This window comes from Pseudorasbora parva, chromosome 19 (genome assembly GCF_024679245.1).
Source record: "Pseudorasbora parva isolate DD20220531a chromosome 19, ASM2467924v1, whole genome shotgun sequence".
Lineage (NCBI taxonomy): Eukaryota > Metazoa > Chordata > Actinopteri > Cypriniformes > Gobionidae > Pseudorasbora > Pseudorasbora parva.
Window position 1 is genome coordinate 26,135,647 of NC_090190.1, and position 72,089 is coordinate 26,207,735.

Genomic DNA, 72,089 nt, shown 5'->3' on the forward strand with positions numbered 1-72,089 from the left:
GAATCTAGTGTCAGATTTTTTTTTTTTTTGCCAAAAAATGTCCTCCTTGACCTACTGATGATACAGCATTTAGTCATAAAGTCTGTATAGAATGTAGAATATTCAAGTTCAAAGACTATTTGGCCACAAATAAGTTCAAAAGGTCATCCTTGAACCACTGCATTAGAAGGAATCTATTTATATGCATAGAAAGTTAAAGTTCATGGGATCCAGGGTCAGAATCTTTTTTTTTTTTTTTTGTCAAAAAAATCTCATCCTTGATCCACTGAAGAAACAACAGAAAGTCATAAGTCTGTAAAGAAGGTTCAAGTTCAAAGACTATTTGTCCAAAAATAAGTTCAAAGGGTCATCCTTGAAGAGCTATTAAAACCTCAGAAGGATTCTATTTATATGTATAGAAAGTTCAAGTTCATGGAATCTAGGGTGAGATTTTTCTTTTCTTTTTTTGCCAAAAAATGTCTTCCTTGACCTACTGATGAAACAACAGGTAGTCATAAAGTTTGTGTAGAATGTTCAAGTTCAAAGACTATTTGGCCACAAAAAGGTTCAATAGGTCATCCCTGAACCACTGCATCAGAAGGAATTTTTTTATATGCATAGAAAGTTCAAGTTCATGGGATCCAGGTTCAGAATCTTTTTTTTTTTGTCAAAAAAATCTCATCCTTGATCTCCTGAAGAAACACCAGAAAGTCGTAAGTCTGTAAAGAAGGTTCAAGTTCAAAGACTCTTTGGCCAAAAATAAGTTCAAATGGTCATCCTTGAAGAGCTATTAAACCATCAGAAGGAATCTATTTATATGTATAGAAAGTTCAAGTTCATGGGATCCAGGGTCAGAATCTTTTTTTGCCCAAAAATGTCTTCCTTGACCTACTGATGAAACAACAGGTAGTCATAAAGTCTGCGTAGAATGTTCAAGTTCAAAGTCTATTTGACCACAAAAAGGTTCAATAGGTCATCCCTGAACCACTGCATCAGATGGAATCTATTTATATGTATAGAAAGTTCAAGTTTATGGAATCTAGTGTCAGATTTTTTTTTTTTTTTGCCAAAAAATGTCCTCCTTGACCTACTGATGATACAACATGTAGTCATAAAGTCTGTATAGAATGTAGAATATTCAAGTTCAAAGACTATTTGGCCACAAATAAGTTCAAAAGGTCATCCTTGAACCACTGCATTAGAAGGAATCTATTTATATGCATAAAAAAGTTCAAGTTCATGGGATCCAGGGTCAGAATCTTTTTTTTGTCAAAAAAATCTCATCCTTGATCTACTGAAGAAACAACAGAAAGTCGTAAGTCTGTAAAGAAGGTTCAAGTTCAAAGACTCTTTGGCCAAAAATAAGTTCAAATGGTCATCCTTGAAGAGCTATTAAACCATCAGAAGGAATCTATTTATATGTATAGAAAGTTCAAGTTCATGGAATTTGGCCACAAATAAGTTCAAAAGGTCATCCTTGAACCACTGCATCAGAAGGAATCTATTCATATTGCATAGAAAGTTCAAGTTCATGGGATCCAGGGTCAGAATCTTTTTTTTGTCAAAAAAATCTCATCCTTGATCTACTGAAGAAAGTAGATCATAATGTCATAAGTCTGTAAAGAAGGTTCAAGTTCAAAGACTCTACCCAAAAATAAGTTCGAAAGGTCATCCTTGAAGAGCTATTAAAACATCAGAAGGATTCTATTTATATGTATAGAAAGTTCAAGTTCATGGAATCTAGGGTGAGATTTTTTTATTTTATTTTTTTTTTGCCAAAAAATGTCTTCCTTGACCTACTGATGAAACAACAGGTAGTCATAAAGTCTGTGTAGAATGTTCAAGTTCAAAGACTATTTGGCCACAAAAAGGTTCAATAGGTCATCCCTGAACCACTGCATCTGAAGGAATTTATTTATATGCATAGAAAGTGCAAGTTCATGGGATCCAGGTTCAGAATCTTTTTTTTTTTGTCAAAAAATCTCATCCTTGATCTCCTGAAGAAACAACAGAAAGTCGTAAGTCTGTAAAGAAGGTTCAAGTTCAAAGACTCTTTGGCCAAAAATAAGTTCAAATGGTCATCCTTGAAGAGCTATTAAACCATCAGAAGGAATCTATTTATATGTATAGAAAGTTCAAGTTCATGGAAACTAGTGTCAGATTTTTTTCTTGTTTGCCAAAAAATGTCTTCCTTAACCAACAGAGGAAACAACAGGTAGTCATAAAGTCTGTGTAGAATGTTCAAGTTCAAATACTATTTGCCCACAAATAAGTTCAAAAGGTCCTCCTGTGCTCTTTTCTGCATCAAAAGGAATCTATTTATATGTATATAAAGTTCAAGTTCAAGGGGAACCAGGGTCAGAATCTTTTTTTTTTTTGGTCGAAAAATCTCATCCCTGAAATACTGAAGAAACAACAGAAAGTCATACGTCTGTAAAGAAGGTTCAAGTTCAAAGACTATTTGGCCACAAATAAGTTCAAAAGGTCATCCTTGAACCACTGCATCAGAAGGAATCTATTCATATGCATAGAAAGTTCAAGTTCATGGGATCCAGGGTCAGAATCTTTTTTTTGTCAAAAAAATCTCATCCTTGATCTACTGAAGAAAGTAGATCATAAAGTCATAAGTCTGTAAAGAAGGTTCAAGTTCAAAGACTCTACCCAAAAATAAGTTCAAAGGGTCATCCTTGAAGGGCTAATAAAACATCAGAAGGAATCTATTTATATGTATAGAAAGTTCAAGTCCATGGAATCAAGTGTCAGATTTTTTTTTTTTTTTTTGCCAAAAAATGTCTTCCTTGACCTACTGATGAAACAACAGGTCGTCATAAAGTCTGCGTAGAATGTTCAAGTTCAAAGAATATTTGGCCACAAATAAGTTCAAAGGGTCATCCTTGAACTACTGCATTAGAAGAAATCTATTTATATGCATAGAAAATTCGAATTCATGGGATCAAGGTTCTGAATCTTTTTTTTTTTTGGAAAAAAAACCCTCATCCTTTATCTACTGAAGAAACAACAGAAAGTCATACGTCTGTAAAGAAGGTTCAAGTTCAAAGTCTCTTTGGCCAAAAATAAGTTCAAAGGGGTCATCCTTGAAGAGCTAATAAAACATCAGAAAGAATCTATTTATATGAATAGAAAGTTCAAGTTCATGGAATCAAGTGTCAGATTTTTTTTTTGCCAAAAAAATGTCTTCCTTGACCTACTGATCAAACAACAGGTAGTCATAAAGTCTGCATAGAATGTTCAAGTTCAAAAACTATTTGGCCACAATTAGGTTCAATAGGTCATCCCTGAACAACTGCATCAGAAGAAATCTATTTATATGTATAGAAAGTTCAAGTTCATGGAATCTAGTGTCAGATTTTTTTTTTTTGTCAAAAAAATCTCATCCTTGATCTACTGAAGAAACAACAGAAAGTCATAAGTCTGTAAAGAAGATTCAAGTTCAAAGACTCTGACCAAAAATAAGTTCAAAGGGTCATCCTTGAACCACTGCATTAGAAGGAATCTATTTATATGCATAGAAAGTTCAAGTTCATGGGATCCAGGGTCAGAATCTTTTTTTTTTTTTGTCAAAAAAATCTCATCCTTGATCTACTGAAGAAACAACAGAAAGTCATAAGTCTGTAAAGAAGGTTCAAGTTCAAAGACTATTTGTCCAAAAATAAGTTCAAAGGGTCATCCTTGAAGAGCTATTAAAACATCAGAAGGAATCTATTTATATGTATAGAAAGTTCAAGATCATGGAATATAGGGTGAGATTTTTATTTTTATTTTTTTTTGCCAAAAAATGTCTTCCTTGACCTACTGATGAAACAACATGTAGTCATAAAGTATGTATAGAATGTTCAAGTTCAAAGACTATTTGGCCACAAATAAGTTTAAAAGGTCATCCTTGAACCACTGCATCAGAAGGAATCTATTTATATGCATAGAAAGATCAAGTTCATTGGATCCAGGGTCAGATTTTTTTTTTTTTTCCAAAAATGTCTTCCTTGACATACTGATGAAACAACAGGTAGTCATAAAGTCTGCGTAGAATGTTCAAGTTCAAAAACTATTTGGCCACAAATAGGTTCAATAGGTCATCCCTGAACAACTGCATCAGAAGGAATCTATTTATATGCATAGAAAGTTCAAGCTTATGGGATCCAGGGTCAGAATCTTTTTTTTGTCAAAAAAATCTCATCCTTGATCTACTGAAGAAACAACAGAATGTCAGAAGTCTTTAAAGAAAGTTCAAGTTCAAAGACTCTTTGGCCAAAAATAAGTTCAAACGGTCATCCTTGAAGAGCTATTAAAACATCAGAAGGATTCTATTTATATGTATAGGAAGTTCAAGTTCATGGAATCTAGGGTGAGATTTTTCTCTCTTTTTTTTGCCAAAAAATGTCTTCCTTGACCTACTGATGAAACAACAGGTAGTCATAAAGTCTGTGTAGAATGTTCAAGTTCAAAGAGTATTTGGCCACAAAAAGGTTCAATAGGTCATCCCTGAACCACTGCATCAGAAGGAATTTATTTATATGCATTGGAAGTTCAAGTTCATGGGATCCAGGTTCAGAATCTTTTTTTTTTTTGTCAAAAAATCTCATCATTGATCTCCTGAAGAAACAACAGAAAGTCGTAAGTCTGTAAAGAAGGTTCAAGTTCAAAGACTCTTTGGCCAAAAATAAGTTCAAAGGGTCATCCTTGAAGAGCTATTAAAACATCAGAAGGATTCTATTTATATGTATAGAAAGTTCAAGCTCATGGAATCTAGGGTGAGATTTTTCTTTTCTTTTTTTGCCAAAAAATGTCTTCCTTGACCTACTGATGAAACAACAGGTAGTCATAAAGTCTGTGTAGAATGTTCAAGTTCAAAGACTATTTGGCCACAAAAAGGTTCAATAGGTCATCCCTGAACCACTGCATCAGAAGGAAATTTTTTATATGCATAGAAAGTTCAAGTTTATGGGATCCAGGTTCAGAATCTTTTTTTTTTTTGTCAAAAAAATCTCATCCTTGATCTCCTGAAGAAACAACAGAAAGTCGTAAGTCTGTAAAGAAGGTTCAAGTTCAAAGACTCTTTGGCAAAAAATAAGTTCAAATGGTCATCCTTGAAGAGCTATTAAACCATCAGAAGGAATCTATTTATATGTATAGAAAGTTCAAGTTCATGGAAACTAGTGTCAGATTTTTTTCTTGTTTGCCAAAAAATGTCTTCCTTAACCAACAGAGGAAACAACAGGTAGTCATAAAGTCTGTGTAGAATGTTCAAGTTCAAATACTATTTGCCCACAAATAAGTTCAAAAGGTCTTCCTGTGCTCTTTTCTGCATCAAAAGGAATCTATTTATTTGTATATAAAGTTCAAGTTCAAGGGGAACCAGGGTCAGAATCTTTTTTTTTTTTTGGTCGAAAAATCTCATCCTTGAAATACTGAAGAAACAACAGAAAGTCATACGTCTGTAAAGAAGGTTCAAGTTCAAAGACTATTTGGCCACAAATAAGTTCAAAAGGTCATCCTTGAACCACTGCATCAGAAGGAATCTATTCATATGCATAGAAAGTTCAAGTTCATACGATCCAGGGTCAGAATCTTTTTTTTGTCAAAAAAATCTCATCCTTGATCTACTGAAGAAAGTAGATCATAAAGTCATAAGTCTGTAAAGAAGGTTCAAGTTCAAAGACTCTACCCAAAAAAAAGTTCAAAGGGTCATCCTTGAAGGGCTAATAAAACATCAGAAGGAATCTATTTATATGTATAGAAAGTTCAAGTCCATGGAATCAAGTGTCAGATTTTTTTTTTTTTTGCCAAAAAATGTCTTCCTTGACCTACTGATGAAACAACAGGTAGTCATAAAGTCTGCGTAGAATGTTCAAGTTCAAAGAATATTTGGCCACAAATAAGTTCAAAGGGTCATCCTTGAACTACAGCATTAGAAGAAATCTATTTATATGCATAGAAAATGCGAATTCATGGGATCAAGGTTCTGAATCTTTTTTTTTTTTGGAAAAAAACCCCTCATCCTTTATCTACTGAAGAAACAACAGAAAGTCATACGTCTGTAAAGAAGGTTCAAGTTCAAAGTCTCTTTGGCCAAAAAAATAAGTTCAAAGGGGTCATCCTTGAAGAGCTAATAAAACATCAGAAAGAATCTATTTATATGAATAGAAAGTTCAAGTTCATGGAATCAAGTGTCAGATTTTTTTTTTGCCAAAAAAATGTCTTCCTTGACCTACTGATCAAACAACAGGTAGTCATAAAGTCTGCATAGAATGTTCAAGTTCAAAAACTATTTGGCCACAATTAGGTTCAATAGGTCATCCCTGAACAACTGCATCAGAAGGAATCTATTTATATGCATAGAAAGTTCAAGCTCATGCGATCCAGGGTCAGAATGTTTTTTTTTGTCAAAAAAATCTCATCCTTGATCTACTGAAGAAACAACAGAAAGTCATAAGTCTGTAAAGAAGATTCAAGTTCAAAGACTCTGACCAAAAATAAGTTCAAAGGGTCATCATTGAAGAGCTTATAAAACATCAGAAGGAATCTATGTATATGTATAGAAAGATCAAGTTCATGGAATCTAGCGTCAGATTTTTTTAATTTATTTTTTTGCCAAAATATGTCTTCCTTGACCTACTGATGAAACAACAGGTAGTCATAAAGTCTGTGTAGAATGTTCAAATTCAAATACTATTTGGCCACAAATAAGTTCAAAAAGTCATCCTTGCACTTCTGCATTAGAAGGAATCTATTTATATGCATAGAAAGTTCAAGTTCATGGGATCCAGGTTCAGAATCTTTTTTTTTTGTCAAAAAATCTCATCCTTGATCTCCTGAAGAAACAACAGAAACTCATAAGTCTGTAAAGAAGGTTCAAGTTCAAAGACACTTTGGCCAAAAATAAGTTCAAAAGGTCATCATTGAAGAGATATTAAACCATCAGAAGGAATCTATTTATATGTATAGAAAGTTCAAGTTCATGGAATCTAGGGTGAGATAATTTTTTTGGCCAAAAAATGTCTTCCTTGACCTACTAATGAAACAACAGGTAGTAATAAAGTCTGCGTAAAATGTTCAAGTTCAAAGACTATTTGACCACAAAAAGGTTCAATAGGTCATCCCTGAACCACTGCATCAGAAGGAATCTATTTATATGTATAGAAAGTTCAAGTTCATGGAATTTAGTGTCAGATTTATTTATTTTTTTTTGCTGCCAAAAAATGTGCTCCTTGACCTACTGATGATACAACATGTAGTCATAAAGTCTGTATAGAATGTAGAATATTCAAGTTCAAAGACTATTTGGCCACAAATAAGTTATAAAGGTCATCCATGAACCACTGCATTAGAAGGAATCTATTTATATGCATAGAAAGTTCAAGTTCATAAGATCCAGGGTCAGAATCTTTTTTTTTTGTCAAAAAAACCTCATCCTTTATCTACTGAAGAAACAACAGAAAGTCATACGTCTGTAAAGAAGGTTCAAGTTCAAAGTCTCTTTGGCCAAAAATAAGTTCAAAGGGGTCATCCTTGAAGAGCTAATAAAACATCAGAAGGAATCTATTTATATGTATAGAAAGTTCAAGTTCATGGAATCTAGCGTCAGATTTTTTTTTTTTTTTTGCCAAAAAATGTCTTCCTTGACCTACTGATGAAACAACAGGTACTCATAAAGTCTGTGTAGAATGTTCAAGTTCAAAGACTATTTGGCTACAAATAAGTTCAAAAGGTCATCCTTGAACTACTGTATTAGAAGGAATCTATTTATATGCATAGAAAGTTCAAGTTCATGGGATCCAGGGTCAGAATCTTTTTTTTGTCAAAAAAATCTCATCCTTGATCTACTGAAGAAACAACAGAAAGTCTTAAGTCTGTAAAGAAGGTTCAAGTTCAAAGACTCTTTCGCAAAAATAAGTTCAAAGGGTCAATCCTTGAACTACTGCATTAGAAGGAATCTATTTATATGGATAGAAAATTCAAGTTCATGGGATCAAGGGTCAGAATATTTTTTTGTCAAAAAAATCTCATCCTTGATCTACTGAAGAAAGTAGATCATAAAGTCATAAGTCTGTAAAGAAGGTTCAAGTTCAAAGACTCTACCCAAAAATAAGTTCAAAGGGTCATCCTTGAAGAGCTAATACAAAATCAGAAGGAATCTATTTATATGTATAGAAAGTTCAAGTTCATGGAATTTAGTGTCAGATTTTTTTTTTTTTTTTTTTTTTTTGCCAAAAAATGTCTTCATTGACCTACTGATGAAACAACAGGTAGTCATAAAGTCTGTGTAGAATGTTCAAGTTCAAAGACTATTTGGCCAAAAATAGGTTCAATAGGTCATCCCTGAACCACTGAATCAGAAGGAATCTATTTATATGCATAGAAAGTTCAAGTTCATGGGATCCAGGGTCAGAATCATTTTTTTTTTTTTGTTAAAAAAATATCATCCTTGATCTACTGAAGAAAAAACAGAAAGTCTGTAAAGTTCATAAGTCTGTAAAGAAGGTTCAAGTTCAAAGACTCTTTGGTAAAAATAAGTTCAAAGGGTCATCCTTGAAGGGCTAATAAAACATCAGAAGGAATCTATTTATATGTATAGAAAGTTCAAGTCCATGGAATCAAGTGTCAGATTTTTTTTTTTTTTTGCCAAAAAATGTCTTCCTTGACCTACTGATGAAACAACAGGTAGTCATAAAGTCTGCGTAGAATGTTCAAGTTCAAAGAATATTTGGCCACAAATAAGTTCAAAGGGTCATCCTTGAACTACTGCATTAGAAGAAATCTATTTATATGCATAGAAAATTCAAGTTCATGGGATCAAGGTTCAGAATGTTTTTTTTTGTCAAAAAAATCTCATCCTTGATCTACTGAAGTAACAACAGAAAGTCATAAGTCTGTAAAGAAGATTCAAGTTCAAAGACTCTGACCAAAAATAAGTTCAAAGGGTCATCATTGAAGAGCTTATAAAACATCAGAAGGAATCTATTTATATGTATAGAAAGATCAAGTTCATGGAATCTAGCGTCAGATTTTTTAAATTTATTTTTTTGCCAAAATATGTATTCCTTGACCTACTGATGAAACAACAGGTAGTCATAAAGTCTGTGTAGAATGTTCAAGTTCAAATACTATTTGGCCACAAATAAGTTCAAAAAGTCATCCTTGCACTTCTGCATTAGAAGGAATCTATTTATATGCATAGAAAGTTCAAGTTCATGGGATCCAGGTTCAGAATCTTTTTTTTTTTTGTCAAAAAATCTCATCCTTGATCTCCTGAAGAAACAACAGAAAGTCATAAGTCTGTAAAGAAGGTTCAAGTTCAAAGACACTTTGGCCAAAAATAAGTTCAAAAGGTCATCCTTGAAGAGCTATTAAACCATCAGAAGGAATCTATTTATATGTATAGAAAGTTCAAGTTCATGGAATCTAGGGTGAGATAAAAATTTTTGCCAAAAAATGTCTTCCTTGACCTACTGATGAAACAACAGGTAGTAATAAAGTCTGCGTAAAATGTTCAAGTTCAAAGACTATTTGACCACAAAAAGGTTCAATAGGTCATCCCTGAACCACTGCATCAGAAGGAATCTATTTATATGTATAGAAAGTTCAAGTTCATGGAATTTAGTGTCAGATTTTTTTTTTTTTTGCTGCCAAAAAATGTCCTCCTTGACCTACTGATGATACAACATGTAGTCATAAAGTCTGTATAGAATGTAGAATATTCAAGTTCAAAGACTATTTGGCCATAAATAAGTTCAAAAGGTCATCCTTGAACCACTGCATTAGAACGAATCTATTTATATGCATAGAAAGTTCAAGTTCATGGGATCCAGGGTCAGAATCTTTTTTTTTTTTTTTTTTGTCAAAAAAATCTCATCCTTGATCTACTGAAGAAACAACAGAAAGTCATAAGTCTGTAAAGAAGGTTCAAGTTCAAAGACTATTTGGCCAAAAATAAGTTCAAAGGGTCATCCTTGAAGAGCTATTAAAACATCAAAAGGATTCTATTTTTGTGTGTAGAAAGTTCAAGTTCATGGAATCTAGGGTGAGATTTTTTTTTTTTTTTTTTTGCCAAAAAATGTCTTCCTTGACCTACTGATGAAACAACAGGTAGTCATAAAGTCTGTGTAGAATGTTCAAGTTCAAAGACTATTTGGCCAAAAAAAGGTTCAATAGGTCATCCCTGAACCACTGCATCAGAAGGAATCTATTTATATGTATAGAAAGTTCAAGTTCATGGAATCTAGCGTCAGATTTTTATTTTATTTTATTTATTTTTTCCCAAAAAATGTGCTCCTTGACCTACTGATGATACAACATGTAGACATAAAGTCTCTATAGAATGTAGAATATTCAAGTTCAAAGACTATTTGGCCACAAATAAGTTCAAAAGGTCATCCTTGAACCACTGCATCAGAAGGAATCTATTCATATGCATAGAAAGTTCAAGTTCATGGGATCCAGGGTCAGAATCTTTTTTTGTCAAAAAAATCTCATCCTTGATCTACTGAAGAAAGTAGATCATAAAGTCATAAGTCTGTAAAGAAGGTTCAAGTTCAAAGACTCTACCCAAAAATAAGTTCAAAGGGTCATCCTTGAAGAGCTAATACAAAATCAGAAGGAATCTATTTATATGTATAGAAAGTTCAAGTTCATGGAATTTAGTGTCAGATTTTTTTTTTTTTTTGCCAAAAAATGTCTTCATTGACCTACTGATGAAACAACAGGTAGTCATAAAGTCTGTGTAGAATGTTCAAGTTCAAAGACTATTTGGCCAAAAATAGGTTCAATAGGTCATCCCTGAACCACTGAATCAGAAGGAATCTATTTATATGCATAGAAAGTTCAAGTTCATGGGATCCAGGGTCAGAATCATTTTTTTTTTTTGTAAAAAAATATCATCCTTGATCTACTGAAGAAAAAACAGAAAGTCTGTAAAGTTCATAAGTCTGTAAAGAAGGTTCAAGTTCAAAGACTCTTTGGTAAAAATAAGTTCAAAGGGTCATCCTTGAAGGGCTAATAAAACATCAGAAGGAATCTATTTATATGTATAGAAAGTTCAAGATCATGGAATATAAGGTGAGATTTTTTTTTTTTTTTGCCAAAAAATGTCTTCCTTGACCTACTGATGAAACAACATGTAGTCATAAAGTATGTATAGAATGTTCAAGTTCAAAGACTATTTGGCCACAAATAAGTTTAAAAGGTCATCCTTGAACCACTGCATCAGAAGGAATCTATTTATATGCATAGAAAGATCAAGTTCATTGGATCCAGGGTCAGATTTTTTTTTTTTTTCCAAAAATGTCTTCCTTGACTTACTGATGAAACAACAGGTAGTCATAAAGTCTGTATAGAATGTTCAAGTTCAAAAACTATTTGGCCACAAATAGGTTCAATAGGTCATCCCTGAACCACTGCATCAGAAGGAATTTATTTATATGCATTGGAATTTCAAGTTCATGGGATCCAGGGTCAGAATCTTTTTTTTTTTTTTTGTCAAAAAATCTCATCCTTGATCTCCTGAAGAAACAACAGAAAGTCGTAAGTCTGTAAAGAAGGTTCAAGTTCAAAGACTCTTTGGCCAAAAATAAGTTCAAACGGTCATCCTTGAAGAGCTATTAAACCATCAGAAGGAATCTATTAATATGTATAGAAAGTTCAAGTTCATGGAATCTAGCGTCAGATTTTTTTAATTTTTTTTTTGCCAAAAAATGTCTTCCTTGACCTACTGATGAAAAAACAGGTAGTCATAAAGTCTGTATAGAATGTAGAATATTCAAGTTCAAAGACTATTTGGCCACAAATAAGTTCAAAAGGTTATCCTTGAACCACTGCATTAGAAGGAATCTATTTATATGCATAGGAAGTTCAAATTCAGAAAGTCGTAAGTCTGTAAAGAAGGTTCAAGTTCAAAGACTCTTTGGCAAAAAATAAGTTCAAATGGTCATCCTTGAAGAGCTATTAAACCATCAGAAGGAATCTATTTATATGTATAGAAAGTTCAAGTTCATGGAAACTAGTGTCAGATTTTTTTCTTGTTTGCCAAAAAATGTCTTCCTTAACCAACAGAGGAAACAACAGGTAGTCATAAAGTCTGTGTAGAATGTTCAAGTTCAAATACTATTTGCCCACAAATAAGTTCAAAAGGTCCTCCTGTGCTCTTTTCTGCATTAGAAGGAATCTATTTATATGCATAGAAAGTTCAAATTCATGGGATCCAGGGTCAGAATCTTTTTTTTGTCAAAAGAATCTCATCCTTGATCTACTGAATAAACAACAGCAAGTCATAAGTATGTAAAGAAGGTTCAAGTTCAAAGACTCTTTGGCCAAAAATAAGTTCAAAGGGTCATTCTTGAAGAGGTAATAAAACACCAGAAGGAATCTATTTATATGTATAGAAAGTTCAAGTTCATGGAATTTAGTGTCAGATTTTTTTTTTTTTTTTTTGCTGCCAAAAAATGTCCTCCTTGACCTACTGATGATACAACATGTAGTCATAAAGTCTGTATAGAATGTAGAATATTCAAGTTCAAAGACTATTTGGCCACAAATAAGTTCAAAAGGTCATCCTTGAACCACTGCATTAGAAGGAATCTATTTATATTCATAGAAAGTTCAAGTTCATGGGATCCAGGGTCAGAATCTTTTTTTTTTTTTTTTTTGTCAAAAAAATCTCATCCTTGATCTACTGAAGAAACAACAGAAAGTCATAAGTCTGTAAAGAAGGTTCAAGTTCAAAGACTATTTGGCCACAAAAAGGTTCAATAGTTCATCCCCGAACCACTGCATCTGAAGGAATTTATTTATATGCATAGAAAGTTCAAGTTCATGGGATCCAGGTTCAGAATCTTTTTTTTTGTCAAAAAATCTCATCCTTGATCTCCTGAAGAAACAACAGAAAGTTGTAAGTCTGTAAAGAAGGTTCAAGTTCAAAGACTCTTTGGCCAAAAATAAGTTCAAATGGTCATACTTGAAGAGCTATTAAACCATCAGAAGGAATCTATTTATATGTATAGAAAGTTCGAGTTCATGGGATCCAGGGTCAGAATCTTTTTTTGCCAAAAAATGTCTTCCTTGACATACTTATTAAACAACAGGTTGTCATAAAGTCTGCATAAAATGTTCAACTTCAAAGACTATTTGACCACAAATAGGTTCAATAGGTCATCCCTGAACCACTGCATCAGAAGGAATCTATTTATATGTATAGAAAGTTCAAGTTCATGGAATCCAGCGTCAGAATCTTTTTTTTTTTTTGTCAAAAAAATCTCATCCTTGATCTACTGAAGAAACAACAGAAAGTCATAAGTCTGTAAAGAAGGTTCAAGTTCAAAGACTATTTGGCCAAAAATAAGTTCAAAGGGTCATCCTTGAAGAGCTATTAAAACATCAGAAGGAATCTCTTTATATGTATAGAAAGTTCAAGATCATGGAATATAGGGTGAGATTTTTTTTATTTTTTTTTGCCAAAAAATATCTTCCTTGACCTACTGATGAAACAACATGTAGTCATAAAGTATGTATAGAATGTTTAAGTTCAAAGACTATTTGCCCACAAATAAGTTTAAAATGTCATCCTTGAACCACTGCATCAGAAGGAATCTATTTATATGCATAGTAAGATCAAGTTCATGGGATCCAGGGTCAGAATCTTTTTTTTGTCAAAAGAATCTCATCCTTGATCTACTGAATAAACAACAGCAAGTCATAAGTATGTAAAGAAGGTTCAAGTTCAAAGACTCTTTGGCCAAAAATAAGTTCAAAGGGTCATTCTTGAAGAGGTAATAAAACACCAGAAGGAATCTATTTATATGTATAGAAAGTTCAAGTTCATGAAACTTAGGGTCAGAATGTTTTTATTTTTTTGTCAAAAAATGTCTTCCTAGACCTACTAATGAAACAACAGGTAGTCATAAAGTCTGTATAGAATGTTCAAGTTCAAAGACCATTTGGCCACAAATAAGTTCAAAAGGTCATCCTTGAACCACTGCATAGGAAGGATTCTATTTATATGCATAGAAAGTTCAAGTTCATGGGATCCAAGGTCAGAATCTTTTTTTTGTCAAAAAAATATCCTTGATCTACTGAAGAAACAACAGAAAGTCATAAAGAAGGTTCAAGTTCAAAGACTCTACCCAAAAATAAGTTCAAAGGGTCATCCTTGAAGAGCTAATCTAACATCAGAAGAAATCTATTTATATATATAGAAAGCTCAAGTTCATGAAACTTAGGGTCAGAATGTTTTTATTTTTTTTTCAAGTCATGTCTGTAAAGAAGGTTCAAGTTCAAAGACTCTTTGGCCAAAAATAAGTTCAAAGGGTCCTTCTACAACCACTGCATCAGAAGGAATATATTTATATTTATAGAAAGTTCATGGAATCCAGGGGCAGAAAAAAAATGCTCAAAAAGACATATTTGAACATATATGGAACAACGGTAGTCATAAAGTCTGTATAGAATGTTCAAGTTCAAAGACTATTTGGCCACAAATAAGTTCAAAAGGTCATCCTTGAACCACTGCATCAGAAGAAGGGCAGAATTTTTTTTTCAAAAAATAATTTTTGAACTTCTGATGAAACTTCAGAAAAGCTATATCAGAATGTATCTATCCGTATATTTTTAAATTTCAAGTTCAAGGGCAGTTTTTTTCGTGAAAAATTAAATTTGATCTTCTGATTTAACATCTTTAAGTCTATATTTACATATAAAGTTTCAAACACTCGTAGGCCAAAAACAAGAGATAACAGATCTTCCTTGAATAACTGATAAAACATCAGTATGAATCTTTTGATATGTATAAGTCGAGCTCATTGATTCCATGAAGTTCACAGCAGGGTCTCAGGGATTCCTGGTTAGTACTTGGATGTGAAACCTCCATTTATCATTTAACTAGATTAGTGCTTAAATCTAAACAGCACTAAGTAGTTAATGCAGCACGAGATCTTGTATTGAAAACCCTCTAATCATTTCAATTTAAAAACAGTTAATGAAATGCAAACGCACTAAACTCGTCATTGCACGGAGAATTATTATATGTCAATGCAATGCAAAAGCACTAACCATCTTCAATGCACGAATTCTATGCAATGCTAAGCGCTAATATATTCAGAGTTCTTATGTACAATGTCAAATGTTCTTATGTACAAAGCACTAATTGCACCCTGAATTCTTATATGCAATGCAACGCAAAAGCGTTAATATATTTTCATGACGATGCAAAATATCTTCAATGCACAACTCTCTAACAATGCACTAATCTCTTTAATGCACAGGTAAGATCTTATATGCAATGCAAAATCTTCAATGCACGAGTTTTTTCGTATGCATTGCAAAACCACTATTCTTTTCATTGCACCCTTAATTCTTAATGCAATACAATGCAAAAGCACTAACATCTTCAATGCGCAACTAGTTCTTATATGCAGTGCAGTGCAAAAGCACTAATCTCTTTCTGCACAATGAGTTCTTTTTGCAATGCAATGTAAAAGCACAATTGTTTTCAATGCACAAATAGTTTTTGAATGCATGCATGCAAAATCTTCAATGCACGAGTTTTTCGTTATGCAATGCAATCCAATGCAAAACACTAATCTTTATAATGCACAACGAGTTCTTTATGCAATGCAATGCACAATCACTTATTTCTTCAATGCGCAAAAAAGAGTTCTTATATGCAATGCAATGCAAAAGCGCTAATCTTTTTAATGCACATCGAGTTCTTTATGCAATGCAAAATCACTTATTTCTTCATGTGCAACGAGGTTCTTATATGCAATCCAATGCAAAAGCATTAATCTTTTTAATCACGAGTTCTTTATGCAATGCAATGCAAAATCACTATTTCTTCAATGCACGAGTTATTTTATAACTGTCTTCAATGCATGAGTTTTTTGTTATGCAATGCAATGCAATCCAATGCAAAAGCACTAATCTTTTTAATGCACAACGAGTGCTTTATGCAATGCAAAAGCAGTAATCTTTTTAATATACAACGAGTTCTTTATTCGATGCAATGCAAAATCACTTATTTCTTCAATGCACAACGATTTATTTTATGCAATGCAATGCAAAAGCCCTAATCGCCTCAGTGCACAAGTTTTTTTCGTATGCAATGCAATGCAAAAGCGCTAAGTCTTCAATGCATGACGAGTTCAATGCAATGGAAAAGCACGAATCTCTCCAGTTCACAAGTTTTTTCGTATGCAATGCAATACGAAAGCGCTATCTTCAATGCACAGTAAGTTTTTTTTATGCAATGCAATGCAAAAGCGCCAATATCTTCAATGCATGACGAGTTCAATGCATGCAAAAGCACTAATCCCCCAGTGCACAAGTTTTTTCGTATGCAATGCAATGCAAAAGCGCTAATATGGTCAATGCATGACGAGTTCAATGCAATTCAAAAGCATTAATCTCAAGTTTTTTCGTATGCAATGCAATGCAAAGGCGCTATCTTCAATGCACAACGAGTTATTATATGCAATGCAGTGCAAAAGTACTCTCTCTTCGATGCACAGCAAGTTTTTGGATGCAATGCAATGAAAAAGCCCTAATCTCCAGTGCACAAGTTTTTCGCATGCAATGCAAAAGCACGAATCGGGAATGCACTGCATACCTGCAAAAAAAAAAACTTATCTCTTCACAATACACAGTGAGTTCTTATATATGCAATGCAATGCAAAAGCACTAATCTCTTTCTGCACAACGAGTTCTTTAAGCAATGCAATGCAAAAGCACAATTTATTCATTGCACAAATAGTTTTGTATGCATGCATGCAAAATCTTCAATGCGTGAGTTTTTCGTTTTTCGTTATGCAATGCAATGCAAACCAATGCAAAAGCACTAATCTTTTTAATGCACGAGTTCTTTACTCAATGCAATGCAAAATCACTTATTTCTTCAATGCGCAAATAGTTCTTAAATGCAATGCAATGCAAAAGCGCTAATCTTTTTAATGCACATCGAGTTCTTTATGCAATGCACTTATTTCTTCATGTGCAACGAGGTTCTTATATGCAATCCAATGCAAAAGCCACTAATCTTTTTAATCACGAGTTCTTTATGCAATGCAATGCAAAATCACTTATTTCTTCAATGCATGAGTTATTTTATAACTGTCTTCAATGCATGAGTTTTTTGTTATGCAATGCAATCCAATGCAAAAGCACTAATCTTTTTAATGCACAACGAGTTCTTTATGCAATGCAAAAGCACTAATCTTTTTAATGCACAACGAGTTCTTATGCAATGCAATGCAATGCAAAATCACTTATTTCTTCAATGCACGAGTTATTTTATAACTGTCTTCAATGCATGAGTTTTTTGTTATGCAATGCAATGCAATCCAATGCAAAAGCACTAATCTTTTTAATGCACAACGAGTTCTTTATGCAATGCAAAAGCACTAATATTTTTAATGCACAACGAGTTCTTTTGCAATGCAAAGCAATGCAAAATCACTTATTTCTTCAATGCACAACGTTTTATTTTATGCAATGCAATGCAAAAGCGCTAAGTCTTCAATGCATGACGAGTTCAATGCAATGGAAAAGCACGAATCTCTCCAGTGCACAAGTTTTTCGCATGCCAATGCAAAAGCACGAATCGGGAATGCAATGCAAACCTGCAAAAAAAACCTTATCTCTTCACAATACACAGTGAGTTCTTATATATGCAATGCAATGCAAAAGCACTAATCTCTTTCTGCACAACGAGTTCTTTAAGCAATGCAATGCAATGCAAAAGCACAATTTATTCATTGCACAAATAGTTTTTGTTTGCATGCATGCAAAATCTTCAATGCATGAGTTTTTAGTTTTTCGTTATGCAATGCAATGCAAACCAATGCAAAAGCACTAATCTTTTTAATGCACAACGAGTTCTTTATGCAATGCAAAAGCACTAATCTTTTTAATGCACAACGAGTTCTTTATGCAATGCAATGCAATGCAAAATCACTTATTTCTTCAATGCACAACGATTTATTTTATACAATGCAATACAAAAGCCCTAATCTCCTCAGGGCACAAGTTTTTTTCGGATGCAATGCAATGCAAAAGCGCTAAGTCTTCAATGCATGACGAGTTCAATGCAATGGAAAAGCACGAATCTCTCCAGTGCACAAGTTTTTCGTATGCAATGCAATACGAAAGCGCTATCTTCAATGCACAGTAAGTTTTTTTTATGCAATGCAATGCAAAAGCGCCAATATCTTCAATGCATGACGAGTTCAATGCATGCAAAAGCACTAATCCCCCAGTGCACAAGTTTTTTCGTATGCAATGCAATGCAAAAGCACACTAATATCGTCAATGCATGACGAGTTCAATGCAATTCAAAAGCATTATTCTCAAGTTTTTTCGTATGCAATGCAATGCAATGCAAAGGCGCTATCTTCCATGCACAACGAGTTATTATATGCAATGCAATGCAAAAGCCCTAATCTCTTCAATGCCCAACAAGTTCACTAATCAATGAGGAGATCAGTGTTTTAGACAGTTACAGTTGGGAATCACAGAATTCTGATATTTCACCAGAATATAGAAAGTTCAAGTTCATGGAATCTAGGGTGAGATAATTTTTTTTGCCAACAAATATGTCTTCCTTGACCTACTGATGAAACAACAGGGTCTTCCTTGACCTACTGATGAAACAACAGGTAGTCATAAAGTCTGCGTAGAATTTTCAAGTTCAAATACTATTTGGCCACAAATAAGTTCGAAAGGTCATCCTTGCACTTCTGCATTAGAAGGAATCTATTTATATGCATAGAAAGTTCAAGTTCATGGGATCCAGGGTCAGAATCTTTTTTTTGGTCAAATAATCTCAGCCTTGATCTACTGAAGAAAACAACAGAAAGTCATAAGGCTGTAAAGAAGGTTCAAGTTCAAGGACTCACTGGCCAAAAATAAGTTCAAATGGTCATTCTTGAGGAACTAATAAACATCAGAAGGAATCTAGTTATATGCATAGAGTGTCAAGTTCATGGGATTAAGGTTCAGAATCTTTTTTTTTTTTGTCAAAAAAACTTATCCTTGATCAACTAAAGAAACAACAGAAAGTCTTAAGTCTGTAAAGAAGGTTCAAGATCAAAGACTTTGACCAAAATAAGTTCAAAGAGGTCAATCCTTGAAGAGCTAATAAAATATCAGAAGGAATCTATTTATATGTATAGAAACTTCAAGTTCATGGAATCTAGGGTCAGAATCTTTTATTTTATTTTTTGTCAAAAAATGTCTTCCTTCACCTACTGATGAAACAACAGGTAGTCATAAAGTCTGTATAGAATGTTCAAGTTTAAAGAATATTTGGCCACAAATAAGTTCAAAAGGTCATCCATGAACCACTGCATCAGATGGAATCTATTTATATGCATAGAAAGTTTAATTTCATGGGATCCAGGGTCAGAATCTATTTTTTGTCAAAAAAAATGTCCACCTTGACCTACTGATGATACAACATGTAGTCATAAAGTCTGTATAGAATGTAGAATATTCAAGTTCAAAGACTATTTGGCCACAAATAAGTTCAAAAGGTCATCCTTGAACCACTGCATTAGAAGAATCTATTTATATGCATAGAAAGTTCAAGTTAATGGGATCCAGGGTCAGAATCTTTTTTTTTTTTTGGTCAAAAAAATCTCATCCTTGATCTACTGAAGAAACAACAGAAAGTCATAAGTCTGTAAAGAAGGTTCAAGTTCAAAGAAAATTTGGCCAAAAATAAGTTCAAAGGGTCATCCTTGAAGAGCTATTAAAACATCAGAAGGATTCTATTTATATGTATAGAAAGTTCAAGTTCATGGAATCTAGGGTGAGATTTTTCTTTTCTTTTTTTTGCCAAAAAATGTCTTCCTTGACCTACTGATGAAACAACAGGTAGTCATAAAGTCTGTGTAGAATGTTCAAGTTCAAAGACTATTTGGCCACAAAAAGGTTCAATAGGTCATCCCTGAACCACTGCATCTTAAGGAATTTATTTATATGCATTGAAAGTTCAAGTTCATGGGATCCAGGTTCAGAATCTTTTTTTTTTTGTCAAAAAATCTCATCCTTGATCTCCTGAAGAAAAAACAGAAAGTCGTAAGTCTGTAAAGAAGGTTCAAGTTCAAAGACTCTTTGGCCAAAAATAAGTTCAAACGGTCATCCTTGAAGAGCTATTAAACCATTAGAAGGAATCTATTTATATGTATTGAAAGTTCAAGTTCATGGAATCTAGTGTCAGATTTTTTTTATTTGCCAAAAAATGTCTTCCTTGACCTACTGATGATACTACATGTAGTCATAAAGTCTGTATAGAATGTAGAAAATTCAAGTTCAAAGACTATTTGGCCACAAATAAGTTCAAAAGGTCATCCTTGAACCACTGCATTAGAAGGAATCTATTTATATGCATAGAAAGTTCAAGTTCATGGGATCCAGGGTCAGAATCTTTTTTTTTTTTGGTCAAAAAAATCTCATCCTTGATCTACTGAAGAAACAACAGAAAGTCATAAGTCTGTAAAGAAGGTTCAAGTTCAAAGACTATTTGGCCAAAAATAAGTTCAAAGGGTCATCCTTGAAGGGCTAATAAAACATCAGAAGGAATCTATTTATATGTATAGAAAGTTCAAGTTCATGGAATCAAGTGTCAGATTTTTTTTTTTGCCAAAAAAATGTCTTCCTTGACCTACTGATCAAACAACAGGTAGTCATAAATTCTGTGTAGAATGTTCAAGTTCAAAGACTATTTGGCCACAAATAAGTTCAAAAGGTCAACCTTGAACCACTGCATTAGAAGGAATCTAGTTATATGCATAGAAAGTTCAAGTTCATGGGATCCAGGGTCAGAATCTTTTTTTTCTTTTTTTTTTTGTCAAAAAATCTCATCCTTGATCTCCTGAAGAAACAACAGAAAGTCGTAAGTCTGTAAAGAAGGTTCAAGTTCAAAGACTCTTTGGCCAAAAATAAGTTCAAATGGTCATCCTTGAAGAGCTATTAAACCATCAGAAGGAAACTATTTATATGTATAGAAAGTTCAAGTTCATGGAAGCTAGTGTCAGATTTTTTTCTTGTTTGCCAAAAAATGTCTTCCTTAACCAACAGAGGAAACAACAGGTAGTCATAAAGTCTGTGTAGAATGTTCAAGTTCAAATACTATTTGCCCACAAATAAGTTGAAAAGGTCATCCTTGCACTTCTGCATTAGAAGGAATCTATTTATATGCATAGAAAGTTCAAGTTCATGGGATCCAGGGTCAGAATCTTTTTTTTGTCAAAAGAATCTCATCCTTGATCTACTGAATAAACAACAGCAAGTCATAAGTATGTAAAGAAGGTTCAAGTTCAAAGACTCTTTGGCCAAAAATAAGTTCAAAGGGTCATTCTTGAAGAGGTAATAAAACACCAGAAGTAATCTATTTATATGTATAGAAAGTTCAAGTTCATGAAACTTAGGGTCAGAATGTTTTTATTTTTTTTGTCAAAAAAAGTCCTCCTAGACCTACTGATGAAACAACAGGTAGTCATAAAGTCTGTATAGAATGTTCAAGTTCAAAGACCTTTTGGCCACAAATAAGTTCAAAAGGTCATCCTTGAACCACTGCATCAGAAGAAGGGCAGAATTTTTTTTTCAAAAAATAATTTTTGAACTTCTGATGAAACTTCAGAAAAGCTATATCAGAATGTGTCTATCCGTATATTTATAAATTTCAAGTTCAAGGGCAGTTTTTTTCGTGAAAAATTAAATTTGATCTTCTGATTTAACATCTTTAAGTCTATATTTACATATAAAGTTTCAAACACTCGTAGGCCAAAAACAAGAGATAACAGATCTTCCTTGAATAACTGATAAAACATCAGTATGAATCTTTTGATATAAGTCGAGCTCATTGATTCCATGAAGTTCACAGCAGGGTCTCAGGGATTCCTGGTTAGTACTTGGATGTGAAACCTCCATTTATCATTTAACTAGATGAGTGCTTAAATCTAAACAGCACTAAGTTCAAAAGCACTTAACTAGTTAATGCAGCACGAGATCTTGTATTGAAAACCCTCTAAATCATTTCAATTTAAAAACAGTTAATGAAATGCAAACGCACTTAACTCGTCATTGCACGGAGAATTATTATATGTCAATGCAATGCACAAGCACTAACCATCTTCAATGCACGAATTCTATGCAATGCAAAGCGCTAATATATTCAGAGTTCTTATGTACAATGTCAAATGTTCTTATGTACAAAGCACTAATTGCACCCTGAATTCTTATATACAATGCAATGCAAAAGCGCTAATATATTTTCATGACGATGCAAAATATCTTCAATGCACAACTCTCTAACAATGCACTAATCTCTTTAATGCACAGGTAAGATCTTATATGCAATGCAAAATCTTCAATGCACGAGTTTTTTCGTATGCATTGCAAAACCACTATTCTTTTCATTGCACCCTTAATTCTTAATGCAATACAATGCAAAAGCACAAACATCTTCAATGCGCAACTAGTTCTTATATGCAGTGCAGTGCAAAAGCACTAATCTCTTTCTGCACATCGAGTTCTTTTTGCAATGCAATGTAAAAGCACAATTGTTTTCAATGCACAAATAGTTTTTGAATGCATGCATGCAAAATCTTCAATGCACGAGTTTTTCGTTATGCAATTCAATCCAATGCAAAACACTAATCTTTATAATGCACAACGAGTTCTTTATGCAATGCAATGCACAATCACTTATTTCTTCAATGCGCAAAAAAGAGTTCTTATATGCAATGCAATGCAAAAGCGCTAATCAAAAAATGCACATCGCTAATTAAAAAATGCACATCGAGTTCTTTATGCAATGCAAAATCACTTATTTCTTCATATGCAACGAGGTTCTTATATGCAATCCAATGCAAAAGCACTAATCTTTTTAATCACGAGTTCTTTATGCAATGCAATGCAAAATCACTATTTCTTCAATGCACGAGTTATTTTATAACTGTCTTCAATGCATGAGTTTTTTGTTATGCAATGCAATGCAATCCAATGCAAAAGCACTAATCTTTTTAATGCACAACGAGTGCTTTATGCAATGCAAAAGCAGTAATCTTTTTAATATACAACGAGTTCTTTATTCAATGCAATGCAAAATCACTTATTTCTTCAATGCACAACGATTTATTTTATGCAATGCAATGCAAAAGCCCTAATCGCCTCAGTGCACAAGTTTTTTTCGTATGCAATGCAATGCAAAAGCGCTAAGTCTTCAATGCATGACGAGTTCAATGCAATGGAAAACCACGAATCTCTCCAGTGCACAAGTTTTTTCGTATGCAATGCAATACGAAAGCGCTATCTTCAAAGCACAGTAAGTTTTTTTTATGCAATGCAATGGCAAAAGCGCCAATATCTTCAATGCATGACGAGTTCAATGCATGCAAAAGCACTAATCCCCCAGTGCACAAGTTTTTTCGTATGCAATGCAATGCAAAAGCGCTAATATGGTCAATGCATGACGAGTTCAATGCAATTCAAAAGCATTAATCTAAAGTTTTTTCGTATGCAATGCAATGCAAAGGCGCTATCTTCAATGCACAACGAGTTATTATATGCAATGCAATGCAAAAGTACTCTCTCTTCGATGCACAGCAAGTTTTTGGATGCAATGCAATGAAAAAGCCCTAATCTCCAGTGCACAAGTTTTTCGCATGCAATGCAAAAGCACGAATCGGGAATGCAATGCATACCTGCAAAAAAAAACTTATCTCTTCACAATACACAGTGAGTTCTTATACATGCAATGCAATGCAAAAGCACTAATCTCTTTCTGCACAACGAGTTCTTTAAGCAATGCAATGCAAAAGCACAATTTATTCATTGCACAAATAGTTTTGTATGCATGCATGCAAAATCTTCAATGCGTGAGTTTTTAGTTTTTCGTTATGCAATGCAATGCAAACCAATGCAAAAGCACTAATCTTTTTAATGCACAACGAGTTCTTTACTCAATGCAATGCAAAATCACTTATTTCTTCAATGCGCAAATAGTTCTTAAATGCAATGCAATGCAATGCAAAAGCGCTAATCTTTTTAATGCACATCGAGTTCTTTATGCAATGCAAAATCACTTATTTCTTCATGTGCAACGAGGTTCTTATATGCAATCCAATGCAAAAGCACTAATCTTTTTAATCACGAGTTCTTTATGCAATGCAATGCAAAATCACTTATTTCTTCAATGCATGAGTTATTTTATAACTGTCTTCAATGCATGAGTTTTTTGTTATGCAATGCAATCCAATGCAAAAGCACTAATCTTTTTAATGCACAACGAGTTCTTTATGCAATGCAAAAGCATTAATCTTTTTAATGCACAACGAGTTCTTTATGCAATGCAATGCAATGCAAAATCACTTATTTCTTCAATGCACAACGATTTATTTTATACAATGCAATACAAAAGCCCTAATCTCCTCAGGGCACAAGTTTTTTTCGGATGCAATGCAATGCAAAAGCGCTAAGTCTTCAATGCATGACGAGTTCAATGCAATGGAAAAGCACGAATCTCTCCAGTGCACAAGTTTTTCGTATGCAATGCAATACGAAAGCGCTATCTTCAATGCACAGTAAGTTTTTTTTATGCAATGCAATGCAAAAGCGCCAATATCTTCAATGCATGACGAGTTCAATGCATGCAAAAGCACGAGTGCACAAGTTTTTTCGTATGCAATGCAATGCAAAAGCACTAATATCGTCAATGCATGACGAGTTCAATGCAATTCAAAAGCATTATTCTCAAGTTTTTTCGTATGCAATGCAATGCAATGCAAAGGCGCTATCTTCCATGCACAACGAGTTATTATATGCAATGCAATGCAAAAGCCCTAATCTCTTCAATGCCCAACAAGTTCACTAATCAATGAGGAGATCAGTGTTTTAGACAGTTACAGTTGGGAATCACAGACTTCTGATATTTCACCAGAATATAGAAATTTCAAGTTCATGGAATCTAGGGTGAGATAATTTTTTTTGCCAACAAATATGTCTTCCTTGACCTACTGATGAAACAACAGGGTCTTCCTTGACCTACTGATGAAACAACAGGTAGTCATAAAGTCTGCGTAGAATGTTCAAGTTCAAAAAATTTTGGCCACAAATAAGATCAAAAGGTCATCCTTGAACCACTGCATTAGATGGAATCTAATTTATATGCATAGAAAGTTCAAGGTCATGGGATCAAGTTTCAGAATATTTTTTTTGTCAAAAAAAAGTAGATCATCCTTGATCTACTGAAGAAACAACAGAGTCATAAGTGTGTAAAGAAGGTTCAAGTTCAAAGACTCTTTGGCAAAAATAAGTTCAAAGGGTCATCCTTGAAGGGCTAATAAAACATCAGAAGGAATCTTCTGTATAGATATGTAAAGAAAATTCAAGTTCATGGAATTTAATGTTAGATTTTTTTTTTGTGTTAAATATGTCTTCCTTGACCTACATATCAAACAACAGGTAGTCATAAAGTCTGCATAGAATGTTCAAGTTCAAAGATTATTTGGCCACAAATAGGTCAAAAAGTCATCCTTGAACCACTGCATCAGAAGGAATCTATTTATATGCATAGAAAGTTCAAGGTTCATGGGATCCAGGGTCAGAATCTTTTTTTTTTTTTTTGTAAAAAAAATCTCATCCTTGATCTACTGAAGAAACAACAGAAAGTCATAAGTCTGTAAAGAAGGTTCAAGCTCAAAGACTCTTTGGCCAAAAATAAGTTCAAAGGGTCGTCCGTGAAGGGCTAATAAAACATCAGAAGGAATCTATTTATATGTATAGAAAGTTCAAGTTAATGGAATCAAGCGTCAGACTTTTTTTGCCAGAAAATGTCTTCCTTCACCTACTGATGAAACAACAGGTAGTCATAAAGTCTGCATAGAATATTAAAGTTCAAAGACTATTTGGCGACAAATAAGTTCAAAAGGTCTTCCTTGAACCACTGCATCAGAAGGAATTTATATGCATAGAAAGTTCAAGGTCATGGGATCAAGGTTCAGAATCTTTTTTTTTGTCAAAAAAAACCCCATCCTTGATCTACTGAAGAAACAACAGAAAGTCATAAGTCTGTAAAGAAGGTTCAAGTTCAAAGACTCTTTGGCCAAAAACAAGTTCAAAGGGGTCATCCGTGAAGGGCTAATAAAACATCAGAAGGAATCTATTTATATGCATAGAAAGTTCAAGTTCATGGAATCTAGCGTCAAAAAAAATTTTTTATTTGCCAAAAAATGTCTTCCTTGACCTACTGATAAAACAACAGGTATCATAAAGTCTGCATAGAATGTTCAAGTTCAAAGACTATTTGGCCACAAATAAGTTCAAAAGGTCATCCTTGAACCACTGTATCAGAAGGAATCTAATTTATATGCATAGAAATTTCAAGGTCATGGGATCCAGGTTCAGAATCTTTTTTTTGTCAAAAAAAAACTCATCCTTGATCTACTGAAGAAACAACCGAAAGTCATACGTCTGTAAAGAAGGTTCAAGTTCAAAGACTCTTTGGCCAAAAATTAGTTCAAAGGGTCATCCTTGAAGAGCTATTAAACCATCAGAAGGAATTGTTTTATATGTATAGAAAGTTCAAGTTCATGAAACTTAGGGTCAGAATGTTTTTTTTTGTCAAAAAATCTCATCCTTGATATTCTGAAGAAACAACAGAAAGTCATACATCTGTAAAGAAGGTTCAAGCTCAAAGATTATTTGGCCACAAATAGGTCAAAAGGTCATCCTTGAACCACTGCATCAGAAGGAATCTATTTATATGCATAGAAAGTTCAAGTTCATGGGATCCAGGGTCAGAATCTTTTTTTTTTTTTTGTAAAAAAAATCTCATCCTTGATCTACTGAAGAAACAACAGAAAGTCATAAGTCTGTAAAGAAGGTTCAAGCTCAAAGACTCTTTGGCGAAAAATAAGTTCAAAGGGTCATCCTTGAAGATCTAATAAAACATCAGAAGGAATCTATTTATATGTATAGACAGATCAAGTTCATGGAAAAGATGGTCAGAATGTTTTTATTTTTTGTCAAAAAATGTCCTCCTAGACCTACTGAGGAAACAACAGGTAGTCATAAAGTCTGTGTAGAATGTTCATGTTCAAATACTATCTGGCAACAAATAAGTTCAAAAGGTCATCCTTGCACTTCTGCATTAGAAGGAATCTATTTATATGCATAGAAAGTTCAAGTTCATGGGATCCAGGGTCAGAATCTTTTTTTTTGGTCAAATAATCTCATCCTTGATCTACTGAAGAAAACAACAGAAAGTCATAAGGCTGTAAAGAAGGTTCAAGCTCAAAGACTATTTGGCCACAAATAAGTTCAAACGGTCATCCTTGAACCACTGCATCAGAAGGACTCTATTTATGTGCATAGAAAGTTCAAGTTCAAGGGATCCAGGGTCAGAATCTTTTTTTTTTTGTCAAAAAAATCTCATCCTTGATCTACTGAAGAAACAACAGAAAGTCTTAAGTCTGTAAAGAAATTTCAAGTTGAAAGACTCTACCCAAAAATAAGTTCAAAGGGTCATCCTTGAAGATCTATTAAAACATCAGAAGGAATCTATTTATATGTATAGACAGTTCAAGTTCATGGAACTTAGGGTCAGAATGTTTTTGTTTTTTGTCAAAAAATGTCCTCCTAGACCTACTGATGAAACAACAGGTAGTCATAAAGTCTGCGTAGAATGTTCAAGTTCAAAGACGATTTGGCCATAAATAAGTTCAAAAGGTCATCCTTGAACCACTGCATCAGATGGAATCTAATTTATATGCATAGAAAGTTCAAGGTCATGGGATCAAGGTTCAGAATCTTTTTTTTGTCAAAAAAAAACTCATCCTTGATCTACTGAAGAAACAACAGAAAGTCATACGTCTGTAAAGAAGGTTCAAGATCAAAGACTCTGACCAAAATAAGTTCAAAGGGGTCAATCCTTGAAGAGCTAATAAAACATCAGAAGGAATCTATTTATATGTATAGAAACTTCAAGTTCATGGAATCTAGGGTCAGAATCTTTTATTTTATTTTTTGTCAAAAAATGTCTTCCTTCACCTACTGATGAAACAACAGGTAGTCATAAAGTCTGTATAGAATGTTCAAGTTTAAAGAATATTTGGCCACAAATAAGTTCAAAAGGTCATCCATGAACCACTGCATCAGATGGAATCTATTTATATGCATAGAAAGTTTAAGTTCATGGGATCCAGGGTCAGAATCTTTTTTTTGTCAAAAAAAATATCATCCTTGATCTACTGAAGAAACAACAGAAAGTCATAAATCTGAAAAGAAGGTTCAAGTTCAAAGACTCTTTGGCCAAAAATAAGTTCAAAGGGTCATCCGAGAAGGGCTAATAAAACATCATTAGGAATCTATTTATATGAATAGAAAGTTCAAGTTCATGGAATCAACCATCAGAATTTTTTTTTTTTTGCCAAAAAATGTCATCCTTGACCTACTGATAAAACAACCGATAGTCATAAAGTCTGTATAGAATGTTCAAGTTCAAAGACTATTTGGCCACAAATAAGTTCAAAAGGTCATCCTTGAACAACTGCATCAGAAGGAATCTAGTTATATGCATAGAGTGTCAAGTTCATGGGATTAAGGTTCAGAATCTTTTTTTTTTTGTCAAAAAAACTCATCCTTGATCAACTAAAGAAACAACAGAAAGTCTTAAGTCTGTAAAGAAGGTTCAAGTTGAAAGACTCTACCCAAAAATAAGTTCAAAGGGTCATCCTTGAAGATCTAATAAAACATCAGAAGGAATCTATTTATATGTATAGACAGTTCAAGTTCATGGAACTTAGAGTCAGAATGTTTTTGTTTTTTGTCAAAAAATGTCCTCCTAGGCCTACTGAGGAAACAACAGGTAGTCATAAAGTCTGTGTAGAATGTTCAAGTTCAAATACTATTTGGCCACAAATAAGTTCAAAAGGTCATCCTTGCACTTCTGCATTAGAAGGAATCTATTTATATGCATAGAAAGTTCAAGTTCATGGGATCCAGGGTCAGAATCTTTTTTTTGGTCAAATAATCTCATCCATGATCTACTGAAGAAAACAACAGAAAGTCATAAGGCTGTAAAGAAGGTTCAAGTTCAAGGACTCACTGGCCAAAAATAAGTTCAAATGGTCATTCTTGAGGAACTAATAAACATCAGAAGGAATCTAGTTATATGCATAGAGTGTCAAGTTCATGGGATTAAGGTTCAGAATCTTTTTTTTTTTTTGTCAAAAAAACTTATCCTTGATCAACTAAAGAAACAACAGAAAGTCTTAAGTCTGTAAAGAAGGTTCAAGATCAAAGACTCTGACCAAAATAAGTTCAAAGGGGTCAATCCTTGAAGAGCTAATAAAACATCAGAAGGAATCTATTTATATGTATAGAAACTTCAAGTTCATGGAATCTAGGGTCAGAATCTTTTATTTTATTTTTTGTCAAAAAATGTCTTCCTTCACCTACTGATGAAACAACAGGTAGTCATAAAGTCTGTATAGAATGTTCAAGTTTAAAGAATATTTGGCCACAAATAAGTTCAAAAGGTCATCCATGAACCACTGCATCAGATGGAATCTATTTATATGCATAGAAAGTTTAATTTCATGGGATCCAGGGTCAGAATCTATTTTTTGTCAAAAAAAATCTCATCCTTGATCTACTGAAGAAACAACAGAAAGTCATAAATCTGAAAAGAAGGTTCAAGTTCAAAGACTCTTTGGCAAAAAATAAGTTCAAAGGGTCATCCGAGAAGGGCTAATAAAACATCAGAAGGAATCTATTTATATGAATAGAAAGTTCAAGTTCATGGAATCAACCATCAGAATTTTTTTTTTTTTTGCCAAAAAATGTCATCCTTGACCTACTGATAAAACAACCGGTAGTCATAAAGTCTGTATAGAAGGTTCAAGTTCAAAGACTATTTGGCCACAAATAAGTTCAAAAGGTCATCCTTGAACAACTGCATCAGAAGGAATCTAGTTATATGCATAGAGTGTCAAGTTCATGGGATTAAGGTTCAGAATCTTTTTTTTTTTTTGTCCAAAAAACTCATCCTTGATCAACTAAAGAAACAACAGAAAGTCTTAAGTCTGTAAAGAAGGTTCAAGTTGAAAGACTCTACCCAAAAATAAGTTCAAAGGGTCATCCTTGAAGATCTAATAAAACATCAGAAGGAATCTATTTATATGTATAGACAGTTCAAGTTCATGGAACTTAGAGTCAGAATGTTTTTGTTTTTTGTCAAAAAATGTCCTCCTAGGCCTACTGAGGAAACAACAGGTAGTCATAAAGTCTGTGTAGAATGTTCAAGTTCAAATACTATTTGGCCACAAATAAGTTCAAAAGGTCATCCTTGCACTTCTGCATTAGATGGAATCTATTTATATGCATAGAAAGTTCAAGTTCATGGGATCCAGGGTCAGAATCTTTTTTTTGGTCAAATAATCTCATCCTTGATCTACTGAAGAAAACAACAGAAAGTCATAAGGCTGTAAAGAAGGTTCAAGTTCAAGGACTCACTGGCCAAAAATAAGTTCAAATGGTCATTCTTGAGGAACTAATAAACATCAGAAGGAATCTATTTATATCTATAGAATGTTCAAGTTCATGGAATCTAGGGTCAGCATTTTTTGGGGGGGTCAAAAAATGTCCTCCTAGACCTACTGAGGAAACAACAGGTAGTCATAAAGTCTGTGTAGAATGTTCAAGTTCAAATACTATTTGGCCACAAATAAGTTCAAAAAGTCATCCTTGCACTTCTGCATTAGAAGGAATCTATTTATATGCATAGAAAGTTCAAGTTCATGGGATCCAGGGTCAGAATCTTTTTTTTGGTCAAATAATCTCATCCTTGATCTACTGAAGAAAACAACAGAAAGTCATAAGGCTGTAAAGAAGGTTCAAGTTCAAGGACTCACTGACCAAAAATAAGTTCAAATGGTCATTCTTGAGGAACTAATAAACATCAGAAGGAATCTATTTATATCTATAGAATGTTCAAGTTCATGGAATCTAGGGTCAGAATTTTTTTGGGGGGTCAAAAAATGTCCTCCTAGACCTACTGAGGAAACAACAGGTAGTCATAAAGTCTGTGTAGAATGTTCAAGTTCAAATACTATTTGGCCACAAATAAGTTCAAAAAGTCATCCTTGCACTTCTGCATTAGAAGGAATCTATTTATATGCATAGAAACTTCAAGTTCATGGGATCCAGGGTCAGAATCTTTTTTTTGGTCAAATAATCTCATCCTTGATCTACTGAAGAAAACAACAGAAAGTCATAAGGCTGTAAAGAAGGTTCAAGTTCAAGGACTCACTGGCCAAAAATAAGTTCAAATGGTCATTCTTGAAGAGCTATTAAACCATCAGAAGGAATCTATTTATATGTATAGAAAGTTCAAGTTCATGGAAACTAGTGTCAGATTTTTTTCTTGTTTGCCAAAAAATGTCTTCCTTAACCAACAGAGGAAACAACAGGTAGTCATAAAGTCTGTGTGGAATGTTCAAGTTCAAATACTATTTGCCCACAAATAAGTTCAAAAGGTCCTCCTGTGCTCTTTTCTGAATCAAAAGGAATCTATTTATTTGTATATAAAGTTCAAGTTCAAGGGGAACCAGGGTCAGAATCTTTTTTTTTTTTGGTCGAAAAATCTCATCCTTGAAATACTGAAGAAACAACAGAAAGTCATACGTCTGTAAAGAAGGTTCAAGTTCAAAGACTATTTGGCCACAAATAAGTTCAAAAGGTCATCCTTGAACCACTGCATCAGAAGGAATCTATTCATATGCATAGAAAGTTCAAGTTCATGGGATCCAGGGTCAGAATCTTTTTTTTGTCAAAAAAATCTCATCCTTGATCTACTGAAGAAAGTAGATCATAATGTCATAAGTCTGTAAAGAAGGTTCAAGTTCAAAGACTCTACCCAAAAATAAGTTCAAAGGGTCATCCTTGAAGAGCTATTAAAACATCAGAAGGATTCTATTTATATGTATAGAAAGTTCAAGTTCATGGAATCTAGGGTGAATTTTTTCTTCTTCTTTTTTTGCCAAAAAATGTCTTCCTTGACCTACTGATGAAACAACAGGTAGTCATAAAGTCTGTGTAGAATGTTCAAGTTCAAAGACTATTTGGCCACAAAAAGGTTCAATAGGTCATCCCTGAACCACTGCATCTGAAGGAATTTATTTATATGCATAGAAACTTCAAGTTCATGGGATCCAGGTTCAGAATCTTTTTTTTTTTTTGTCAAAAAATCTCATCCTTGATCTCCTGAAGAAACAACAGAAAGTCGTAAGTCTGTTCAAGTTCAGGTTCAAGTTCAAAGGTTCAAGTTCAAAGACTCTTTGGCCAAAAATAAGTTCAAATGGTCATCCTTGAAGAGCTATTGAACCATCAGAAGGAATCTATTTATATGTATAGAAAGTTCAAGTTGATGGGATCCAGGTTCAGAATCTTTTTTTTTTTTTTGTCAAAAAATCTCATCCTTGATCTCCTGAAGAAACAACAGAAAGTCATAAGTCTGTAAAGAAGGTTCAAGTTCAAAGACACTTTGGCCAAAAATAAGTTCAAAAGGTCATCCTTGAAGAGCTATTAAACCATCAGAAGGAATCTATTTATATGTATAGAAAGTTCAAGTTCATGGAATCTAGGGTGAGATAAATTTTTTTGCCAAAAAATGTCTTCCTTGACCTACTGATGAAACAACAGGTAGTAATAAAGTCTGTGTAAAATGTTCAAGTTCAAAGACTATTTGACCACAAAAAGGTTCAATAAGTCAACCCTGAACCACTGCATCAGAAGGAATCTATTTATATGTATAGAAAGTTCAAGTTCGTGGAATTTAGTGTCAGATTTTTTTTTTTGCTGCCAAAAAATGTCCTCCTTGACCTACTGATGATACAACATGTAGTCCTAAAGTCCGTGTAGAATGTTCAAGTTCAAAGACTATTTGGCCACAAAAAGGTTCAATAGGTCATCCCTGAACCACTGCATCAGAAGGAATCTATTTATATGTATAGAAAGTTCAAGTTCATGGAATCTAGGGTGAGATTTTTTTTTTTTTTTTTTTTGCCAAAAAATGTCTTCCTTGACCTACTGATGAAACAACAGGTAGTCATAAAGTCCGTGTAGAATGTTCAAGTTCAAAGACTATTTGGCCACAAAAAGGTTCAATAGGTCATCCCTGAACCACTGCATCAGAAGGAATCTATTTATATGTATAGAAAGTTCAAGTTCATGGAATCTAGCGTCAGATTTTTATTTTATTTTATTTATTTTTTGCCAAAAAATGTGCTCCTTGACCTACTGATGATACAACATGTAGTCATAAAGTCTCTATAGAATGTAGAATATTCAAGTTCAAAGACTATTTGGCCACAAATAAGTTCAAAAGGTCATCCTTGAACCACTGCATCAGAAGGAATCTATTCATATGCATAGAAAGTTCAAGTTCATGGGATCCAGGGTCAGAATCGTTTTTTTGTCAAAAAAATCTCATCCTTGATCTACTGAAGAAACAACAGAAAGTCGTAAGTCTGTAAAGAAGGTTCAAGTTCAAAGACTCTTTGGCCAAAAATAAGTTCAAACGGTCATCCTTGAAGAGCTATTAAACCATTAGAAGGAATCTATTAATATGTATTGAAAGTTCAAGTTCATGGAATATAGCGTCAGATTTTTTTTATTTATTTTTTTGCCAAAAAATGTCTTCCTTGACCTACTGATGAAACAACAGGTAGTCATAAAGTCTGTATAGAATGTAGAATATTCAAGTTCAAAGACTATTTGGCCACAAATAAGTTCAAAAGGTCATCCTTGAACCACTGCATTAGAAGGAATCTATTTATATGCATAGAAAGTTCAAGTTCATGGGATCCAGGGTCAGAATCTTTTTTTTTTTTTTTTTGTCAAAAAAATCTCATCCTTGATCTACTGAAGAAACAACAGAAAGTCATAAGTCTGTAAAGAAGGTTCAAGTTCAAAGACTATTTGGCCACAAAAAGGTTCAATAGGTCATCCCCGAACCACTGCATCTGAAGGAATTTATTTATATGCATAGAAAGTTCAAGTTAATGGGATCCAGGGTCAGAATCTTTTTTTTTTTTTGGTCAAAAAAATCTCATCCTTGATCTACTGAATAAACAACAGCAAGTCATAAGTATGTAAAGAAGGTTCAAGTTCAAAGACTCTTTGGCCAAAAATAAGTTCAAATGGTCATCCTTGAAGAGCTATTAAAACATCAGAAGGATTCTATTTATGTGTGTAGAAAGTTCAAGTTCATGGAATCTAGGGTGAGATTTTTTTTTTTTTTTTTTTGCCAAAAAATGTCTTCTTAGACCTACTGATGAAACAACAGGTAGTCATAAAGTCTGTGTAGAATGTTCAAGTTCAAAGACTATTTGGCCACAAAAAGGTTCAATAGGTCATCCCTGAACCACTGCATCTGAAGGAATTTATTTATATGCATAGAAAGTTCAAGTTCATGGGATCCAGGTTCAGAATCTTTTTTTTTTTGTCAAAAAATCTCATCCTTGATCTCCTGAAGAAACAACAGAAAGTCGTAAGTCTGTAAAGAAGGTTCAAGTTCAAAGACTCTTTGGCCAAAAATAAGTTCAAACAGTCATCCTTGAAGAGCTATTAAACCATTAGAAGGAATCTATTTATATGTATTGAAAGTTCAAGTTCATGGAATCTAGCGTCATATTTTTTTTATTTATTTTTTTGCCAAAATATGTCTTCCTTGACCTACTGATGAAACAACAGGTAGTCATAAAGTCTGTATAGAATGTAGAATATTCAAGTTCAAAGACTATTTGGCCACAAATAAGTTCAAAAGGTCATCGTTGAACCACTGCATTAGAAGGAATCTATTTATATGCATAGAAAGTTCAAGTTCATGGGATCCAGGGTCAGAATCTTTTTTTTTTTTTTTTTTGTCAAAAAAATCTCATCCTTGATCTACTGAAGAAACAACAGAAAGTCATAAGTCTGTAAAGAAGGTTCAAGTTCAAAGACTATTTGGCCACAAAAAGGTTCAATAGGTCATCCCCGAACCACTGCATCTGAAGGAATTTATTTATATGCATAGAAAGTTCAAGTTAATGGGATCCAGGGTCAGAATCTATTTTTTTTTTTGGTCAAAAAAATCTCATCCTTGATCTACTGAATAAACAACAGCAAGTCATAAGTATGTAAAGAAGGTTCAAGTTCAAAGACTCTTTGGCCAAAAATAAGTTCAAATGGTCATCCTTGAAGATCTAATAAAACATCAGAAGGAATCTATTTATATGTATAGACAGTTCAAGTTCATGGAACTTAGAGTCAGAATGTTTTTGTTTTTTGTCAAAAAATGTCCTCCTAGGCCTACTGAGGAAACAACAGGTAGTCATAAAGTCTGTGTAGAATGTTCAAGTTCAAATACTATTTGGCCACAAATAAGTTCAAAAGGTCATCCTTGCACTTCTGCATTAGAAGGAATCTATTTATATGCATAGAAAGTTCAAGTTCATGGGATCCAGGGTCAGAATCTTTTTTTTTTTTTTTTTTGTCAAAAAAATCTCATCCTTGATCTACTGAAGAAACAACAGAAAGTCATAAGTCTGTAAAGAAGGTTCAAGTTCAAAGACTATTTGGCCACAAAAAGGTTCAATAGGTCATCCCCGAACCACTGCATCTGAAGGAATTTATTTATATGCATAGAAAGTTCAAGTTAATGGGATCCAGGGTCAGAATCTATTTTTTTTTTTGGTCAAAAAAATCTCATCCTTGATCAACTAAAGAAACAACAGAAAGTCTTAAGTCTGTAAAGAAGGTTCAAGTTGAAAGACTCTACCCAAAAATAAGTTCAAAGGGTCATCCTTGAAGATCTAATAAAACATCAGAAGGAATCTATTTATATGTATAGACAGTTCAAGTTCATGGAACTTAGAGTCAGAATGTTTTTGTTTTTTGTCAAAAAATGTCCTCCTAGGCCTACTGAGGAAACAACAGGTAGTCATAAAGTCTGTGTAGAATGTTCAAGTTCAAATACTATTTGGCCACAAATAAGTTCAAAAGGTCATCCTTGCACTTCTGCATTAGAAGGAATCTATTTATATGCATAGAAAGTTCAAGTTCATGGGATCCAGGGTCAGAATCTTTTTTTTGGTCAAATAATCTCATCCATGATCTACTGAAGAAAACAACAGAAAGTCATAAGGCTGTAAAGAAGGTTCAAGTTCAAGGACTCACTGGCCAAAAATAAGTTCAAATGGTCATTCTTGAGGAACTAATAAACATCAGAAGGAATCTAGTTATATGCATAGAGTGTCAAGTTCATGGGATTAAGGTTCAGAATCTTTTTTTTTTTTTGTCAAAAAAACTTATCCTTGATCAACTAAAGAAACAACAGAAAGTCTTAAGTCTGTAAAGAAGGTTCAAGATCAAAGACTCTGACCAAAATAAGTTCAAAGGGGTCAATCCTTGAAGAGCTAATAAAACATCAGAAGGAATCTATTTATATGTATAGAAACTTCAAGTTCATGGAATCTAGGGTCAGAATCTTTTATTTTATTTTTTGTCAAAAAATGTCTTCCTTCACCTACTGATGAAACAACAGGTAGTCATAAAGTCTGTATAGAATGTTCAAGTTTAAAGAATATTTGGCCACAAATAAGTTCAAAAGGTCATCCATGAACCACTGCATCAGATGGAATCTATTTATATGCATAGAAAGTTTAATTTCATGGGATCCAGGGTCAGAATCTATTTTTTGTCAAAAAAAATCTCATCCTTGATCTACTGAAGAAACAACAGAAAGTCATAAATCTGAAAAGAAGGTTCAAGTTCAAAGACTCTTTGGCAAAAAATAAGTTCAAAGGGTCATCCGAGAAGGGCTAATAAAACATCAGAAGGAATCTATTTATATGAATAGAAAGTTCAAGTTCATGGAATCAACCATCAGAATTTTTTTTTTTTTTGCCAAAAAATGTCATCCTTGACCTACTGATAAAACAACCGGTAGTCATAAAGTCTGTATAGAAGGTTCAAGTTCAAAGACTATTTGGCCACAAATAAGTTCAAAAGGTCATCCTTGAACAACTGCATCAGAAGGAATCTAGTTATATGCATAGAGTGTCAAGTTCATGGGATTAAGGTTCAGAATCTTTTTTTTTTTTTGTCCAAAAAACTCATCCTTGATCAACTAAAGAAACAACAGAAAGTCTTAAGTCTGTAAAGAAGGTTCAAGTTGAAAGACTCTACCCAAAAATAAGTTCAAAGGGTCATCCTTGAAGATCTAATAAAACATCAGAAGGAATCTATTTATATGTATAGACAGTTCAAGTTCATGGAACTTAGAGTCAGAATGTTTTTGTTTTTTGTCAAAAAATGTCCTCCTAGGCCTACTGAGGAAACAACAGGTAGTCATAAAGTCTGTGTAGAATGTTCAAGTTCAAATACTATTTGGCCACAAATAAGTTCAAAAGGTCATCCTTGCACTTCTGCATTAGATGGAATCTATTTATATGCATAGAAAGTTCAAGTTCATGGGATCCAGGGTCAGAATCTTTTTTTTGGTCAAATAATCTCATCCTTGATCTACTGAAGAAAACAACAGAAAGTCATAAGGCTGTAAAGAAGGTTCAAGTTCAAGGACTCACTGGCCAAAAATAAGTTCAAATGGTCATTCTTGAGGAACTAATAAACATCAGAAGGAATCTATTTATATCTATAGAATGTTCAAGTTCATGGAATCTAGGGTCAGCATTTTTTGGGGGGGTCAAAAAATGTCCTCCTAGACCTACTGAGGAAACAACAGGTAGTCATAAAGTCTGTGTAGAATGTTCAAGTTCAAATACTATTTGGCCACAAATAAGTTCAAAAAGTCATCCTTGCACTTCTGCATTAGAAGGAATCTATTTATATGCATAGAAAGTTCAAGTTCATGGGATCCAGGGTCAGAATCTTTTTTTTGGTCAAATAATCTCATCCTTGATCTACTGAAGAAAACAACAGAAAGTCATAAGGCTGTAAAGAAGGTTCAAGTTCAAGGACTCACTGACCAAAAATAAGTTCAAATGGTCATTCTTGAGGAACTAATAAACATCAGAAGGAATCTATTTATATCTATAGAATGTTCAAGTTCATGGAATCTAGGGTCAGAATTTTTTTGGGGGGTCAAAAAATGTCCTCCTAGACCTACTGAGGAAACAACAGGTAGTCATAAAGTCTGTGTAGAATGTTCAAGTTCAAATACTATTTGGCCACAAATAAGTTCAAAAAGTCATCCTTGCACTTCTGCATTAGAAGGAATCTATTTATATGCATAGAAACTTCAAGTTCATGGGATCCAGGGTCAGAATCTTTTTTTTGGTCAAATAATCTCATCCTTGATCTACTGAAGAAAACAACAGAAAGTCATAAGGCTGTAAAGAAGGTTCAAGTTCAAGGACTCACTGGCCAAAAATAAGTTCAAATGGTCATTCTTGAAGAGCTATTAAACCATCAGAAGGAATCTATTTATATGTATAGAAAGTTCAAGTTCATGGAAACTAGTGTCAGATTTTTTTCTTGTTTGCCAAAAAATGTCTTCCTTAACCAACAGAGGAAACAACAGGTAGTCATAAAGTCTGTGTGGAATGTTCAAGTTCAAATACTATTTGCCCACAAATAAGTTCAAAAGGTCCTCCTGTGCTCTTTTCTGAATCAAAAGGAATCTATTTATTTGTATATAAAGTTCAAGTTCAAGGGGAACCAGGGTCAGAATCTTTTTTTTTTTTGGTCGAAAAATCTCATCCTTGAAATACTGAAGAAACAACAGAAAGTCATACGTCTGTAAAGAAGGTTCAAGTTCAAAGACTATTTGGCCACAAATAAGTTCAAAAGGTCATCCTTGAACCACTGCATCAGAAGGAATCTATTCATATGCATAGAAAGTTCAAGTTCATGGGATCCAGGGTCAGAATCTTTTTTTTGTCAAAAAAATCTCATCCTTGATCTACTGAAGAAAGTAGATCATAATGTCATAAGTCTGTAAAGAAGGTTCAAGTTCAAAGACTCTACCCAAAAATAAGTTCAAAGGGTCATCCTTGAAGAGCTATTAAAACATCAGAAGGATTCTATTTATATGTATAGAAAGTTCAAGTTCATGGAATCTAGGGTGAATTTTTTCTTCTTCTTTTTTTGCCAAAAAATGTCTTCCTTGACCTACTGATGAAACAACAGGTAGTCATAAAGTCTGTGTAGAATGTTCAAGTTCAAAGACTATTTGGCCACAAAAAGGTTCAATAGGTCATCCCTGAACCACTGCATCTGAAGGAATTTATTTATATGCATAGAAACTTCAAGTTCATGGGATCCAGGTTCAGAATCTTTTTTTTTTTTTGTCAAAAAATCTCATCCTTGATCTCCTGAAGAAACAACAGAAAGTCGTAAGTCTGTTCAAGTTCAGGTTCAAGTTCAAAGGTTCAAGTTCAAAGACTCTTTGGCCAAAAATAAGTTCAAATGGTCATCCTTGAAGAGCTATTGAACCATCAGAAGGAATCTATTTATATGTATAGAAAGTTCAAGTTGATGGGATCCAGGTTCAGAATCTTTTTTTTTTTTTTGTCAAAAAATCTCATCCTTGATCTCCTGAAGAAACAACAGAAAGTCATAAGTCTGTAAAGAAGGTTCAAGTTCAAAGACACTTTGGCCAAAAATAAGTTCAAAAGGTCATCCTTGAAGAGCTATTAAACCATCAGAAGGAATCTATTTATATGTATAGAAAGTTCAAGTTCATGGAATCTAGGGTGAGATAAATTTTTTTGCCAAAAAATGTCTTCCTTGACCTACTGATGAAACAACAGGTAGTAATAAAGTCTGTGTAAAATGTTCAAGTTCAAAGACTATTTGACCACAAAAAGGTTCAATAAGTCAACCCTGAACCACTGCATCAGAAGGAATCTATTTATATGTATAGAAAGTTCAAGTTCGTGGAATTTAGTGTCAGATTTTTTTTTTTGCTGCCAAAAAATGTCCTCCTTGACCTACTGATGATACAACATGTAGTCCTAAAGTCCGTGTAGAATGTTCAAGTTCAAAGACTATTTGGCCACAAAAAGGTTCAATAGGTCATCCCTGAACCACTGCATCAGAAGGAATCTATTTATATGTATAGAAAGTTCAAGTTCATGGAATCTAGGGTGAGATTTTTTTTTTTTTTTTTTTTGCCAAAAAATGTCTTCCTTGACCTACTGATGAAACAACAGGTAGTCATAAAGTCCGTGTAGAATGTTCAAGTTCAAAGACTATTTGGCCACAAAAAGGTTCAATAGGTCATCCCTGAACCACTGCATCAGAAGGAATCTATTTATATGTATAGAAAGTTCAAGTTCATGGAATCTAGCGTCAGATTTTTATTTTATTTTATTTATTTTTTGCCAAAAAATGTGCTCCTTGACCTACTGATGATACAACATGTAGTCATAAAGTCTCTATAGAATGTAGAATATTCAAGTTCAAAGACTATTTGGCCACAAATAAGTTCAAAAGGTCATCCTTGAACCACTGCATCAGAAGGAATCTATTCATATGCATAGAAAGTTCAAGTTCATGGGATCCAGGGTCAGAATCGTTTTTTTGTCAAAAAAATCTCATCCTTGATCTACTGAAGAAACAACAGAAAGTCGTAAGTCTGTAAAGAAGGTTCAAGTTCAAAGACTCTTTGGCCAAAAATAAGTTCAAACGGTCATCCTTGAAGAGCTATTAAACCATTAGAAGGAATCTATTAATATGTATTGAAAGTTCAAGTTCATGGAATATAGCGTCAGATTTTTTTTATTTATTTTTTTGCCAAAAAATGTCTTCCTTGACCTACTGATGAAACAACAGGTAGTCATAAAGTCTGTATAGAATGTAGAATATTCAAGTTCAAAGACTATTTGGCCACAAATAAGTTCAAAAGGTCATCCTTGAACCACTGCATTAGAAGGAATCTATTTATATGCATAGAAAGTTCAAGTTCATGGGATCCAGGGTCAGAATCTTTTTTTTTTTTTTTTTGTCAAAAAAATCTCATCCTTGATCTACTGAAGAAACAACAGAAAGTCATAAGTCTGTAAAGAAGGTTCAAGTTCAAAGACTATTTGGCCACAAAAAGGTTCAATAGGTCATCCCCGAACCACTGCATCTGAAGGAATTTATTTATATGCATAGAAAGTTCAAGTTAATGGGATCCAGGGTCAGAATCTTTTTTTTTTTTTGGTCAAAAAAATCTCATCCTTGATCTACTGAATAAACAACAGCAAGTCATAAGTATGTAAAGAAGGTTCAAGTTCAAAGACTCTTTGGCCAAAAATAAGTTCAAATGGTCATCCTTGAAGAGCTATTAAAACATCAGAAGGATTCTATTTATGTGTGTAGAAAGTTCAAGTTCATGGAATCTAGGGTGAGATTTTTTTTTTTTTTTTTTTGCCAAAAAATGTCTTCTTAGACCTACTGATGAAACAACAGGTAGTCATAAAGTCTGTGTAGAATGTTCAAGTTCAAAGACTATTTGGCCACAAAAAGGTTCAATAGGTCATCCCTGAACCACTGCATCTGAAGGAATTTATTTATATGCATAGAAAGTTCAAGTTCATGGGATCCAGGTTCAGAATCTTTTTTTTTTTGTCAAAAAATCTCATCCTTGATCTCCTGAAGAAACAACAGAAAGTCGTAAGTCTGTAAAGAAGGTTCAAGTTCAAAGACTCTTTGGCCAAAAATAAGTTCAAACAGTCATCCTTGAAGAGCTATTAAACCATTAGAAGGAATCTATTTATATGTATTGAAAGTTCAAGTTCATGGAATCTAGCGTCATATTTTTTTTATTTATTTTTTTGCCAAAATATGTCTTCCTTGACCTACTGATGAAACAACAGGTAGTCATAAAGTCTGTATAGAATGTAGAATATTCAAGTTCAAAGACTATTTGGCCACAAATAAGTTCAAAAGGTCATCGTTGAACCACTGCATTAGAAGGAATCTATTTATATGCATAGAAAGTTCAAGTTCATGGGATCCAGGGTCAGAATCTTTTTTTTTTTTTTTTTTGTCAAAAAAATCTCATCCTTGATCTACTGAAGAAACAACAGAAAGTCATAAGTCTGTAAAGAAGGTTCAAGTTCAAAGACTATTTGGCCACAAAAAGGTTCAATAGGTCATCCCCGAACCACTGCATCTGAAGGAATTTATTTATATGCATAGAAAGTTCAAGTTAATGGGATCCAGGGTCAGAATCTATTTTTTTTTTTGGTCAAAAAAATCTCATCCTTGATCTACTGAATAAACAACAGCAAGTCATAAGTATGTAAAGAAGGTTCAAGTTCAAAGACTCTTTGGCCAAAAATAAGTTCAAATGGTCATCCTTGAAGAGCTATTAAAACATCAGAAGGATTCTATTTATGTGTGTAGAAAATTCAAGTTCATGGAATCTAGGGTGAGATTTTTTTTTTTTTTTTTTTGCCAAAAAATGTCTTCTTAGACCTACTGATGAAACAACAGGTAGTCATAAAGTCTGTGTAGAATGTTCAAGTTCAAAGACTATTTGGCCACAAAAAGGTTCAATAGGTCATCCCTGAACCACTGCATCTGAAGGAATTCATTTATATGCATAGAAAGTTCAAGTTCATGGGATCCAGGTTCAGAATCTTTTTTTTTTGTCAAAAAATCTCATCCTTGATCTCCTAAAGAAACAACAGAAAGTCGTAAGTCTGTAAAGAAGGTTCAAGTTCAAAGACTCTTTGGCCAAAAATAAGTTCAAACAGTCATCCTTGAAGAGCTATTAAACCATTAGAAGGAATCTATTTATATGTATTGAAAGTTCAAGTTCATGGAATCTAGCGTCAGATTTTTTTTATTTATTTTTTTGCCAAAATATGTCTTCCTTGACCTACTGATGAAACAACAGGTAGTCATAAAGTCTGTATAGAATGTAGAATATTCAAGTTCAAAGACTATTTGGCCACAAATAAGTTCAAAAGGTCATCCTTGAACCACTGCATTAGAAGGAATCTATTTATATGCATAGAAAGTTCAAGTTCATGGGATCCAGGGTCAGAATCTTTTTTTTTTTTTTTTTTGTCAAAAAAATCTCATCCTTGATCTACTGAAGAAACAACAGAAAGTCATAAGTCTGTAAAGAAGGTTCAAGTTCAAAGACTATTTGGCCACAAAAAGGTTCAATAGGTCATCCCCGAACCACTGCATCTGAAGGAATTTATTTATATGCATAGAAAGTTCAAGTTCATGGGATCCAGGTTCAGAATCTTTTTTTTTGGTCAAAAAATCTCATCCTTGATCTACTGAATAAACAACAGCAAGTCATAAGTATGTAAAGAAGGTTCAAGTTCAAAGACTCTTTGGCCAAAAATAAGTTCAAATGGTCATCCTTGAAGAGCTATTAAAACAACAGAAGGATTCTATTTATGTGTGTAGAAAGTTCAAGTTCATGGAATCTAGGGTGAGATTTTTTTTTTTTTTTTTTTTGCCAAAAAATGTCTTCTTAGACCTACTGATGAAACAACAGGTAGTCATAAAGTCTGTGTAGAATGTTCAAGTTCAAAGACTATTTGGCCGCAAAAAGGTTCAATAGGTCATCCCTGAACCACTGCATCTGAAGGAATTTATTTATATGCATAGAAAGTTCAAGTTCATGGGATCCAGGTTCAGAATCTTTTTTTTTATTTTGTCAAAAAATATCATCCTTGATCTCCTGAAGAAACACCAGAAAGTCGTAAGTCTGTAAAGAAGGTTCAAGTTCAAAGACTCTTTGGCCAAAATTAAGTTCAAATGGTCATCCTTGAAGAGCTATTAAACCATCAGAAGGAATCTATTTATATGTATAGAACGTTCAAGTTCATGGGATCCAGGGTCAGAATCTTTTTTTGCCAAAAAATGTCTTCCTTGACCTACTGATGAAACAACAGGTAGTCATAAATTCTGCGTAAAATGTTCATGTTCAAAGACTATTTGACCACAAAAAGGTTCAATAGGTCATCCCTGAACCACTGCATCAGAAGGAATCTATTTTTATGTATAGAAAGTTCAAGTTCATGGAACTTAGTGTCAGATTTATTTTTTTTGCTGCCAAAAAATGTCCTCCTTGACCTACTGATGATACAACATGTAGTCATAAAGTCTGTATAGAATGTAGAATATTCAAGTTCAAAGACTATTTGGCCACAAAAAAGTTCAAAAGGTCATCCTTGAACCACTGCATTAGAAGGAATCTATTTATATGCATAGAAAGTTCAAGTTCATGGGATCCAGGGTCAGAATCTTTTTTTTTTTTTTTTTTGTCAAAAAAATCTCATCCTTGATCTACTGAAGAAACAACAGAAAGTCATAAGTCTGTAAAGAAGGTTCAAGTTCAAAGACTATTTGGCCAAAAAAAGGTTCAATAGGTCATCCCTGAAACACTGCATCTGAAGGAATTTATTTATATGCATAGAAAGTTCAAGTTCATGGGATCCAGGTTCAAAATCTTTTTTTTTTTGTCAAAAAATCTCATCCTTGATCTCCTGAAGAAACACCAGAAAGTCGTAAGTCTGTAAAGAAGGTTCAAGTTCAAAGACTCTTTGGCCAAAAATAAGTGCAAATGGTCATCCTTGAAGAGCTATTAAACCATCAGAAGGAATCTATTTATATGTATAGAAAGTTCAAGTTCATGGGATCCAGGGTCAGAATCTTTTTTTGCCCAAAAATGTCTTGCTTGACCTACTGATGAAACAACAGGTAGTCATAAAGTCTGCGTAGAATGTTCAAGTTCAAAGAATATTTGGCCACAAAAAGGTTCAATAGGTCATCCCTGAACCACTGCATCTGAAGGAATTTATTTATATGCATAGAAAGTTCAAGTTCATGGGATCCAGGTTCAGAATCTTTTTTTTTTGTCAAAAAATCTCATCCTTGATCTCCTGAAGAAACAACAGAAAGTCGTAAGTCTGTAAAGAAGGTTCAAGTTCAAAGACTCTTTGGCCAAAAATAAGTTCAAACAGTCATCCTTGAAGAGCTATTAAACCATTAGAAGGAATCTATTTATATGTATTGAAAGTTCAAGTTCATGGAATCTAGCGTCAGATTTTTTTCATTTATTTTTTTGCCAAAATATGTCTTCCTTGACCTAATGATGAAACAACAGGTAGTCATAAAGTCTGTATAGAATGTAGAATATTCAAGTTCAAAGACTATTTGGCCACAAATAAGTTCAAAAGGTCATCCTTGAACCACTGCATTAGAAGGAATCTATTTATATGCATAGAAAGTTCAAGTTCATGGGATCCAGGGTCAGAATCTTTTTTTTTTTTTTTTTTGTCAAAAAAATCTCATCCTTGATCTACTGAAGAAACAACAGAAAGTCATAAGTCTGTAAAGAAGGTTCAAGTTCAAAGACTATTTGGCCACAAAAAGGTTCAATAGGTCATCCCCGAACCACTGCATCTGAAGGAATTTATTTATATGCATAGAAAGTTCAAGTTCATGGGATCCAGGTTCAGAATCTTTTTTTTTGGTCAAAAAATCTCATCCTTGATCTACTGAATAAACAACAGCAAGTCATAAGTATGTAAAGAAGGTTCAAGTTCAAAGACTCTTTGGCCAAAAATAAGTTCAAATGGTCATCCTTGAAGAGCTATTAAAACAACAGAAGGATTCTATTTATGTGTGTAGAAAGTTCAAGTTCATGGAATCTAGGGTGAGATTTTTTTTTTTTTTTTTTTTGCCAAAAAATGTCTTCTTAGACCTACTGATGAAACAACAGGTAGTCATAAAGTCTGTGTAGAATGTTCAAGTTCAAAGACTATTTGGCCGCAAAAAGGTTCAATAGGTCATCCCTGAACCACTGCATCTGAAGGAATTTATTTATATGCATAGAAAGTTCAAGTTCATGGGATCCAGGTTCAGAATCTTTTTTTTTATTTTGTCAAAAAATATCATCCTTGATCTCCTGAAGAAACACCAGAAAGTCGTAAGTCTGTAAAGAAGGTTCAAGTTCAAAGACTCTTTGGCCAAAATTAAGTTCAAATGGTCATCCTTGAAGAGCTATTAAACCATCAGAAGGAATCTATTTATATGTATAGAACGTTCAAGTTCATGGGATCCAGGGTCAGAATCTTTTTTTGCCAAAAAATGTCTTCCTTGACCTACTGATGAAACAACAGGTAGTCATAAATTCTGCGTAAAATGTTCATGTTCAAAGACTATTTGACCACAAAAAGGTTCAATAGGTCATCCCTGAACCACTGCATCAGAAGGAATCTATTTTTATGTATAGAAAGTTCAAGTTCATGGAACTTAGTGTCAGATTTATTTTTTTTGCTGCCAAAAAATGTCCTCCTTGACCTACTGATGATACAACATGTAGTCATAAAGTCTGTATAGAATGTAGAATATTCAAGTTCAAAGACTATTTGGCCACAAATAAGTTCAAAAGGTCATCCTTGAACCACTGCATTAGAAGGAATCTATTTATATGCATAGAAAGTTCAAGTTCATGGGATCCAGGGTCAGAATCTTTTTTTTTTTTTTTTTTGTCAAAAAAATCTCATCCTTGATCTACTGAAGAAACAACAGAAAGTCATAAGTCTGTAAAGAAGGTTCAAGTTCAAAGACTATTTGGCCAAAAAAAGGTTCAATAGGTCATCCCTGAAACACTGCATCTGAAGGAATTTATTTATATGCATAGAAAGTTCAAGTTCATGGGATCCAGGTTCAAAATCTTTTTTTTTTTGTCAAAAAATCTCATCCTTGATCTCCTGAAGAAACACCAGAAAGTCGTAAGTCTGTAAAGAAGGTTCAAGTTCAAAGACTCTTTGGCCAAAAATAAGTGCAAATGGTCATCCTTGAAGAGCTATTAAACCATCAGAAGGAATCTATTTATATGTATAGAAAGTTCAAGTTCATGGGATCCAGGGTCAGAATCTTTTTTTGCCCAAAAATGTCTTGCTTGACCTACTGATGAAACAACAGGTAGTCATAAAGTCTGCGTAGAATGTTCAAGTTCAAAGAATATTTGACCAAAAAAAGGTTAAATAGGTCATCCCTGAACCACTGCATCAGAAGGAATCTATTATTATGTATAGAAAGTTCAAGTTCATGGAATCTAGTGTCAGATTTTTTTTTTTGCCAAAAAATGTCCACCTTGACCTACTGATGATACAACATGTAGTCATAAAGTCTGTATAGAATGTAGAATATTCAAGTTCAAAGACTATTTGGCCACAAATAAGTTCAAAAGGTCATCCTTGAACCACTGCATTAGAAGAATCTATTTATATGCATAGAAAGTTCAAGTTAATGGGATCCAGGGTCAGAATCTTTTTTTTTTTTTTTGGTCAAAAAAATCTCATCCTTGATCTACTGAAGAAACAACAGAAAGTCATAAGTCTGTAAAGAAGGTTCAAGTTCAAAGACTATTTGGCCAAAAATAAGTTCAAAGGGTCATCCTTGAAGAGCTATTAAAACATCAGAAGGATTCTATTTATATGTATAGAAAGTTCAAGTTCATGGAATCTAGGGTGAGATTTTTCTTTTCTTTTTTTGCCAAAAAATGTCTTCCTTGACCTACTGATGAAACAACAGGTAGTCATAAAGTCTGTGCAGAATGTTCAAGTTCAAAGACTATTTGGCCACAAAAAGGTTCAATAGGTCATCCCTGAACCACTGCATCTGAAGGAATTTATTTATATGCATTGAAAGTTCAAGTTCATGGGATCCAGGTTCAGAATCTTTTATTTTTGTCAAAAAATCTCATCCTTGATCTCCTGAAGAAACAACAGAAAGTCGTAAGTCTGTAAAGAAGGTTCAAGTTCAAAGACTCTTTGGCCAAAAATAAGTTCAAACGGTCATCCTTGAAGAGCTATTAAACCATTAGAAGGAATCTATTTATATGTATTGAAAGTTCAAGTTCATGGAATCTAGCGTCAGATTTTTTTAATTTATTTTTTTGCCAAAAAATGTCTTCGTTGACCTACTGATGAAACAACAGGTAGTCATAAAGTCTTTATAGAATGTAGAATATTCAAGTTCAAAGACTACTTGGCCACAAATAAGTTCAAAAGGTCATCCTTGAACCACTGCATTAGAAGGAATCTATTTATATGCATAGAAAGTTCAAGTTCATGGGATCCAGGGTCAGAATCTTTTTTTTTTTTTTTTTTTTGTCAAAAAAATCTCATCCTTGATCTACTGAAGAAACAACAGAAAGTCATAAGTCTGTAAAGAAGGTTCAAGTTCAAAGACTATTTGGCCACAAAAAGGTTCAATAGGTCATCCCCGAACCACTGCATCTGAAGGAATTTATTTATATGCATAGAAAGTTCAAGTTCATGGGATCCAGGTTCAGAATCTTTTTTTTTGGTCAAAAAATCTCATCCTTGATCTACTGAATAAACAACAGCAAGTCATAAGTATGTAAAGAAGGTTCAAGTTCAAAGACTCTTTGGCCAAAAATAAGTTCAAATGGTCATCCTTGAAGAGCTATTAAAACATCAGAAGGATTCTATTTATGTGTGTAGAAAGTTCAAGTTCATGGAATCTAGGGTGAGATTTTTTTTTTTTTTTTTTGCCAAAAAATGTCTTCCTTGACCTACTGATGAAACAACAGGTAGTCATAAAGTCTGTGTAGAATGTTCAAGTTCAAAGACTATTTGGCCACAAAAAGGTTCAATAGGTCATCCCTGAACCACTGCATCTGAAGGAATTTATTTATATGCATTGAAAGTTCAAGTTCATGGGATCCATGTTCAGAATCTTTTTTTTTTGTCAAAAAATCTTATCCTTGATCTCCTAAAGAAACAACAGAAAGTCGTAAGTCTGTAAAGAAGGTTCAAGTTCAAAGACTCTTTGGCCAAAAATAAGGTCAAATGGTCATCCTTGAAGAGCTATTAAACCATCAGAAGGAATCTATTTATATGTATAAAAAGTTCAAGTTCATGGAAACTAGTGTCAGATTTTTTTCTTGTTTGCCAAAAAATATCTTCCTTAACCAACAGAGGAAACAACAGGTAGTCATAAAGTCTGTGTAGAATGTTCAAGTTCAAATACTATTTGCCCACAAATAAGTTCAAAAGGTCATCCTTGCACTTCTGCATTAGAAGGAATCTATTTATATGCATAGAAAGTTCAAGTTCATGGGATCCAGGGTCAGAATCTTTTTTTTGTCAAAAGAATCTCTTCCTTGATCTACTGAATAAACAACAGAAAGTCGTAAGTCTGTAAAGAAGGTTCAAGTTCAAAGACTCTTTGGCCAAAAATAAGGTCAAATGGTCATCCTTGAAGAGCTATTAAACCATCAGAAGGAATCTATTTATATGTATAAAAAGTTCAAGTTCATGGAAATTAATGTCAGATTTTTTTCTTGTTTGCCAAAAAATGTCTTCCTTAACCAACAGAGGAAACAACAGGTAGTCATAAAGTCTGTGTAGAATGTTCAAGTTCAAATACTATTTGCCCACAAATAAGTTCAAAAGGTCATCCTTGCACTTCTGCATTAGAAGGAATCTATTTATATGCATAGAAAGTTCAAGTTCATGGGATCCAGGGTCAGAATCTTTTTTTTGTCAAAAGAATCTCATCCTTGATCTACTGAATAAACAACAGAAAGTCGTAAGTCTGTAAAGAAGGTTCAAGTTCAAAGACTCTTTGGCCAAAAATAAGGTCAAATGGTCATCCTTGAAGAGCTATTAAACCATCAGAAGGAATCTATTTATATGTATAAAAAGTTCAAGTTCATGGAAACTAGTGTCAGATTTTTTTCTTGTTTGCCAAAAAATGTCTTCCTTAACCAACAGAGGAAACAACAGGTAGTCATAAAGTCTGTGTAGAATGTTCAAGTTCAAATACTATTTGGCCACAAATAAGTTCAAAAGGTCATCCTTGAACCACTGCATAGGAAGGATTTTATTTATATGCATAGAAAGTTCAAGTTCATGGGATCCAAGGTCAGAATCTTTTTTTTGTCAAAAAAATCTCATCCTTGATCTACTGAAGAAACAACAGAAAGTCATAAGTCTGTAAAGAAGGTTCAAGTTCAAAGACTCTACCCAAAAATAAGTTCAAAGGGTCATCCTTGAAGAGCTAATCTAACATCAGAAGAAATCTATTCATATATATAGAAAGCTCAAGTTCATGAAACTTAGGGTCAGAATGTTTTTATTTTTTTTTCAAGTCATAAGTCTGTAAAGAAGATTCAAGTTCAAAGACTCTTTGGCCAAAAATAAGTTCAAAGGGTCCTTCTACAACCATTGCATCAGAAGGAATATATTTATATTTATAGAAAGCTCATTGAATTCACGGGCAGAAAAAAAATGCTCAAAAAGACATATTTGAACATATATGAAACAACGGTAGTCATAAAGTCTGTATAGAATGTTCAAGTTCAAAGACTATTTGGCCACAAATAAGTTCAAAAGGTCATCCTTGAACCACTGCATCAGAAGAAGGGCAGAATTTTTTTTCAAAAAATAATTTTTGAACTTCTGATGAAACTTCAGAAAACCTATATCAGAATGTATCTATCCGTATATTTATACATTTCAAGTTCAAGGGCAGTTTTTTTCGTGAAAAATTCAATTTGATCTTCTGATTTAACATCTTTAAGTCTATATTTACATATAAAGTTTCAAACACTCGTAGGCCAAAAATAAGAGATCACAGATCTTCCTTGAATAACTGATAAAACATCAGTATGAATCTTTTGATATGTATAAGTCGAGCTCATTGATTCCATGAAGTTCACAGCAGGGTCTCAGGGATTCCTGGTTAGTACTTGGATGTGAAACCTCCATTTATCATTTAACTAGATTAGTGCTAAAATCTAAACAGCACTAAGTTCAAATGCACTTAACTAGTTAATGCAGCACGAGATCTTGTATTGAAAACCCTCTAATCATTTCAATTTTTAAAACAGTCAATGCAATGCAAACGCACTAAACTCGTCATTGCACGGAGAATTATTATATGTCAATGCACAAGCACTAACCATCTTCAATGCACGAATTCTATGCAATGCTAAGCGCTAATATATTCAGAGTTCTTATGTACAATGTACAATGTCAAATGTTCTTATGTACAAAGCACTAATCCTTTCATTGCACCCTGAATTCTTATATGCAATGCAATGCAAAAGCGCTAATATATTTTCAATGCATGACGAGATTTGCATGACGATGCAAAATATCTTCAATGCACAACTCTCTAACAATGCACTAATCTCTTTAATGCACAGGTAAGATCTTATATGCAATGCAAAATCTTCAATGCACGAGTTTTTTCGTATGCATTGCAAAAACACTAATCTTTTCATTGCACCCTTAATTCTTAATGCAATACAATGTAAAAGCACTAACATCTTCAATGCGCAACTAGTTCTTATATGCAGTGCAGTGCAAAAGCACTAATCTCTTTCTGCACAACGAGTTCTTTTTGCAATGCAATGTAAAAGCACAATTGTTTTCAATGCACAAATAGTTTTTGAATGCATGCATGCAAAATCTTCAATGCACGAGTTTTTCGTTATGCAATGCAATGCAATCCAATGCAAAACACTAATCTTTATAATGCACAACGAGTTCTTTATGCAATGCAATGCAAAATCACGTATTTCTTCAATGCGCAACAAAGAGTTCTTATATGCAATGCACTGCAAAAGCGCTAATATCTTCAATCCATGATGAGTTCAATTCAAAAGCTTTAATCATTGCACAAGTTTTTTCGTATGCAATGCGATGTAAAATCATTAATCGCGTCATTGCACGAATTTAAGGCAATGCAAAAGCACTCATTTCTTCAATGCGCAACGAGTTTTTATATGCAATGCAATGCAAAAGCACTAATCTCTTTCTGCACAACGAGTTCTTTAAGCAATGCAATGCAATGCAAAAGCAAAATTTATTCATTGCACAAATAGTTTTTGTATGCATGCATGCAAAATATTCAGTGCATGAGTTTTTAGTTTTTCGTTATGCAATGCAATGCAAACCAATGCAAAAGCACTAATCTTTTTAATGCACAACGAGTTATTTACTCAATGCAATGCAAAATCACTTATTTCTTCAATGCGCAAAAAAGAGCTCTTATATACAATGCAATGCAAAACGCTAATCTTTTTAATGCACATCGAGTTCTTTATGCAATGCAAAATCACTTATTTCTTCATGTGCAACGAGGTTCTTATATGCAATCCAATGCAAAAGCACTAATCTTTTTAATCACGAGTTCTTTATGCAATTCAATGCAAAATCACTATTTCTTCAATGCACGAGTTATTTTATAACTGTCTTCAATGCATGAGTTTTTTGTTATGCAATGCAATGCAATCCAATGCAAAAGCACTAATCTTTATAATGCACAACGAGTTCTTTATGCAATGCAAAAGCACTAATCTTTTTAATGCACAACGAGTTCTTTATTCAATGCAATGCAAAATCACTTATTTCTTCAATGCACAACGATTTATTTTATGCAATGCAATGCAAAAGCCCTAATCTCCTCAGTGCACAAGTTTTTTTCGTAAGCAATGCAATGCAAAAGCAATGCAAAAGCGCTAAGTCTTCAATGCATGACGAGTTCAATGCAATGGAAAAGCACGAATCTTTCCAGTGCACAAGTTTTTTCGTATGCAATGCAATACGAAAGCGCTATCTTCAATGCACAGTAAGTTTTTTTTATGCAATGCAATGCAAAAGCGCCAATATCTTCAATGCATGACGAGTTCAATGCATACAAAAGCACTAATCCCCCAGTGCACAAGTTTTTTCGTATGCAATGCAATACGAAAGCGCTATCTTCAATGCACAGTAAGTTTTATTTTATGCAATGCAATGCAAAAGCGCTAATATCGTCAATGCATGACGAGTTCAATGCAATTCAAAAGCATTAATCTCAAGTTTTTTCGTATGCAATGCAATGCAATGCAAAGGCGCTATCTTCAATGCACAACGAGTATGCAATGCAATATTTATATGCAATGCAATGCAAAAGCCCTAATCTCTTCAATGCCCAACAAGTTCACTAATCAGTGAGGAGATCAGTGTTTTAGACAGTTACAGTTGGGAATCACAGACTTCTGATATTTCACCAGAATCTAGAAAGTTCAAGTTCATGGAATCTAGGCAAATATGTCCAACAAATATGTCTTCTTGACCTACTGATGAAACAACAGGTAGTTCAAAAGTCTGTGTAGAATGTTCAAGTTCAAAGACTATTTGGCCACAAATAAGTTCAAAAGGTCATCCTTGAACCACTGTATCAGAAGGAATCTAATTTATATGCATAGAAATTTCAAGGTCATGTTATCAAGGTTCAGAATCTTTTTTGTGTCAAAAAAAACTCATCCTTGATCTACTGAAGAAACAACAGAAAGTCATAAGTCTGTAAAGAAGGTTCAAGTTCAAAGTCTCTTTGGCCAAAAATAAGTTCAAAGGGGTCATCCTTGAAGAGCTAATAAACCATCAGAAAGAATCTATTTATATGAATAGAAAGTTCAAGGTCATGGAATCAAGCGTCTTTTTTTTTTGTTTTTTTTGCCAAAAAAATGTCTTCCTTGACCTACTGATGAAAAAACAGGTAGTTATAAAGTCTGCATAGAATGTTCAACTTCAAATACTATTTGGCCACAAATAAGTTCAAAAGGTCATCCTTGAACTACTGCATTAGAAGGAATCTATTTATATGTATAGAAAATTCAAGTTCATGGGATCCAGGGTCAGAATCTTTTTTTGTCAAAAAATTCTCATCCTTGATCTACTGAAGAAACAACAGAAAGTCATAAGTCTGCAAAGAAGGTTCAAGTTCAAAGACTCTGACCAAAAATAAGTTCAAAGGGGTCATCCTTGAAGAGCTAATTAAACATCAGAAGGAATTTATTTATATTTATAGAAAGTTCAAGTTCATGGAAACTAGAGTCGGATTTTTTTTTTTTTTTTTGCCAAAAAAATTTATTCATTGACCTACTAATGAAACAACAGGTAGTCATAAAGTCTGTGTAGAATGTTCAAGTTCAAAGACTATTTGGCCAAAAATAAGTTCAAAAGGTCATCCTTGAAGGGCTAATAAAACATATCAGAAGGAATCTATTTATATGTATAGAAAGATCAAGTTCATGGAATCAAGTGTCAGATTTTTTTTTTGCCAAAAAAATGTCTTCCTTGACCTACTGATCAAACAACAGGAATTCATAAAGTCTGCATAGAATGTTCAAGTTCAAAGACTATTTAGCCACAAATAGGTCAAAAGGTCATCCTTGAACCACAGCATCAGAAGGAATCTATTTATATGCATAGAAAGTTCTAGTTCATGGGATCCAGGGTCAGAATGTTTTTTTTTGTCAAAAAAATCTCATCCTTGATCTACTGAAGAAACAACCGAAAGTCATAAGTCTGTAAAGAAGATTCAAGTTCAAAGACTCTTACCAAAAATAAGTTCAAAGGGTCATCATTAAAGAGCTTATAAAACATCAGAAGGAATCTATTTATATGTATAGAAAGATCAAGTTCATGGAATCTAGCGTCAGATTTTTTTTATTTATTTTTTTGCCAAAATATGTCTTCCTTGACCTACTGATGAAACAACAGGTAGTCATAAAGTCTGTATAGAATGTAGAATATTCAAGTTCAAAGACTATTTGGCCACAAATAAGTTCAAAAGGTTATCCTTGAACCACTGCATTAGAAGGAATCTATTTATATGCATAGAAAGTTCAAGTTCATGGGATCCAGGTTAAGAATCTTTTTTTTTTTTGTCAAAAAATCTCATCCTTGATGTCCTGAAGAAACAACAGAAAGTCATAAGTCTGTAAAGAAGGTTCAAGTTCAAAGACACTTTGGCCAAAAATAAGTTCAAATGGTCATCCTTGAAGAGCTATTAAACCATCAGAAGGAATATATTTATATGTATAGAAAGTTCAAGTTCATGGGATCCAGGGTCAGAATCTTTTTTTGCCCAAAAATGTCTTCCTTGACCTACTGATGAAACAAAAGGTAGTCAAAAAGTCTGCGTAGAATGTTCAAGTTCAAAGACTATTTGACCACAAAAAGGTTCAATAGGTCATCCCTGAACCACTGCATCAGAAGAAATCTATTTATATGTATAGAAAGTTCAAGTTCATGGAACCTAGTGTCAGATTTTTTTTTTTTTGCCAAAAAATGTCCTCCTTGACCTACTGATGATACAGCATTTAGTCATAAAGTCTGTATAGAATGTAGAATATTCAAGTTCAAAGACTATTTGGCCACAAATAAGTTCAAAAGGTCATCCTTGAACCACTGCATTAGAAGGAATCTATTTATATGCATAGAAAGTTAAAGTTCATGGGATCCAGGGTCAGAATCTTTTTTTTTTTTTTTTGTCAAAAAAATCTCATCCTTGATCCACTGAAGAAACAACAGAAAGTCATAAGTCTGTAAAGAAGGTTCAAGTTCAAAGACTATTTGTCCAAAAATAAGTTCAAAGGGTCATCCTTGAAGAGCTATTAAAACCTCAGAAGGATTCTATTTATATGTATAGAAAGTTCAAGTTCATGGAATCTAGGGTGAGATTTTTCTTTTCTTTTTTTTGCCAAAAAATGTCTTCCTTGACCTACTGATGAAACAACAGGTAGTCATAAAGTTTGTGTAGAATGTTCAAGTTCAAAGACTATTTGGCCACAAAAAGGTTCAATAGGTCATCCCTGAACCACTGCATCAGAAGGAATTTTTTTATATGCATAGAAAGTTCAAGTTCATGGGATCCAGGTTCAGAATCTTTTTTTTTTGTCAAAAAAATCTCATCCTTGATCTCCTGAAGAAACACCAGAAAGTCGTAAGTCTGTAAAGAAGGTTCAAGTTCAAAGACTCTTTGGCCAAAAATAAGTTCAAATGGTCATCCTTGAAGAGCTATTAAACCATCAGAAGGAATCTATTTATATGTATTGAAAGTTCAAGTTCATGGAATCTAGCGTCAGATTTTTTTTATTTATTTTTTTGCCAAAAAATGTCTTCCTTGACCTACTGATGAAACAACAGGTAGTCATAAAGTCTGTATAGAATGTAGAATATTCAAGTTCAAAGACTATTTGGCCACAAATAAGTTCAAAAGGTCATCCTTGAGCCACTGCATTAGAAGGAATCTATTTATATGCATAGAAAGTTCAAGTTCATGGGATCCAGGGTCAGAATCTTTTTTTTTTTTTTTTTTTTTTTGTCAAAAAAATCTCATCCTTGATCTAATGAAGAAACAAAAGAAAGTCATAAGTCTGTAAAGAAGGTTCAAGTTCAAAGACTATTTGGCCAAAAAAAGGTTCAATAGGTCATCCCTGAACCACTGCATCTGAAGGAATTTATTTATATGTATAGAAAGTTCAAGTTCATGGGATCCAGGTTCAAAATCTTTTTTTTTTTTGTCAAAAAATCTCATACTTGATCTCCTGAAGAAACACCAGAAAGTCGTAAGTCTGTAAAGAAGGTTCAAGTTCAAAGACTCTTTGGCCAAAAATAAGTTCAAATGGTCATCCTTGAAGAGCTATTAAACCATCAGAAGGAATCTATTTATATGTATAGAAAGTTCAAGTTCATGGGATCCAGGGTCAGAATCTTTTTTTGCCCAAAAATGTCTTCCTTGACCTACTGATGAAACAACAGGTAGTCATAAAGTCTGCGTAGAATGTTCAAGTTCAAAGTCTATTTGACCACAAAAAGGTTCAATAGGTCATCCCTGAACCACTGCATCAGATGGAATCTATTTATATGTATAGAAAGTTCAAGTTTATGGAATCTAGTGTCAGATTTTTTTTTTTTTTTGCCAAAAAATGTCCTCCTTGACCTACTGATGATACAACATGTAGTCATAAAGTCTGTATAGAATGTAGAATATTCAAGTTCAAAGACTATTTGGCCACAAATAAGTTCAAAAGGTCATCCTTGAACCACTGCATTAGAAGGAATCTATTTATATGCATAAAAAAGTTCAAGTTCATGGGATCCAGGGTCAGAATCTTTTTTTTGTCAAAAAAATCTCATCCTTGATCTACTGAAGAAACAACAGAAAGTCGTAAGTCTGTAAAGAAGGTTCAAGTTCAAAGACTCTTTGGCCAAAAATAAGTTCAAATGGTCATCCTTGAAGAGCTATTAAACCATCAGAAGGAATCTATTTATATGTATAGAAAGTTCAAGTTCATGGAATTTGGCCACAAATAAGTTCAAAAGGTCATCCTTGAACCACTGCATCAGAAGGAATCTATTCATATTGCATAGAAAGTTCAAGTTCATGGGATCCAGGGTCATAATCTTTTTTTTGTCAAAAAAATCTCATCCTTGATCTACTGAAGAAAGTAGATCATAATGTCATAAGTCTGTAAAGAAGGTTCAAGTTCAAAGACTCTACCCAAAAATAAGTTTGAAAGGTCATCCTTGAAGAGCTATTAAAACATCAGAAGGATTCTATTTATATGTATAGAAAGTTCAAGTTCATGGAATCTAGGGTGAGATTTTTTTTTTTTTTTTTTTTTTGCCAAAAAATGTCTTCCTTGACCTACTGATGAAACAACAGGTAGTCATAAAGTCTGTGTAGAATGTTCAAGTTCAAAGACTATTTGGCCACAAAAAGGTTCAATAGGTCATCCCTGAACCACTGCATCTGAAGGAATTTATTTATATGCATAGAAAGTGCAAGTTCATGGGATCCAGGTTCAGAATCTTTTTTTTTTTGTCAAAAAATCTCATCCTTGATCTCCTGAAGAAACAACAGAAAGTCGTAAGTCTGTAAAGAAGGTTCAAGTTCAAAGACTCTTTGGCCAAAAATAAGTTCAAATGGTCATCCTTGAAGAGCTATTAAACCATCAGAAGGAATCTATTTATATGTATAGAAAGTTCAAGTTCATGGAAACTAGTGTCAGATTTTTTTCTTGTTTGCCAAAAAATGTCTTCCTTAACCAACAGAGGAAACAACAGGTAGTCATAAAGTCTGTGTAGAATGTTCAAGTTCAAATACTATTTGCCCACAAATAAGTTCAAAAGGTCCTCCTGTGCTCTTTTCTGCATCAAAAGGAATCTATTTATATGTATATAAAGTTCAAGTTCAAGGGGAACCAGGGTCAGAATCTTTTTTTTTTTTGGTCGAAAAATCTCATCCCTGAAATACTGAAGAAACAACAGAAAGTCATACGTCTGTAAAGAAGGTTCAAGTTCAAAGACTATTTGGCCACAAATAAGTTCAAAAGGTCATCCTTGAACCACTGCATCAGAAGGAATCTATTCATATGCATAGAAAGTTCAAGTTCATGGGATCCAGGGTCAGAATCTTTTTTTTGTCAAAAAAATCTCATCCTTGATCTACTGAAGAAAGTAGATCATAAAGTCATAAGTCTGTAAAGAAGGTTCAAGTTCAAAGACTCTACCCAAAAATAAGTTCAAAGGGTCATCCTTGAAGGGCTAATAAAACATCAGAAGGAATCTATTTATATGTATAGAAAGTTCAAGTCCATGGAATCAAGTGTCAGATGTTTTTTTTTTTTTTTGCCAAAAAATGTCTTTCTTGACCTACTGATGAAACAACAGGTCGTCATAAAGTCTGCGTAGAATGTTCAAGTTCAAAGAATATTTGGCCACAAATAAGTTCAAAGGGTCATCCTTGAACTACTGCATTAGAAGAAATCTATTTATATGCATAGAAAATTCGAATTCATGGGATCAAGGTTCTGAATCTTTTTTTTTTTTTGGAAAAAAAACCCTCATCCTTTATCTACTGAAGAAACAACAGAAAGTCATACGTCTGTAAAGAAGGTTCAAGTTCAAAGTCTCTTTGGCCAAAAATAAGTTCAAAGGGGTCATCCTTGAAGAGCTAATAAAACATCAGAAAGAATCTATTTATATGAATAGAAAGTTCAAGTTCATGGAATCAAGTGTCAGATTTTTTTTTTGCCAAAAAAATGTCTTCCTTGACCTACTGATCAAACAACAGGTAGTCATAAAGTCTGCATAGAATGTTCAAGTTCAAAAACTATTTGGCCACAATTAGGTTCAATAGGTCATCCCTGAACAACTGCATCAGAAGAAATCTATTTATATGTATAGAAAGTTCAAGTTCATGGAATCTAGTGTCAGATTTTTTTTTTGTCAAAAAAATCTCATCCTTGATCTACTGAAGAAACAAAAGAAAGTCATAAGTCTGTAAAGAAGATTCAAGTTCAAAGACTCTGACCAAAAAAAAGTTCAAAGGGTCATCCTTGAACCACTGCATTAGAAGGAATCTATTTATATGCATAGAAAGTTCAAGTTCATGGGATCCAGGGTCAGAATCTTTTTTTTTTTTTTTGTCAAAAAAATCTCATCCTTGATCCACTGAAGAAACAACAGAAAGTCATAAGTCTGTAAAGAAGGTTCAAGTTCAAAGACTATTTGTCCAAAAATAAGTTCAAAGGGTCATCCTTGAAGAGCTATTAAAACATCAGAAGGAATCTATTTATATGTATAGAAAGTTCAAGATCATGGAATATAGGGTGAGATTTTTTTTTTTTTTTTTTTTTTTTTTTTGCCAAAAAATGTCTTCCTTGACCTACTGATGAAACAACATGTAGTCATAAAGTATGTATAGAATGTTCAAGTTCAAAGACTATTTGGCCACAAATAAGTTTAAAAGGTCATCCTTGAACCACTGCATCAGAAGGAATCTATTTATATGCATAGAAAGATGAAGTTCATTGGATCCAGGGTCAGATTTTTTTTTTTTTTTCCAAAAATGTCTTCCTTGACATACTGATGAAACAACAGGTAGTCATAAAGTCTGTGTAGAATGTTCAAGTTCAAAAACTATTTGGCCACAAATAGGTTCAATAGGTCATCCCTGAACAACTGCATCAGAAGGAATCTATTTATATGCATAGAAAGTTCAAGCTTATGGGATCCAGGGTCAGAATCTTTTTTTTGTCAAAAAAATCTCATCCTTGATCTACTGAAGAAACAACAGAATGTCAGAAGTCTTTAAAGAAAGTTCAAGTTCAAAGACTCTTTGGCCAAAAATAAGTTCAAACGGTCATCCTTGAAGAGCTATTAAAACATCAGAAGGATTCTATTTATATGTATAGGAAGTTCAAGTTCATGGAATCTAGGGTGAGATTTTTCTCTCTTTTTTTTGCCAAAAAATGTCTTCCTTGACCTACTGATGAAACAACAGGTAGTCATAAAGTCTGTGTAGAATGTTCAAGTTCAAAGAGTATTTGGCCACAAAAAGGTTCAATAGGTCATCCCTGAACCACTGCATCAGAAGGAATTTATTTATATGCATTGGAAGTTCAAGTTCATGGGATCCAGGTTCAGAATCGTTTTTTTTTTTGTCAAAAAATCTCATCATTGATCTCCTGAAGAAACAACAGAAAGTCGTAAGTCTGTAAAGAAGGTTCAAGTTCAAAGACTCTTTGGCCAAAAATAAGTTCAAAGGGTCATCCTTGAAGAGCTATTAAAACATCAGAAGGATTCTATTTATATGTATAGAAAGTTCAAGCTCATGGAATCTAGGGTGAGATTTTTCTTTTCTTTTTTTGCCAAAAAATGTCTTCCTTGACCTACTGATGAAACAACAGGTAGTCATAAAGTCTGTGTAGAATGTTCAAGTTCAAAGACTATTTGGCCACAAAAAGGTTCAATAGGTCATCCCTGAACCACTGCATCAGAAGGAAATTTTTTATATGCATAGAAAGTTCAAGTTTATGGGATCCAGGTTCAGAATCTTTTTTTTTTCGTCAAAAAAATCTCATGCTTGATCTCCTGAAGAAACAACAGAAAGTCGTAAGTCTGTAAAGAAGGTTCAAGTTCAAAGACTCTTTGGCAAAAAATAAGTTCAAATGGTCATCCTTGAAGAGCTATTAAACCATCAGAAGGAATCTATTTATATGTATAGAAAGTTCAAGTTCATGGAAACTAGTGTCAGATTTTTTTCTTGTTTGCCAAAAAATGTCTTCCTTAACCAACAGAGGAAACAACAGGTAGTCATAAAGTCTGTGTAGAATGTTCAAGTTCAAATACTATTTGCCCACAAATAAGTTCAAAAGGTCTTCCTGTGCTCTTTTCTGCATCAAAAGGAATCTATTTATTTGTATATAAAGTTCAAGTTCAAGGGGAACCAGGGTCAGAATCTTTTTTTTTTTTTGGTCGAAAAATCTCATCCTTGAAATACTGAAGAAACAACAGAAAGTCATACGTCTGTAAAGAAGGTTCAAGTTCAAAGACTACTTGGCCACAAATAAGTTCAAAAGGTCATCCTTGAACCACTGCATCAGAAGGAATCTATTCATATGCATAGAAAGTTCAAGTTCATACGATCCAGGGTCAGAATCTTTTTTTTGTCAAAAAAATCTCATCCTTGATCTACTGAAGAAAGTAGATCATAAAGTCATAAGTCTGTAAAGAAGATTCAAGTTCAAAGACTCTGACCAAAAATAAGTTCAATGGGTCATCATTGAAGAGCTTATAAAACATCAGAAGGAATCTATTTATATGAATAGAAAGTTGAAGTTCATGGAATCAAGTGTCAGATTTTTTTTTTGCCAAAAAAATGTCTTCCTTGACCTACTGATCAAACAACAGGTAGTCATAAAGTCTGCATAGAATGTTCAAGTTCAAAAACTATTTGGCCACAATTAGGTTCAATAGGTCATCCCTGAACAACTGCATCAGAAGGAATCTATTTATATGCATAGAAAGTTCAAGCTCATGCGATCCAGGGTCAGAATGTTTTTTTTTTGTCAAAAAAATCTCATCCTTGATCTACTGAAGAAACAACAGAAAGTCATAAGTCTGTAAAGAAGATTCAAGTTCAAAGACTCTGACCAAAAATAAGTTCAAAGGGTCATCATTGAAGAGCTTATAAAACATCAGAAGGAATCTATGTATATGTATAGAAAGATCAAGTTCATGGAATCTAGCGTCAGATTTTTTTTATTTATTTTTTTGCCAAAATATGTCTTCCTTGACCTACTGATGAAACAACAGGTAGTCATAAAGTCTGTGTAGAATGTTCAAATTCAAATACTATTTGGCCACAAATAAGTTCAAAAAGTCATCCTTGCACTTCTGCATTAGAAGGAATCTATTTATATGCATAGAAAGTTCAAGTTCATGGGATCCAGGTTCAGAATCTTTTTTTTTTTTGTCAAAAAATCTCATCCTTGATCTCCTGAAGAAACAACAGAAACTCATAAGTCTGTAAAGAAGGTTCAAGTTCAAAGACACTTTGGCCAAAAATAAGTTCAAAAGGTCATCATTGAAGAGATATTAAACCATCAGAAGGAATCTATTTATATGTATAGAAAGTTCAAGTTCATGGAATCTAGGGTGAGATAATTTTTTTGGCAAAAAAATGTCTTCCTTGACCTACTAATGAAACAACAGGTAGTAATAAAGTCTGCGTAAAATGTTCAAGTTCAAAGACTATTTGACCACAAAAAGGTTCAATAGGTCATCCCTGAACCACTGCATCAGAAGGAATCTATTTATATGTATAGAAAGTTCAAGTTCATGGAATTTAGTGTCAGATTTTTTTTTTTTTTTTTGCTGCCAAAAAATGTGCTCCTTGACCTACTGATGATACAACATGTAGTCATAAAGTCTGTATAGAATGTAGAATATTCAAGTTCAAAGACTATTTGGCCACAAATAAGTTATAAAGGTCATCCATGAACCACTGCATTAGAAGGAATCTATTTATATGCATAGAAAGTTCAAGTTCATAAGATCCAGGGTCAGAATCTTTTTTTTTTTTTTTTTTTCCAAAAAATCTCATCCTTGATCTACTGAAGAAACAACACAAAGTCATAAGTCTGTAAAGAAGGTTCAAGTTCAAAGACTCTTTGGCCAAAAATAAGTTCAAATGGTCATCCTTGAAGAGCTATTAAACCATCAGAAGGAATCTATTTATATGTATAGAAAGTTCAAGTTCATGGGATCCAGGGTCAGAATCTTTTTTTGCCAAAAAATGTCTTCCTTGACCTACTGATGAAACAACAGGTAGTCATAAAGTCTGTGTAGAATGTTCAAGTTCAAAGACTATTTGGCCACAAAAAGGTTCAATAGGTCATCCTTGAACCACTGCATCTGAAGGAATTTATTTATATGCATAGAAAGTTCAAGTTCATTGGATCCAGGTTCAGAATCTTTTTTTTTTTTTATCAAAAAATCTCATCCTTGATCTCCTGAAAAAACAACAGAAAGTCGTAAGTCTGTAAAGAAGGTTCAAGTTTAAAGACTCTTTCGCCAAAAATAAGTTCAAATGGTCATCCTTGAAGAGCTATTAAACAGTCAGAAGGAATCTATTTATATGTATAGAAAGCTCAAGTTCATGGAAACTAGTGTCAGATTTTTTTCTTGTTCGCCAAAAAATGTCTTCCTTAACCAACAGAGGAAACAACAGGTAGTCATAAAGTCTGTGTAGAATGTTCAAGTTCAAATACTATTTGCCCACAAATAAGTTCAAAAGGTCCTCCTGTGCTCTTTTCTGCATCAAAAGGAATCTATTTATATGTATATAAAGTTCAAGTTCAAGGGGAACCAGGGTCAGAATCTTTTTTTTTTTTGGTCGAAAAATCTCATCCTTGAAATACTGAAGAAACAACAGAAAGTCTTACGTCTGTAAAGAAGGTTCAAGTTCAAAGACTATTTGGCCACAAATAAGTTCAAAAGGTCATCCTTAAACCACTGCATCAGAAGGAATCTATTCATATGCATAGAAAGTTCAAGTTCATGGGATCCAGGGTCAGAATCTTTTTTTTGTCAAAAAAATCTCATCCTTGATCTACTGAAGAAAGTAGATCATAAAATCATAAGTCTGTAAAGAAGGTTCAAGTTCAAAGACTCTACCCAAAAATAAGTTCAAAGGGTCATCCTGGAAGAGCTAATACAACATCAGAAGGAATCTATTTATATGTATAGAAAGTTCAAGTTCATGGAATCTAGGGTGAGGTAATTTTTTTGGCCAAAAAATGTCTTCCTTGACCTACTGATGAAACAACAGGTAGTCATAAAGTCTGCGTAGAATGTTCAAGTTCAAAGAATATTTGGCCACAAATAAGTTCAAAGGGTCCTCCTTGAACTACTGCATTAGAAGAAATCTATTTATATGCATAGAAAATTCAAGTTCATGGGATCAAGGTTCAGAATCTTTTTTTTTTGTGGAAAAAACCCCTCATCCTTTATCTACTGAAGAAACAACAGAAAGTCATACGTCTGTAAAGAAGGTTCAAGTTCAAAGTCTCTTTGGCCAAAAATAAGTTCAAAGGGGTCATCCTTGAAGAGCTAATAAAACATCAGAAAGAATCTATTTATATGAATAGAAAGTTCAAGTTCATGGAATCAAGCGTCTTTTTTTTTTTTTTTTTTTTGCCAAAAAATGTCTTCCTTGACCTACTGATGAAAAAACAGGTAGTTATAAAGTCTGCATAGAATGTTCAACTTCAAATACTATTTGGCCACAAATAAGTTCAAAAGGTCATCCTTGAACTACTGCATTAGAAGGAATCTATTTATATGTATAGAAAATTCAAGTTCATGGGATCCAGGGTCAGAATCTTTTTTTGTCAAAAAATTCTCATCCTTGATCTACTGAAGAAACAACAGAAAATCATAAGTCTGCAAAGAAGGTTCAAGTTCAAAGACTCTGACCAAAAATAAGTTCAAAGGGGTCATCCTTGAAGAGCTAATTAAACATTAGAAGGAATTTATTTATATTTATAGAAAGTTCAAGTTCATGGAAACTAGTGTCAGATTTTTTTTTTTTTTTTTGCCAAAAAAATTTATTCATTGACCGACTAATGAAACAACAGGTAGTCATAAAGTCTGTGTAGAATGTTCAAGTTCAAAGACTATTTGGCCAAAAATAGGTTCAATAGGTCATCCCTGAACCACTGAATCAGAAGGAATCTATTTATATGCATAGAAAGTTCAAGTTCATGGGATCCAGGGTCAGAATCATTTTTTTTTTTTTTTGTCAAAAAAATCTCATCCTTAATCTACTGAAGAAACAACAGAAAGTCATAAGTCTGTAAAGAAGGTTCAAGTTCAAAGACTCTTTGGCAAAAATAAGTTCAAAGGGTCATCCTTGAAGGGCTAATAAAACATATCAGAAGGAATCTATTTATATGTATAGAAAGATCAAGTTCATGGAATCAAGTGTCAGATATTTTTTTTGCCAAAAAAATGTCTTCCTTGACCTACTGATCAAACAACAGGTAGTCATAAAGTCTGCATAGAATGTTCAAGTTCAAAGACTATTTGGCCACAAATAGGTCAAAAGGTCATCCTTGAACCGCATCAGAAGGAATCTATTTATATGCATAGAAAGTTCTAGTTCATGGGATCCAGGGTCAGAATGTTTTTTTTTTTCAAAAAATCTCATCCTTGATCTACTGAAGAAACAACAGAAAGTCATAAGTCTGTAAAGAAGATTCAAGTTCAAAGACTCTGACCAAAAATAAGTTCAAAGGGTCATCATTGAAGAGCTTATAAAACATCAGAAGGAATCTATTTATATGTATAGAAAGATCAAGTTCATGGAATCTAGCGTCAGTTTTTTTTTATTTATTTTTTGGCCAAAATATTTCTTCCTTGACCTACTGATGAAACAACAGGTAGTCATAAAGTCTGTATAGAATGTAGAATATTCAAGTTCAAAGACTATTTGGCCACAAATAAGTTCAAAAGGTTATCCTTGAACCACTGCATTAGAAGGAATCTATTTATATGCTTAGAAAGTTCAAGTTCATGGGATCCAGGTTCAGAATCTTTTTTTTTTTTGTCAAAAAATCTCATCCTTGATGTCCTGAAGAAACAACAGAAAGTCATAAGTCTGTAAAGAAGGTTCAAGTTCAAAGACACTTTGGCCAAAAATAAGTTCAAATGGTCATCCTTGAAGAGCTATTAAACCATCAGAAGGAATCTATTTATATGTATAGAAAGTTCAAGTTCATGGGATCCAGGGTCAGAATCTTTTTTTGCCCAAAAATGTCTTCCTTGACCTACTGATGAAACAAAAGGTAGTCATAAAGTCTGCGTAGAATGTTCAAGTTCAAAGACTATTTGACCACAAAAAGGTTCAATAGGTCATCCCTGAACCACTGCATCAGAAGAAATCTATTTATATGTATAGAAAGTTCAAGTTCATGGAATCTAGTGTCAGATTTTTTTTTTTTGCCAAAAAATGTCCTCCTTGACCTACTGATGATACAACATTTAGTCATAAAGTCTGTATAGAATGTAGAATATTCAAGTTCAAAGACTATTTGGCCACAAATAAGTTCAAAAGGTCATCCTTGAACCACTGCATTAGAAGGAATTTATTTATATGCATAGAAAGTTCAAGTTCATTGGATCCAGGGTCAGAATCTTTTTTTTTTTTTTGTCAAAAAAATCTCATCCTTGATCTACTGAAGAAACAACAGAAAGTCATAAGTCTGTAAAGAAGGTTCAAGTTCAAAGACTCTTTGGCCAAAAATAAGTTCAAAGGGTCATCCTTGAAGAGCTATTAAAACATCAGAAGGATTCTATTTATATGTATAGAAAGTTCAAGTTCATGGAATCTAGGGTGAGATTTTTCTTTTTTCTTTTTTTGCCAAAAAATGTCTTCCTTGACCTACTGATGAAACAACAGGTAGTCATAAAGTCTGTGTAGAATGTTCAAGTTCAAAGACTATTTGGCCACAAAAAGGTTCAATAGGTCATCCCTGAACCACTGCATCAGAAGGAATTTATTTATATGCATAGAAAGTTCAAGTTCATGGGATCCAGGTTCAGAATCTTTTTTTTTTTTTGTCAAAAAAATCTCATCCTTGATCTCCTGAAGAAACAACAGAAAGTCGTAAGTCTGTAAAGAAGGTTCAAGTTCAAAGACCCTTTGGCCAAAAATAAGTTCAAATGGTCATCCTTGAAGAGCTATTAAACCATCAGAAGGAATCTATTTATATGTATAGAACGTTCAAGTTCATGGGATCCAGGGTCAGAATCTTTTTTTGCCCAAAAATGTCTTCCTTGACCTACTGATGAAACAACAGGTAGTCATAAAGTCTGCGTAGAATGTTCAAGTTCAAAGTCTATTTGACCACAAAAAGGTTCAATAGGTCATCCCTGAACCACTGCATCAGATGGAATCTATTTATATGTATAGAAAGTTCAAGTTTATGGAATCTAGTGTCAGATTTTTTTTTTTTTTGCGAAAAAAGGTCCTCCTTGACCTACTGATGATACAACATGTAGTCATAAAGTCTGTATAGAATGTAGAATATTCAAGTTCAAAGACTATTTGGCCACAAATAAGTTCAAAAGGTCATCCTTGAACCACTGCATTAGAAGGAATCTATTTATATGCATAAAAAAGTTCAAGTTCATGGGATCCAGGGTCAGAATCTTTTTTTTGTCAAAAAAATCTCATCCTTGATCTACTGAAGAAACAACAGAAAGTCATAAGTCTGTAAAGAAAATTCAAGTTCAAAGACTCTGACCAAAAAAAAGTTCAAAGGGTCATCATTGAAGAGCTTATAAAACATCAGAAGGAATCTATTTATATGTATAGAAAGATCAAGTTCATGGAATTTAGCGTCAGATTTTTTTAATTAATTTTTTGGCCAAAATATGTCTTCCTTGACCTACTGATGAAACAACAGGTAGTCATAAAGTCTGTATAGAATGTAGAATATTCAAGTTCAAAGACTATTTGGCCACAAATAAGTTCAAAAGGTTATCCTTGAACCACTGCATTAGAAGGAATCTATTTATATGCTTAGAAAGTTCAAGTTCATGGGATCCAGGTTCAGAATCTTTTTTTTTTTTGTCAAAAAATCTCATCCTTGATGTCCTGAAGAAACAACAGAAAGTCATAAGTCTGTAAAGAAGGTTCAAGTTCAAAGACACTTTGGCCAAAAATAATTTCAAATGGTCATCCTTGAAGAGCTATTAAACCATCAGAAGGAATCTATTTATATGTATAGAAAGTTCAAGTTCATGGGATCCAGGTCAGAATCTTTTTTTGCCCAAAAATGTCTTCCTTGACCTACTGATGAAACAAAAGGTAGTCATAAAGTCTGCGTAGAATGTTCAAGTTCAAAGACTATTTGACCACAAAAAGGTTCAATAGGTCATCCCTGAACCACTGCATCAGAAGAAATCTATTTATATGTATAGAAAGTTCAAGTTCATGGAATCTAGTGTCAGATTTTTTTTTTTTTTGCCAAAAAATGTCCTCCTTGACCTACTGATGATACAACATTTAGTCATAAAGTCTGTATAGAATGTAGAATATTCAAGTTCAAAGACTATTTGGCCACAAATAAGTTCAAAAGGTCATCCTTGAACCACTGCATTAGAAGGAATTTATTTATATGCATAGAAAGTTCAAGTTCATGGGATCCAGGGTCAGAATCTTTTTTTTTTTTTTTTTGTCAAAAAAATCTCATCCTTGATCTACTGAAGAAACAACAGAAAGTCATAAGTCTGTAAAGAAAGTTCAAGTTCAAAGACTATTTGACCACAAAAAGGTTCAATAGGTCATCCCTGAACCACTGCATCAGAAGAAATCTATTTATATCTATAGAAAGTTCATGTTCATGGAATCTAGTGTCAGATTTTTTTTTTTTTGCCAAAAAATGTCCTCCTTGACCTACTGATGATACAACATTTAGTCATAAAGTCTGTATAGAATGTAGAATATTCAAGTTCAAAGACTATTTGGCCACAAATAAGTTCAAAAGGTCATCCTTGAACCACTGCATCAGAAGGAATTTATTTATATGCATAGAAAGTTCAAGTTCATGGGATCCAGGTTCAGAATCTTTTTTTTTTTGTCAAAAAAATCTCATCCTTGATCTCCTGAAGAAACAACAGAAAGTCATGTCTGTAAAGAAAGTTCAAGTTCAAAGACTATTTGGCCAAAAATAAGTTCAAAGGGTCATCCTTGAAGAGAGTTCTTATGTACAATGTACAATGTCAAATGTTCTTATGTACAAAGCACTAATCCTTTCATTGCACCCTGAATTCTTATATGCAATGCAATGCAAAAGCGCTAATATATTTTCAATGCATGACGAGATTTGCATGACGATGCAAAATATCTTCAATGCACAACTCTCTAACAATGCACTAATCTCTTTAATGCACAGGTAAGATCTTATATGCAATTCAAAATCTTCAATGCACGAGTTTTTTCGTATGCATTGCAAAAACACTAATCTTTTCATTGCACCCTTAATTCTTAATGCAATACAATGCAAAAGCACTAACATCTTCAATGCGCAACTAGTTCTTATATGCAGTGCAGTGCAAAAGCACTAATCTCTTTCTGCACAACGAGTTCTTTTTGCAATGCAATGTAAAAGCACAATTGTTTTCAATGCACAAATAGTTTTTGAATGCATGCATGCAAAATCTTCAATGCACAACGAGTTTTTATGCAATGCAATGCAATGCAAAATCACGTATTTCTTCAATGCGCAACAAAGAGTTCTTATATGCAATGCACTGCCAAAGCGCTAATATCTTCAATCCATGATGAGTTCAATGCAAAAGCTTTAATCATTGCACAAGTTTTTTCGTATGCAATGCGATGTAAAATCATTAATCGCGTCATTGCACGAGCTTTTAGGGCAATTCAAAAGCACTCATTTCTTCAATGCGCAACGAGTTGTTATATGCAATGCAATGCAAAAGCACTAATCTCTTTCTGCACAACGAGTTCTTTAAGCAATGCAATGCAAAAGCACAATTTATTAATTGCACAAATAGTTTTTGTATGCATGCAAGCAAAATCTTCAATGCATGAGTTTTTAGTTTTTTGTTATGCAATGCAATGCAAACCAATGCAAAAGCACTAATCTTTTTAATGCACAACGAGATCTTTACGCAATGCAATGCAAAATCACTTATTTCTTCAATGCGCAAAAAAGAGTTCTTATATGTATATAATGCAATGCAAAAGCGCTAATCTTTTTAATGCACATCGAGTTCTTTATGCAATGCAAAATCACTTATTTCTTCATGTGCAACGAGGTTCTTATATGCAATCCAATGCAAAAGCACTAATCTTTTTAATCACGAGTTCTTTATGCAATGCAATGCAAAATCACTATTTCTTCAATGCACGAGTCATTTATAACTGTCTTCAATGCATGAGTTTTTTGTTATGCAATGCAATGCAATCCAATGCAAAAGCACTAATCTTTTTAATGCACAACGAGTTCTTTATGCAATGCAAAAGCACTAATCTTTTTAATGCACAACGAGTTCTTTATTCAATGCAATGCAAAATCACTTATTTCTTCAATGCACAACGATTTATTTTATGCAAAGCAATGCAAAAGCCCTAATCTCCTCAGTGCACAAGTTTTTTACGTATGCAATGCAATGCAAAAGCGCTAAGTCTTCAATGCATGAACAGGTAGTCAATGCAATGGAAAAGCACGAATCTCTCCAGTACACAAGTTTTTTCGTATGCAATGCAATACGAAAGCGCTATCTTCAATGCACAGTAAGTTTTTTTTTATGCAATGCAATGCAAAAGCGCCAATATCTTCAATGCATGACGAGTTCAATGCATGCAAAAGCACTAATCCCCCAGTGCACAAGTTTTTTCGTATGCAATGCAATGCAAAAGCGCTAATATGGTCAATGCATGACGAGTTCAATGCAATTCAAAAGCATTAATCTCAAGTTTTTTCGTATGCAATGCTATGCAAAGGCGCTATCTTCAATGCACAACGAGTTATTATATGCAATGCAATGCAAAAGTACTCTCTCTTCGATGCACAGCAAGGTTTTGGATGCAATGCAATGAAAAAGCCCTAATCTCCAGTGCACAAGTTTTTCGCATGCAATGCAAAAGCACGAATCGGGAATGCAATGCAAACCTGCAAAAAAGCACTTATCTCTTCACAATACACAGTGAGTTCTTATATATGCAATGCAATGCAAAAGCACTAATCTCTTTCTGCACAACGAGTTCTTTAAGCAATGCAATGCAATGCAAAAGCACAATTTATTCATTGCACAAATAGTTTTTGTATGCATGCATGCAAAATCTTCAATGCATGAGTTTTTAGTTTTTCGTTATGCAATGCAATGCAAACCAATGCAAAAGCACTAATCTTTTTAATGCACAACGAGTTCTTTACTCAATGCAATGCAAAATCACTTATTTCTTCAATGCGCAAAAAAGAGTTCTTATATGCAATGCAATACAAAAGCGCTAATCTTTTTAATGCACATCGAGTTCTTTATGCAATGCAAAATCACTTATTTCTTCATGTGCAACGAGGTTCTTATATGCAATCCAATGCAAAAGCACTAATCTTTTTAATCACGAGTTCTTTATGCAATGCAATGCAAAATCACTTATTTCTTCAATGCACGAGTTATTTTATAACTGTCTTCAATGCATGAGTTTTTTGATATGCAATGCAATGCAATCCAATGCAAAAGCACTAATCTTTTTAATGCACAACGAGTACTTTATGCAATGCAAAAGCACTAATCTTTTTAATACACAACGAGTTCTTTATGCAATGCAATGCAATGCAAAATCACTTATTTCTTCAATGCACAACGATTTATTTTATGCAATGCAATGCAAAAGCCCTAATCTCCTCAGTGCACAAGTTTTTTTCGTATGCAATGCAATGCAAAAGCGCTAAGTCTTCAATGCATGACGAGTTCAATGCAATGGAAAAGCACGAATCTCTCCATTGCACAAGTTTTTTCGTATGCAATGCAATACGAAAGCGCTATCTTCAATGCCCAGTAAGTTTTTTTTTATGCAATGCAATGCAAAAGCGCCAATATCTTCAATGCATGACGAGTTCAATGCATGCAAAAGCACTAATCCCCCAGTGCACAAGTTTTTTCGTATGCAATGCAATGCAAAAGCGCTAATATGGTCAATGCATGACGAGTTCAATGCAATTCAAAAGCATTAATCTCAAGTTTTTTCGTATGCAATGCTATGCAAAGGCGCTATCTTCAATGCACAACGAGTTATTATATGCAATGCAATGCAAAAGTACTCTCTCTTCGATGCACAGCAAGGTTTTGGATGCAATGCAATGAAAAAGCCCTAATCTCCAGTGCACAAGTTTTTCGCATGCAATGCAAAAGCACGAATCGGGAATGCAATGCAAACCT